This window comes from Symphalangus syndactylus, chromosome X (assembly GCF_028878055.3).
Source record: "Symphalangus syndactylus isolate Jambi chromosome X, NHGRI_mSymSyn1-v2.1_pri, whole genome shotgun sequence".
NCBI lineage: Eukaryota > Metazoa > Chordata > Mammalia > Primates > Hylobatidae > Symphalangus > Symphalangus syndactylus.
The window spans coordinates 154,434,543-154,506,631 of record NC_072447.2 but is presented as its reverse complement, the minus strand read 5'-3'; the positions used below and the strand labels follow the sequence as shown (position 1 = coordinate 154,506,631).

At 43.0% G+C, this 72,089-nt stretch overlaps 1 protein-coding gene across 2 annotated transcripts; it reads left to right on the top strand.

Annotated features, from left to right (window-relative positions):
* Positions 1-44,924: 44,924 nt before the first annotated feature.
* On the top strand, positions 44,925-66,438 carry GABRE (gamma-aminobutyric acid type A receptor subunit epsilon). Of its 2 annotated transcripts, XM_055267764.2 has the most exons (9): positions 44,925-45,039; positions 49,209-49,426; positions 49,875-49,942; positions 56,944-57,164; positions 58,207-58,289; positions 59,599-59,736; positions 63,710-63,862; positions 64,006-64,205; positions 64,489-66,438. In XM_055267764.2, the coding sequence occupies exons 1-9, from the start codon at positions 44,984-44,986 to the stop codon at positions 64,870-64,872; spliced, it is 1,521 nt and encodes a 506-aa protein (XP_055123739.1). In that variant the 5' UTR covers positions 44,925-44,983; the 3' UTR covers positions 64,873-66,438. The 2 variants fall into 2 exon arrangements, with proteins under 2 accessions (XP_055123739.1, XP_063490441.1); XM_063634371.1 differs by lacking the exon at positions 44,925-45,039 and having other exon boundaries at positions 48,926-49,426.
* The last annotated feature ends 5,651 nt before the right edge of the window (positions 66,439-72,089 follow it).

Genomic DNA, 72,089 nt, shown 5'->3' with positions numbered 1-72,089 from the left:
TCAGCCTCTCTAAAGTTCTTCTTTCTCTATCCAAGGTTCCCCATCAGTTTTAGAGTTTCCAAACTTCATTTTTCTGGCTCACCAGAGGACAGGGAAATACCTGTTACTTTATCATGCCAAGAATTTTAATTCTTGTTGATCTCACCTCTTCCACCTCCTCTGTGCTCACTGGCTCTGCTTTTCATGGCCATGTGGCCCTAATAAGATTATTTTAGACAGAAAGGATCTTTTTTTCTAATAAAATTCAGCTTTCCTCCAGGGCCAACACAAAACCACAGCCAGCTCTTAAAATAACAATTGTTTTCCTCCCACCACAAATGAAAAAAAATGAATAATTGAATGAACGAGCCACCCTCTCTCCTGTTGAAAGACCTCAGGGCCTTCTTTCCAATCAAATAAGCAGCCTCACTCTGTTACCTCCTGCGTTCCCTAGGAGCTGCCCTTCATTCTGCCACTCCAGGCTAATTGGACTTCCTCAGACTCTTGTCATGTCACTCAGGGCATTTGCGCTAGTGGTGGGGTTGGCAGAGAAGTTGAGGGGAGGTAGCAATAGAGATTGTCCATTTCAGAGGAGAAAGTAGCTGGATGTACTAACATGAGCTGTAGTTAACTTTTCTGGGTTTTAGTTTTTGTCTGTAAAACAAGGAGATAGAACTAGATTAGAGAGGGGACCTTGTAAACCATACATGGGAGTGCTTTAAATCCCCTTAGTATTGAGAGACAGGAAAAGAACAAAACACTACTGAATCTGATTATCTAAGGGTAAACTAGACACAGGAAGGTTTTGCCACTTAAAATTGGCCACCCACAGTGGTTATCCTTAGATGGAGAGGTTAGTTGTTATTTTCATCTTTTACATTTTTATACTTTTCAAGACTTAAATAATTGTCAAATGCTGATTTTCTAATCAGTTATCATATAATGTCAAGTAAAAAACTCAGGATGCAACCTCGTAAATACAGTCGGATCTCACATTTGCATAAACCTTTTTATGTGTATATACAAAATGCCTTGCAACAGTGTTTTTATCTGAGTGATGAGATTGCAGCGATTTTATTTTTCTCTATATGTTTTGATATGTTGTAAATTTTATACAATAAGCACAATTTTTTTAACCAGAGAAACTGAGAATATTTAAAAATTAAATTTAAAAGGGCCTGTTTTGCTACCAGTAGCAAAATGGACTCCAGCCTTGCCCCCACCCTCTTCTCAGCAATTAACTCGGATCCAGTGTCTTCCTTTGTAAGGTTTGATTTCGATGGTATTTTCCCCCTCACTCCTGGGACCAATGGAGCCTGCCAGGCATATGTTTTGCTACATGTTTATAGTGTCTTGGAGAAGTCCCATGAGTGCACATACACCCCTCTTACTGCCTTTTTTAAAGCTTACCCGGGTACACCACAGGGCAAGCTGATGCCTCGGGGAAAAGCTGCTCTTGGCTGCAGACTTGATGGGCCAGGATTCAGCCATTCTGGTCATAGGGCCATCCCTGAGGCCATTACCAGCCATCCAAGTGTGCTTCTGCCTGGCAAGGCTCTACCTCTGCCAATTCTGTAGCAGCTGTAGCACCAAGGGAGGCAGACATCCTAACACTCACGTAATGCTTCCCACTCAACAACACCTTCTGAGTGGGTGCTAAGTTACCTACAGGAACCCTACAAAATTGGAGAAGGAAGGTCTCAGATCTTGGTACAGTATTTAATGTCATGAAATCCCTCATCTTTTTCTCCTTTGGCACTCTGGGCTGTTGCTAAAGCTGATGCAACCTTATAGAAAGCTTGGGATGCCACTATGGGCCTCAACTGACTCTGGTTCACAGGTAGCCTGCAACATTACTGTGCCTGGCTTCACTCTCATAAATAGTGACTATACTTCCTACTTCACTCAGAAAAATAGAAGTAATCAGAAGAGAATTTCTATATACTACCCTCATTATATCTACTCCCTACAACTAACTGTACCTATATATTCTGTCTTATGCCTATTACTATAAACTAACTCCCCATGATTATACCTAAAATCTATCTTTGTACTTCCACAGTAGATCAATTTCTCTCTCTCTCTCTTTCTCACTCTCTCTCTTTGTCTCTCTCTCTCTCTCCATTGGAACTGCTCTTGAAGAGGTCAATAATGACCTTTATATAACTATATTAAGTCTCAGTATTTATCCTACATGGCCTATCAAAAAGCATCTGTCACTGTCAATCATAGCCTCCTTCTTGAAATACTTTTGTAACTTGGTTTCCAAGTTAACATGCAATCTTGGTTTTCCTACTACCGAAGTGATGGCTCAGGCTCCTTTTCTTATTCTTACTCTTCGGCGTGAACTTTTCTTGTTGGGGCAATCCAGAAAACACTGAACCACTTCTGTCTGCACTCATTTCCATTCTCTTGGTTTTAAATATCTATATACCACTAACTTTCATATTTGTATCTTTAGTTCAGTCTTCTCTTACAAACAACACACTCATACTCATATATACAAATTCCATTCAACACCTACACTTGGGAGTTTAATAGACAATCCAAACTAAATATATTCAAAGCTGAACTTCTGATTAACTCTCAAAATTTGCTCCATCCACAACCCTCCCTATGTTAGTTGATGGGAATTTCAAACTCCAAGTTGCTCAAGCCAACGACCTTAGCATTATTCTTGCTATTTGGCTTTCAATATAATCTATCAAGAAATGCTATTGTAAATGACTTTAAAATATATCCAGAATCCAATGATTTCTTAACATCTATATTGTTACCATCCTGGACCAAACCATCATCATCCCTCCTTACTGTTCTCTCTGATGTCACTCTGCCCTCCTATAGTCCATGACAGTAGCCAGAATGATCTTTTGAAACACTAAGTTGTAGCTTTCAGTTGTAATAGAGTAACTGGTACTAGACAAGCAGTTCAGTTACTAACAACCATAAAATTGTACAAAATATATAAGACAACTGTTTTCAGGCATTAGAAAACAGGAAGTACATGTCTCTGACTAAGAAAGCACACAAGATATGCCTCAGATTCACTTCCTTGAGTGAGGCCTACTCTAACCCCACCAAAACCAACTCTCACACTAAGCTTTGATGAGTTCTGGAGGGTAGAAAGTGTTTGAAAACTGAGTTCTAAGTGAGATGGGCATGTGAAACACCTTTGGCTTTCACAGACCCCCCTAAACACAGAATAAAGCAGAGCCAAATAAGTTCAAGGCGACCAAGCAGATCACACAGAACAAAAATTAACTCTCTTCAGAGAAACATAACAGAATTTAGAGACTCAAAAATGTATCATTCACAGTGCTTATTATACAATCAAAATTTACTAGATATAAAAAGTAAATGGGAATATATGACCCATAATCAAGAAAAAGCAATCAATACAAAATGATCAGACAGGTCAGAAATTGGATTTAGCAGATAGCATTAAAGCAGTAATTAAAAATCTATTCAAAGAACTAAAGAAAATGAGGTCTTAAGCAGTGAACAAATAGAAAATATCAGCATAAAAGTAAGAAAAAGAAATAAAAGAAAATTCTAGAACTGAAAAGTACAATGATTGAAATATATAATATATATAGGTAAAGAATCTCGAATCAAAAAATCCGAAATCCAAAATGCTCCAAAATCCAAAACACTTTTAGCACCAACATGTGCTCAAAATTCAGATTTAGGATTTTCCTATTAGGGATGCTCAACTGATAAGAATAATGCAAATATTTCAACATTTTTTTTTTTATTATAATTTAGGGTTTTAGGGTACATGTGCACAATGTGCAGGTTTGTTACATATGTATCCATGTGCCATGTTGATTTCCTGCACCCATTAACTCGTCATTTAGCATTAGGTGTATCTCCTAATGCTGTCCCTCCCCCCTCCCCCCACCCCACAACAGTCCCCAGAGCGTGATGTTCCCCTTCCTGTGTCCATGAGTTCTCATTGTTCAATTCCCACCTATGAGTGAGAACATGCGGTGTTTGGTTTTTTGTCCTTGCGATAGTTTACTGAGAATGATGTTTTCCAGTTTCATCCATGTCCCTACAAAGGACACGAACTCATCATTTTTTATGGCTGCATAGTATTCCATGGTGTATATGTGCCACATTTTCTTAATCCAGTCTATCGTTGTTGGACATTTGGGTTGGTTCCAACTCTTTGCTATTGTGAATAGTGCCGCAATAAACATACGTGTGCATGTGTCTTTACAGCAGCATGATTTATAGTCCTTTGGGTATATACCCAGTAATGGGATGGCTGGGTCAAATGGTATTTCTAGTTCTAGATCCCTGAGGAATCGCCACACTGACTTCCACAATGGTTGAACTAGTTTACCGTCCCACCAACAGTGTAAAAGTGTTCCTATTTCTCCACATCCTCTCCAGCACCTGTTGTTTCCTGATTTTTTAATGATGGCCATTCTAACTGGTGTGAGATGGTATCTCACTGTGGTTTTGATTTGCATTTCTCTGATGGCCAGTGATGAGGAGCATTTCTTCATGTGTTTTTTGGCTGCATAAATGTCTTCTTTTGAGAAGTGTCTGTTCATGTCCTCTGCCCACTTTTTGATGGGGTTGTTTGTTTTTTTCTTGTAAATTTGTTTGAGTTCATTGTAGATTCTGGATATTAGCCCTTTGTCAGATGAGTAGGTTGCAAAAATTTTCTCCCATTGTGTAGGTTGCCTGTTCACTCTGATGATAGCTTCTTTTGCTGTGCAGAAGCTCTTTAGTTTAATGAGATCCCATTTGTTGATTTTGGCTTTTGTTGCCATTGCTTTTGGTGTTTTAGACATGAAGTCCTTGCCCACGCCTATGTCCTGAATGGTATTGCCTAGGTTTTCTTGTAGGATTTTAATGGTTTTAGGTCTAACATATAAGTCTTTAATCCATCTTGAATTAATTTTTGTATAAGGTGTAAGGAAGGGATCCAGTTGCAGCTTTCTACATATGGCTAGCCAGTTTTCCCAGCACCATTTATTAAATAGGGAATTCTTTCCCCATTTCTTGTTTTTGTCAGGTTTGTCAAAGATCAGATAGTTGTAGCTATGCGGCATCATTTCTGAGGGCTCTGTTCTGTTCCATTGATCTATGTCTCTGTTGTGGTACCAGTACCATGCTGTTTTGGTTACTGTAGCCTTGTAGTATAGTTTAAAGTCAGGTAGTGTGATGCCTCCAGCTTTGTTCTTTTGGCTTAGGATTGACTTGGCTATGCGGGCTGTTTTTTGGTTCCATATGAACTTTAAAGTAGTTTTTTCCAATTCTGTGAAGAAAGTCATTGGTAGCTTGATGGGGATGGCATTAAATCTATAAATTACCTTGGGCAGTATGGCCATTTTCACGATATTGATTCTTCCAACCCATGAGCATGGAATGTTCTTCCATTTGTTTGTATCCCCTTTTATTTCATTGAGTGGTGGTTTGTAGTTCTCCTTGAAGAGGTCCTTCACATCCCTTGTAAGTTGGATTCCTAGGTATTTTATTCTCTTTGAAGCAATTGTGAATGGGAGTTCACTCATGATTTGGCTCTCTGTTTTTCTGTTATTGGTGTACAAGAATGCTTGTGATTTTTGTACATTAATTTTGTATCCTGAGACTTTGCTGAAGTTGCTAATCAGCTTAAGGAGATTTTGGGCTGAGACAATGGGGTTTTCTAGATATACAATCATGTCATCTGCAAACAGGGACAATTTGACTTCCTCTTTTCCTAATTGAATACCCTTTATTTCCTTCTCCTGCCTGATTGCTCTGGCCAGAACTTCCAGCACTATGTTGAATAGGAGTGGTGAGAGAGGGCATCCCTGTCTTTTAAAAAGTCAAAATCCAAAACACTTCTAGTCCCAAGCATTTCAGATAAAAAATACAAAATCTGTATTATGTATAATATATACATATAAGTATAAATTTAATTTTTTATTTATACAAACGTATGGGGTACATGTGAAATATTATTACATGTATATAATGCATAATAATAAATCAGGGTATTTAGGGTGTCCATTAGCCAAATACAATACATTTTTGTTAAGCATAGTCACCCTACTTTGCTATCTAACATTGAATTTTTTCCTTCTATCTTTATCTTTCTACCCTTTAAACCCACTACTCTTCATCCTTCCCCTACCCACCCTTCCCAGTCTCTGTTTTCTACCTTTCCACTCTCTACCTCCATGCCATTAAGCTTTTCAGTTCTCACATATTAAGTGAAAGCATGAAATATTTGTCTTTCTGTGCTTGGCTTATTGCACTTAAGATAATGACCTCCAGTTCCATCTACATTGCTGCGAATGGTAAACTTTCATTCTTTATATGGCCAATAGTATTCCATTATGTATATGTACCACATTTTCTTTATCCATTCATTCATTGATGGACACATAGGTTGATTTTGTATCTTTTTTATTGTAAATAGTGCTGCAATAAACATGTGAGCACAGGTATCCCTTGATACAATGATTTGTTTTCTTTGGGGTAGATACCTAACAGTGGGATTGCTGGATCCAATAATAATTTTACTTTTAGTTCTTTGAGGAAAAAAAAGCTTCTGTACCACAAAAGAAATATTCCACTACTAGGTATCTAGAAGTTGTACTAATTTACATTCTCACCAACAGTATATAAGCATTCCCTTTTCTTCATGACCTTGCCAACATGTTAATTTTTGTAATTTTAATAGTAGCCATTCTGACTGTGGTAAGATGATATCTCATTGTGGTTTTGATTTTCATTTCTCTGATTATTAGTGATGTTTAGCACTTTTTAATATGCTTGTTGATCATTACATGTATTCTTTCAAGAAATGCCTATTCATGTTCTTTGTCCACTACTTATTGGAATTATTTGTTTTTATTCCATTTAAGTATTTGAGTTCCTTGTATATTCAGGATATGAGTCTTTTGTGAGATGAATAGTTTGCAAATGTTTTCTCTCATTCAACAAGTTGTCTCTTTATTGATTATTTCTTTTTTTGGTACAGAAGCTATTTAGTTTATTTAAGTCACATTTGTCTATTTTTGTTTTGTTGCCTGTGCTTTTGAGGTCTTAGTCACAAATTCATTGCCTACACCAACATCCAGGAAAGTTTTCCCTAAGTTTTCTTCTAGTATTTTTTATAGTTTCAGGTCTTATGTTTAGGTCTTTAAGCCCTTTTGTGTTGACTTTTATATATAGTGAGAGATGAGAGCCCTGTTTCATTCTGCTTGTGACTATCAAATTTTTCCCAGCATCATTTATTTAAAAAAGTGTCCTTTCTCCAGTGTAAGTTCTTGTCAGCTTTGCTGAAGATCATTTTGCTATAAACATGTGTCTTTATTCCTGGATTCTCTATTTTGTTTTATTGATCTATTTTATACCAATGCCATGCTATTTAGGTTACTATATCCTTGTAATACATTTTAAAGTCAGGTAATGTGATGCCTCCAGGTTTGTTCATTTTGTTTAGAATTGCTTTGGCTATTTGGACTTTTTTGTAGATATGCGACATTATTTCTGAGGGCTCTATTCTGTTCCATTGGTCTATATCTCTGTTTTGGTACCAGTACCATGCTGTTTTGGTTACTGTAGCTTTGTAGTATAGTTTGAAGTCAGGTAGTGTGATGCCTCCAGCTTTGTTCTTTTGGCTTAGGATTGACTTGGCAATGAGGGCTCTTTTTTGGTTGCATATGAACTTAAACTAGTTTTTTCCAATTCTGTGAAAAAAGTCATTGGTAGCTTGATGGGGATGATATTGAATCTACAAATTACCTTGGGCAGTATGGCCATTTTCATGATATTGATTCTTCCAACCCATGACCATGGAATGTTCTTCCATTTGTTTGTATCCTCTTTTATTTCACTGAGCAGTGGTATGTAGTTCTCCTTGAAGAGGTCCTTCACATCCCTTGTAAGTTGGATTCCTAGGTATTTTATTCTCTTTGGAGCAATTGTGAATGGGAGTTCACTCATGATTTGGCTCTCTGTTTGTCTGTTATTGGTGTATAAGAATGCTTGTGATTCTTGCACATTGATTTTGTAACCTGACACTTTGCTGAAGTTGCCTATCAGCTTAAGGAGATTTTGGGCTGAGATGATGGGGTTTTCTAGATATACAATCATGTCATCTGCAAACAGGGACAATTTGACTTCCTCTTTTCCTAATTGAATACCCTTTATTTCCTTCTCTTGCCTGATTGCCCTGGCCAGAACTTCCAACAGTATGTTGAATAGGAGTGGTGAGAGAGGGCATCCCTGTCTTGTGCCGGTTTTCAAAGGGAATACTTCCAGTTTTTGCCCATTCAGTATGATATTGGCTGTGGGTTTGTCATAGATAGCTCTTATTATTTTGAGATACGTCCCATCAATACCTAATTTATTGAGAGTTTTTAGCATGAAGGGTTGTTGAATTTTGTCAAAGGCCTGTTCTGCATCAACTGAGATAATCATATGGTTTTTGTCATTGGTTCTGTTTATATGCTGGATTATGTTTATTGATTTGCGTATGTTGAGCCAGCCTTGCATCCCAGGGATGAAGCCCACTTGATCATGGTGGACAAGCTTTTTGATGTGCTGCTGGATTCGGTTTGCCAGTATTTTATTGAGGATTTTTGCATCAATGTTCATTGGGGATATTGGTCTAAAATTCTCTTTTTTGGTTGTGTCTCTGCCTGGCTTTGGTATCAGGATGATGCTGGCCTCATAAAATGAGTTAGGGAGGATTCCCTCTTTTTATATTGATTGGAATAGTTTCAAAAGGAATGTTACCAGCTCCTCCTTCTACCTCTGGTAGAATTCAGCTGTGAATCCATCTGGTCCTGGACTCTTTTTGGTTGGTAAGCTATTAATTATTGCCTCAACTTCAGAGCCTGTTATTGGTCAATTCAGAGATTCAACTTCTTCCTGGTTTAGTCTTGAGAGGGTGTATGTGTCGAGGAATTTATCCATTTCTTCTAGATTTTCTAGTTTATTTGCGTAGAGGTATGTATAGTATTCTCTGATGGTAGTTTGTATTTCTGTGGGATTGGTGGTGATATCCCCTTTATCATTTCTTATTGTGTCTATTTGATTCTTCTCTCTTTTCTTCTTTATTAGTCTTGCTAGCAGTCTATCAATTTTGTTGATCTTTTCAAAAAACCAGCTCCTGGATTCATTGATTTTTTGAAGGGCTTTTTGTGTCTCTATCACCTTCAGTTCTGCTCTGATCTTAGTTATTTCTTGCCTACTGCTAGCTTTTGAATGTGTTTACTCTTGCTTCTCTAGTTCTCTTTTAATTGTGATGTTAGGGTGTCAATTTTAGATCTTTCCTGCTTTCTCTTGTGGGCATTTAGTGCTATAAATTTCCCTCTACACACTGCTTTGAATGTGTCCCAGAGATTCTGGTATGTTGTGTCTTTGTTCTCATTGGTTTCAAAGAACATCTTTATTTCTGCCTTCATTTTGTTATGTATCCAGTAGTCATTCAGGAGCAGGTTGTTCAGTTTCCATGTAGATGAGTGGTTTTGAGTGAGTTTCTTAATCCTGAGTTGTAGTTTGGTTGCACTGTGGTCTGAGAGACAGTTTGTTATAATTTCTGTTCTTTTACATTTGCTGAGGAGAGCTTTACTTCCAACTATGTGCTCAATTTTGGAATAAGTGCAATGTGGTGCTGAAAAAAATGTATATTCTGTTGATTTGGGGTAGAGGGTTCTGTAGATGTCTATCAGGTCCGCTTGGTGCAGAGCTGAGTTCAATTCCTGGATATCCTTGTTAACTTTCTGTCTCATTGATCTGTCTAGTGTTCACAGTGGGGTGTTAAAGTCTCCCATTGTTATTGTGTGGGAATCTAAGTCTCTTTGTAGGTCTCTAAGGACTTGCTTTATGAATCTGGGTGTTCCTGTGTTGGGTGCATATATATTTAGGATAGTTAGCTCTTCTTGTTGAATTGATCCCTTTACCATTATATAATGGCCTTCTTTGTCTCTTTTGATCTTTGTTGGTTTAAAGTCTGTTTTATCAGAGACTAGGATTGCAACCCCTGCCTTTTTTTGTTTTCCATTTGCTTGGTAGATTTTCCTCCATTCCTTTATTTTGAGCCTATGTGTGTCTCTGCACATGAGATGGGTTTCTTGAATGCAGCACACTGATGGGTCTTGACTCTTTATCCAATTTGCCAGTCTGTGCCTTTTCATTGGAGTATTTAGCCCATTTACTTTTAAGGTTAATATTGTTACGTATGAATTTGATCCTGTCATTATGATGTTAGCTGGTTATTTTGCTCATTAGTTGATGCAGTTGCTTCCTAGCCTAGATGGTCTTTACAATTTGTCATGTTTTTGCAGTGGCTGGTACCAGTTGTTCCTTTCCATGTTTAGTGCTTCCTTCAGGAGCTCTTTTAGGGCAGGCCTGGTGGTGACAAAATCTCTCAGCATTTGCTTGTCTGTAAAGTATTTTATTTCTCCTTCACTTATGAAGCTTATTTTGGCTGGATATGAAATTCTGGGTTGAAAATTCTTTTCTTTAACAATGTTGAATATTGGCCCCCACTCTCTTCTGGCTTGTAGAGTTTCTGCCAAGATATCAGCTGTTAGTCTGATGGGCTTCCCTTTGTGGGTAACCCGACCTTTCTCTCTGGCTGCCCTTTACATTTTTTCCTTCATTTCAACTTTGGTGAATCTGACAATTACATGTCTTGGAGTTGCTTTTCTCTAGGAGTATCTTTGTGGTGTTCTCTGTATTTCCTGAATTTGAATGTTGGCCTGCCTTGCTAGATTGGGGAAGTTCTCTTGGATAATATCCTGCAGAGTGTTTTCCAACTTGGTTCCATTCTCCCTGTCACTTTCAGGTACACCAATCAGGTGTAGATTTGGTCTTTTCACACAGTCCCATATTTCTTGGAGGCTTTGTTCATTTTTTCTTCTTCTTTTTTCTCTAAACTTCTCTTCTCGCTTCATTTCATTCATTTGATCTTCCATCACTGATACCCTTTATTCCAGTTGATCGAATCGGCTACGGAGGCTTCTGCATTTGTCACGTAGTTCTCATGCCTTGGTTTTCAGCTCCATCAGGTCCTTTAAGGACTTCTCTGCATTGGTTATTCTAGTTAGCCATTTGTCTAATTTTTTTTTTCAAGGTTTTTAACTTCTTTGCCATGGGTTCGAACTTCCTCCTTTAGCTTGGAGTAGTTTGATCATCTGAAGCCTTCTTCTCTCGACTCGTCAAAGTCATTCTCCGTCCAGCTTTGTTTTGTTGCTGGTGAGGAGCTGCATTCCTTTGGAAGAGGAGAGGCACTCTGATTTTTAGAGTTTCCAGTTGTTCTGCTCTTTTTTTTCCCCATCTTTGTGGTTTTATCTACCATTGGTCTTTGATGATGGTGACGTACAGATGGGGTTTTGGTGTGGATGTCCTTTCTGTTTGTTAGTTTTCCTTCTAACAGACAGGACTCTCAGCTGCAGGTCTGTTGGAGTTTTCTGGAGGTCCACTCCAGATCTCGTTTGCCTGGGTATCAGCAGTGGAGGCTGCAGAAAAGCGGATATTGGTGAGCAGCAAATGTTGCTGCCTGATCGTTCCTCTGGAAGTTTTGTCTCAAAGGAGTACCTGGCCGTGTCAGGTGTCAGTCTGCCCCTACTGGGGGGTGCCTCCCGGTTAGGCTACTTGGGGGTCAGGGTCCCACTTGAGGATGCAGTCTGTTCATTCTCAGATCTCCAGCTGCATGCTGGGAGAACCACTACTCTCTTCAAAGCTGTCAGACAGGGACATTTAAGTCTGCAGAGGATTCTGCTGCCTTTTGTTTGGCTATTTCCTGCCCCCAGAGGTGGAGTCTACAGAGGCAGGCAGGCCTCCTTGAGCTGCGGTGGGCTCCACCCAGTTCTAGCTTCCCAGCTGCTTTGTTTACCTACTCAAGCCTCAGCAATGGTGGGTGCCCCTCCTGCAGCCTTGCTGCCGTTTGCAGTTTGATCTCAGACTGCTGTGCTAGCAATGAGTGAGGCTCCGTGGGTGTAGGACCCTCTGAGCCAGGCGCGGGATATAATCTGCTGGTGTGTCATTTGCTAAGACCATTGGAAAAGTGCAGTATTAGGGTGGGAGTGACCAGATTTTCCAGGTGCCATCTGTCACCCCTTTCTTTGACTAGGAAAGGGAATTCCCTGACCCCTTGCACTTCCCGGGTGAGGTGATGCCTCGCCCTGCTTCAGCTCATGCTCGGTGTGCTGCACCCACTGTCCTGCACCCACTTTCCAACACTCTGCAGTGAGATGAGCCTGGTGCCTCAGTTGGAAATGCAGAAATCACCCATCTTCTGCATCACTCATGCTGGGAGCTCTAGACTGGAGCTGTTCCTATTCAGCCATCTTGTCTCCACCTGAGAGTTTTTGTCATAAAGTGATGATGAATTTTATCACGAGCGTTTTCGTCATCTATTGAGATGATAATGTACTTTTTGTCCTTCATTTGGTTGATGTGATGTAGCATGTTTATTGATTTGCATATTTTGGACCATCCTTGCATCCCTGATATTAATCTTGCTTGACTGTGGTATATTACCTTTTTGAAGTATTGTTGTATTCAGTTTATTAATATTTTGTTGAGGATGTTTGCATCTATGTTAATTAGGGAAATTAGCCTATAGTTTTCTTTTTCCATTGTGTCCTTGTCTGGTTTTGGTATTGGTGTGATGTTGGCCTTTCTGCAAGAATGAGTTAGAAATAATTCCCTCCTCTTTGATTTTTTGAAATAGTTTCAAGAAGATTGGTATAGTTCTTTGTATGTTTAGTAAAATTTGGCTTTAAATCTATCTGATCCTGGGCTTTTATTTCTTGGGAGACTTTTTATTACTGATTCAATCTTGCTACTTGTTACTGGTGTATTCAGGTTTTATATTTCTTCCTAATTCAGTCTTGGTAAGTTTTATGTTTCCAGGAATTTATCCATTTCATCTAGGTTTTCCAGTTTGTTTGTACGTAGTCATGCATGATAGTCTCTGATGATACTTTTGCGTTTCTGAAGTATCAGTTGTAATATCTCCTTTTTTATTTATAATTTTTCTTATTTGGGTCTTCTCTTTTCATGGCTAGTCTAGCTAGTGGTTTATCAATTTTATCTTTTTGAAGAATCAACTTTTATGCCATGTATCATTAGTATTGTTTTTTAGTCTCTATTTCATTTAGTTTTGCTCTGATTTTTGTTATTTCCTTTCTTCTGCTGATTTGTGGTATTGTTTGTTCTTGCTTTGTGACTTCCTTAAGGTACATTGTTAGATTGTTGATTTGTAATCTTTCTACCTTTTTGATATAGGCATGTATTATTATAAATGTCCTTCTTAGCACAGCTTTTGCTGTTTCCTACAGGTTTTGACATTTTGTATTTCCATTTTCATTTGTTTTTGTATTTTTGCATTTCCATTTTCATTTGTTTCAAGAAATGCTTGATTTTCATCTTAGTATCTTCATTGATCCAGTGGTCATTCAGGAGCATTTAATTTCCATGTATTTGTATAGTTCTTCTTGGTATTGATTTCTTGTTTTATTCCATTGTGGTCTGAAAAGATACTTGATATAATTTTGATTTTTAAAAATATGTTGGGAAATGTTTGGTGGTTTAACATATGGTCTATATTGGAGAACGTTCCATGTGCTGATGCAAAGAATGTATACTCTGTAGTTGTTGAATAAAATGTTCTGTAAATATCTGTTACATCCATTTGGTCTAAAGTCCAGCATAAAACTTATTTTAAAAATGTATTTTCTGTCTAGATGATATGTCTAATGCTGCAGATGGGGAGGAGGGACCCCATTCTCTACACATGAGCCCAAGCACAGAAGCTGTTCTACCAGTGGAAGAGGATTTTGCTCTCCTTGCAAAGCTGACCACGGTGTTTGTTCCACTGCTGGGGCAGGATCACTTCTCATGCCCCTCAACAAGGAGCTCTCAGGGTGTGAAAAGTTAATGCTTTGGATTCTTTTGTCCCAGGGGCTCCCTTTTTGTTGCACTGCACTCTCCTTTCCCTAGGGAGTAGTATTCCTTGTGGGCTAGAGTACTGGGGACTCCACAGAACTTTTGGTTCCAGCTAGCAGTGTGCCACTGCAGCCCTTCAGGTGGATAATAGAGGATGCTAGTGGTTAGAGTTTAACACAATTGAAAAATTCAAAGTAAGACTAATCAAGGAAAAAGAGAAAATATAAAACTTTAATAATAATAATGAAAGAGAGGTTATCACCAAAATTTCAACATATTTTAAAAGGGTAATAAGCAAATATTATAAACAAATTTATGCCAATTAATTTTATAACATAGATCAAATGGACACATTTCTGGAAAACAAAATTTACCAAAACTGACTTAAGAAGGTATATACAATCTTAACAACACATGTCTCTTAGACAATTTTAACTTATATATTTTTAAAAACTGCCCACAAATTAAAATACAGGCTTAAATAATTTTGATGGTGTATTCTTTCAAACTTTAGATAAGAAATAAAACCAATCATATACAAATTATTTCAGAAAACAGGAAGTGGAACACATCCTAAGTCATTTTATTAGGCCAATAAAAATTTTTTAATAAAAAATTATAGACCAACATTCTTCATGATTATGAATGCAAAAAATCCTCAATAAAATACTAGCAAATTGAATCCAACAATATATTAAATGTTAACACCCTATGCCCAAGTAAAGTTTGTAATATGAATGCAAGACTGATTTAACATTCAAAAAGCAATCATTGTATTTTACCAAGTTAAAAGGATAAAGAAGAAAAATCATATGGTTATCTCAATAGAATTTTAAAAAGCATTTGACAAAAACCAGCATTCATTCATTATAAATGCTTCCAGGAAATAAAGAATAGACAGAAACATTCTCAGTCTGATAAAACATATGAATATTTTCCCCCTAAGATCAGGAACAAGGCAAGGATATTCACTCGTACCATTTCCACTCAATATTGTACTGGAGGTCATAGCCAGAGGAATAAAACAAGAAGAAATTAAAAGCATACAGGCTAGAAAGGAAAATGGAAAATTGTCTTTATTCACAGAGAATATAACTCTACAAAGAAAATTCTAAGAAGAATTCAAAGAAAATTCTCTCCCTTTCTCTTACTACACACACACACACGCACACACACACACACACACCCTAACGGAATTTGTAAATAGGTAAATAAATTTAACAAAATGCCATGATACAAGGTCAATATGCAAATAGCAATTATATTTCTATATTCCAGCAATAAACAATTGGAAATAAATAACAAATGTCTTTAACAATAGCATCACAATATAAACCACCTAGGAGTAAATGTAATAAAAGTTATGATAAACCTCCACACTAAACACACTTCTAAGAGAAATTTAAGATTAAATACAGAGAAATAGTATACTCTTGGAATGGAAATCCAATATTGTTAAGATGTCCATTCCCCCAAATTGATCTCTACATTTAATGCAATTCCAATCAAAATTATACTAGGAAAAAAAAAACAGAAATCCGTTCCAAAATCTTCATGGAAATGCAAAGGTATTAGAATATTGGGGGAAATTCAGCCAGAGATCAGGCGAAATTCACCCCCAATATTTCACATAGGTTCTTTTCGATTTTCCCTAAGTGTCGGCTGGTCTGAGAAATAAAGGGACAGGGTACAAAAGAGAGAAATTTTAAAGCTGGGTGTCCGGGGGAGACATCACATGTCGGCAGGTTCTGTGATGCCCCCTGAGCCATAAAACCAGCAAGTTTTTATTAGTGATTTTCAAAAGGGGAGGGAGTGTACGAATAGGGTGTGGGTCACAGAGATCACGTGCTTCACAAGGTAATAGAATATCACAAGGCAAATGGAGGCAGGGTGAGATCACAGGACCACAGGACCGGGGCGAAATTAAAATTGCTAATGAAGTTTCAGCATGCATTGTCATTGATAACATCTTATCAGGAGACAGGGTTTGAAAGCAGACAACCGGTCTGACCAAAATTTATTAGGCGGGAATTTCCTTGTCCTAATAAGCCTGGGAGTGCTATGGGAGACTGGGGCTTATTTCATTCCTACAGTTTCAACCATAGCAGACGGCCACACCCAAGGGGGCCATTTTAGAGGCCTAGCCTCAGGGACGCATTCTCTTTCTCAGGGATGTTCCTTGCTGAGAAAAAGAATTCAGCAGTATTTCTCCCATTTGCTTTTGAAAGAAGAGAAATATGGCTCTGTTCCACCCGGCTCACCAGCGGTCAGAGTTTAAGGTTATCTCTCTTGTTCCCTGAACATTGCTGTTATCCTGTTCTTTTTTCAAGGTGCCCAGATTTCATATTGTTCAAACACACATGCTCTACAAACAATTCATGCAGTTAATGCAATCATCACAGGGTCCTGAGGTGACATACATCCTCCTCATCTTATGAAAGTGACCAGATTAAGAGATTAAAGTAAAGACAGGCATAGGAAATCACAAGGGTATTGATTGGGGAAGTGATAAGTGTCCATGAAATCTTCACAGTTTATGTTCAGAGATTGCAGTAAAGACCGGTGTAAGAAATTATAAAAGTATTAATTTGGGGATCTAATAAATGTCCATGAAATCTTCACAATTTATGTTCTTCCACCATGGCTTCAGCTGGTCCCTCTGTTTGGGGTCCCTGACTTCCCGCAACACTAGAATAGTTAAAACCATTTTGTAAAAGTAGAACAGAGTAAAGGACTTCCACTACCTGATTTTGAGATTGAGAATAAAGTTGCAGCAAAGCAGCAGTGTGGTATTGGTGTAATACTTAGACATAAAAATCACTGGAACAGAACAGACAGTTCAGAAAGAAACCTGTGTATACAAATTTAATTGACATTAGACTAATGCGTTAGTCCATTTGGGCTGCTATAACAAAACGCCATAAACAAAGTAGTTTATAAAAAACAGAAGTTTATTTCTTATGGGAGGCTGAGAAGTCCAAGAACATGGAGCAGGTAGGTTCAGTGTCTGGTGAGGGCCTGTTCCTCATAGATGCCACCTTCTTGCTGCATCCTTACATGGTAGAAAGGGCAAGGCAGTTCTCTGGAACCTCTTTTATAAGGACACTAATCCCACTCATGCAGGCTTCATGCTCATGATCTAATCACTTCCCAAGTGCCCCACCACCTAATACCTCCTTGAAGGTTAGGCATCAACACATTAATTTTGGGAAGCATACAAACATTCAGACCATTACAACCAAGGTGTAAAGTCAATTCAATGATGAAAGAAAGTCTTTTTAATAAATGGTACTAGAAAAAATGGATATCTGTAGGGGGCGGGAAATGAATCCTAATCCTTACTTCACACCATATACAACATTTTAATTTAAAATTGAGCATAAACCTAAATGTAGAAGCTAAAACTAAAAAACTTCTAGATAGAAATGGAGAAAATTCCCATAATCTTGGGGTAGACAAATATTTATTCACCAGGGCGTAAAAATCACTAACCATAAAAGGAGAAAAATGATAAATTGTGCTTTCTTAAAATCAAAAGCCCTCACAAAGAAGAATAAAGTTGGATGTCCTATACTACTAGATTTCAAGATCTACTTTTTAATCAAGACAGTGTAGAAATGCCATAAGGATAGACACATAGATCAGTGGAACAGAATTGAGAAGCCAGAAATGGATGCATGCACAGTCACTTGATTTTCGCAAAGGTTTCCAAGCAATACAAGGGGCAACAAAAAAACGTTTGAACATACGGTGCTGGAACAACTGGTTAGCTATATTGAAAAACATACACCTCCAATCTACCACACACCATAAAGATTAATTCAGGATAAATCACATACCTAAATGTAAAAGCTTACAATCCTAAATCCTTTTAAGAAAAATGTAGAATGTCTTTGAGAACTGGAGGTAAGCAAAGGTTTCTTAAGCCACAGAAAGCACTAATCATAAATAAAAAATAAAGTGAACTTAAAATCAAAATTTCTGTTTAATAAGACACTTATTTCTGCTCATAATAAAATGAATGGCAAATCATAGGTTGGAAGAAAGTATTCCCAACACATATCTTACAAAATACTGTTATTCAGAATATATATATATATATATATATATATATATATATATATGCGCTCTCCTGCAGCTCAGTAAGAAAAGGACAAAATAAAAACACTTTAAAAGTTGGCAAAATATGTGAACAAACCATTCACAAGAGGCCGGGCATGATGGCTCATGCCTGTAATCCCATCACTTTGGGAGGCCAAGGTAAGAGGATGGCTTGAGTTCAGGAGTTTGATACCAGCCTGGGCAACATAATGAGACCTCGTTTCTACTAAAATTAAAAAAAAAAAATTAGCCAGTCATTGTGGCATGTGCCTATAGTCCCAGCTACTTGGGGGACTGAGGTGGGAGGACTGCTTGAGGCTAGGAGGTCAAGGCAGCAGTCAGCCCTAATCATGCCACTGTACTCCAGCCTAGGTGACAGAGTGAGACCCTGTTTCAAAAAAACAAAAATTCACAAGAGAAATATATAAATGGCAAAAAACATATGAAAAAGTATTCAACATCAGTAGCTATCAGGAGAATGCAAAATTAAACCAAAAGGAAATACCTCTGCATACACATCGGAATGGCTAAAATTTTAAAAGACTAGGGCTAAACTAGTGCTATTACACATTGTTGGTTAAAACATAAAATGTTACAAGCACTTTGGGACAGGTCTAGAAGTTTCTGATAACTAAACATTTTCCTACCATATGACCCAGCCATTCTACTTCTAAGTATTTATCCAAGAGAAATGAAAAACTAAAATGTGTTCACAAAAAGACTTGTAGAAGAATGTTCATAACAGCTTTATTCATAATAGCCAAACACTAGAAAAAAAAAGTCCTTCAATACAGGGGTCCCCATTACAGGGTACCAGTCTGTGGCCTTTAAGGAACTAGGCTGCACAGCAGCAGGTGAGTGGTAGGCCAGCTAGCTTCATCTGTAATTACAGCCACTCCCTCATCACTCACATTATTGCCTGAGCTCCACCTGTCCTGTTAGATGTCAGATCAGTGGTAGTATTAGATTCTTCTTCTTCTTCTTTTTTTTTTTTTTTTCTCTCTCTGTCACCTGGGCTTCAGTGCAGTGGTATGATCTTGGCTCATTGCAACCTCCACCTCCCGGGTTTAAGGAATTCTCCTGGCTCAGCCTCCCTCGTAGCTGGGATTACAGGTGCACACCACCACACCTGGACAACTTTTGTATTTTTAGTAGAGAGAGGGTTTCAACATGTTGGCCAGGCTGGTCTCGAACTCCTGACCTCAAGTGATCTGCCCACGTTGGCCTCCCAAAGTGCTGGGATTACAAGCATGAGCCACTGCACCTGGCGGACATTAGCTTCTTAGAGGAGTGGAACCCTGTTGTGAACTGCACGTGCAAGGAATCTAGGTTGTGCACTTGTTATGAGAATATAATGCCTGATGATCTGAGGTGGACCAGTTTCATCCCAAAACCATTCCCCGCTGTCTGTGGAAAAACTGTCTTCTATGAAACTGGTCCGAGGTGCCAAAAAGGTTGGGAACTTCTGCTTCAGTGGGAGAACAGATAAACAAAATGTGGTATATTTATACAGTGGAAGTGACTCAGCATTAAAAAGGAAGACACTATTGATACACACAAAAAAGGTTAATTCATCTCTCAAAAATAGAGCAAAGAAGAGCAATCTGAAACTGACTAAAAGAAGGCATAGACAAGAGAGTACATACTGTATGTCTTCATTTATATGAAGTTCTAGAACAAGCAAAGTAATCCTTAAAAATGCTAGAACAGGCCGGGCACGGTGGCTCACGCCTGTAATCCCAGCACTTTGGGAGGCCAAAGCAGGCAGATCACGAGGTCAGGAGATCAAGACCGTCCTGGCTAACACGGTGAAACCCCGTGTCTACTAAAGTACAAAAAATTAGCTGGGTGTAGTGGTGGGTGCCTGTAGTCCCAGCTACTCGGGAGGCTGAGGCAGAAGAATGGCGTGAACCTGGGAGGCAGAGCTTGCAGTGAGCTGAGATAGCGCCACTGCACTCCAGCCTGGGCGACAGAGCAAGACTCTGTCTCAAAAAAAAAAAAAAAAAAATGCTAGAACAATGGTTGCTTTCAGAGAATAGTATAGACAGAGGTATAAACAGAGTTTGACTACGAGGATCATGAGGTAATGGTAAATGGTTGTGGTAATGTTCTACATCTTTCCAAGGACATGGCTTACTCAGGTTTGGAATTTGTCACAACTCGAGGGATATACTTTTTAGATTTGTGCATTTCATTGCATGTAAATTTTAAATTAAAAGAAAAAATGGCAGACAAATATTGAGTTCTAGTTGATGACATATCTAATTAAATATTTATAAGGAAAATAACATATCTGTAATTAGTTTGAAAATACACACATAAGATTAGATATTTGATGGGGGATGGATAAGTGTGATATAGCAAATATTTAGAACAATGGTAGTATCGGCCAGGTGTGGTGTCTCATGCTTGTAATCCCAGCACATTGGGAGGCCAAGGCGGGTGGATCATGAGGTCAGGAGTTTGAGACCAGCCTAGCCAATATGGTGAAACCCCGTCTCTACTAAAAATACAAAAATTAGCCAGGCGTGGTGGCACGTGCCTGTAGTCCCAGCTACTTGAGAGGCTGAGGCAGGAGAATTGCTTGAACCTGGGAGGCAGAGGTTGCAGTGAGTCGAGATCATGCCACTGCACTCCAGCCTGGGCAACAGAGCAAGATTCCATCTCAAAACAAACAAACAAACAAACAATGGTAGTATCTAGATAGTAGTATACAAGTGTTTACTTTGTTATGTGTGTCAACGGTTTTATAATAATATGTTGAAAAAAAATAAATCTGTTCTTCCAAAGACAGAAAATGAGGAGAGGGAGAAACAGAAAATCAGGAGGACAGAAAATGAGAAAATGAGGAGACAAATCACTAAGATCAAATATTCCCACCACATATATCTGATAAACAACTTATGTTTGTAATATATAAAGAATTCTTTCAGATTAAAAATAATTTTAAAAAACAGCCTGATTTTTTAAATGGTCAAAATAAATGAGTTGATATGTCTTAAAAGAAAATATACACGAATGGCCAACAAAAACACTAAAAGGTGCTCAAATAACAGTATTAATCAGAAAATTACAAATTAAAACCACAATGAGATAGCAGTATACACCATTGGAATGGCTAAAATTAAAATTCAAAAGCCTGATAATACCAAGTGCTGGCAAGCACAGGGAGCTACTGAAACTCACCTACACTATTTGTGGGAATGTAAAATGACACAACCAATTTGTAAAGCAGTTTGGCAGTTTCTTATGAATTAGACATGCACTTACTATATAACCCAGCCATTTCACTGTTAGATATTTACCTACAGGGAATTGAAAACTTATGTCCACACAAATGTTTACCCAAATTTTCATTGCATATTTATGTTTGACAAAAACTAAGAATGATATGAATATCTATCAAAAAGTGAATGGATTAACAAACTGTGTTAGATCTGTACAATGGAATACTACTCAGCACTAAAAAGGAATGAACTATTCCTACACACAACATCAATGAATTTCATAGACATAATATTTGGCAAAAGAAGGCAGCCGTAAAAGAGTCTATTCTATATAATTGCACTTTTGTGAATTCTGGACTGACAAAGCTAATGCATTGTCATTGAAATTGGAGCAGTAGCGTTACATGAGACAGGAGGCAGGAGTGGGAGACTGACTTCCTAACAGCATTTAGAACCTTCTTAAGGTGACGCAAACATTCAGTATCCTGATTGTGGTGGTGTTGACAAGCTGTGCATATTCTAAAACTGTTATGCAACTGTAGTACAATTAAACTTGGTGTATTTATTGTACATTAAAAAAATGCTTCAAAGAAGTAGATTTTTAAAATAACTAATCCAGATCATGACACTTCCCTGTCATACAATGCTTCCCCCATTTCACTCATAGTAAAAGCTAGAATCCTTCCAATAGCCTTGAAGTCCCTAATGATCTGTTCCCCCTCCTCTTTCTGACCTCAACTCAATACTCGTTGCCTTACTTACTCAATTTTTGCTACACTTGGCCTTCTTACCTTTCCTGGAACACGCCAAGCATGCAATCACTGTGGGGACTTTGAACTGATTCTTCTCTCTGTCTGGAATGCTGTTTTTCCAGATATCCATAATGTAGCTCACCCTCCACCTCTTTTGGGTCTTTGTCAAATGTTAAAGTATTACCTTCTAAATGAAGGACCATCTATTTAAAAGTGCATTGTGTGTGCGCGCGCGCGTGTGCACACACACACACACACCTTACTCTTCTTTTCTGCCCATTTAGCATAGCAATCTTTTGTATGTTTTGTTTACTGCTGTATTGTCAGAGCCTGCTACCATGCTTGGAACATAGCAGGCTCTCAATAAAAAATGTGTTGAATAAAGAAATAATACTGAGGCTGAGATGAGGATCTTCTTGGAGGGGGAAATGTGAGAGGGGACAATTAGCAAGCCGATCCCTCAGATGTGTTATGTGTGATGCTAGTTGGGCCTCTGTACGATTACCTTGTAGCTTCAAACAAGCTCCAAAGGCTTTTCCCATAAGCACATTGTGTATTATTCATGGGGATGAACAGAAAAGCCTCTAATCCCCCAGAGCTGGTATATGGGGCTTGAGGGGCTATATTCTACTCTGAAGCCCATCTTGGGGGCCAATTCCTTAAAATATAGTCAGATGGCAAGTTTGAGAAAGATGATTAGCAGGGAGGATCCCTAGGTCTGAAGATGGAAAGAGACCCTTCTCAAGAAATAGTCTGGGCTTTACGCCAAGTCTCCCAGGTTTTCCTGACCTCAGTAAATTACTGTGCACCACTAGACCTGGCGATTCTGAGGACAGGAGTCCTTTCCAGGGCAGTGTGCTCTAATGGAGAGAAGGAAGGAGAGGTGTGGGTGATGGCACCCTGTTCAGGGAGGACAGCCTGGCTGATGGAGGAGGATAGCAGGACTCTGGACTGGGCTTTGGATAATGGGAGGGATATTGGCAGCCTGTTCTTCTGAGAGTTGGCCTTTGCTTCACAGTTCTCACTTGCCAAGGATATGCACCTCTGAGTCTAACTTTTCAAAGTCCTATTTCACTTACTTGATGGATTGGAATAAATGGCAAAGTCTCCAATGACCTTTTGCAGTTGGGTAACATCAGAAGCTCAATGCCTCCTGACTGACAGGTCAGAGGTTGGGGTAGCAGGACACTCTGTAAGCTAGAATCTGAAGATAAGGCTTTGAATCACAGCTTGGCAACTCTGACTTGAAGCCTTGGGCAAGACACTTTCCTTCACCGAGTCCCTCATCTGTAAAATGGGATGCTCAAGCCAGCATGCCAGCCCTACCTCAAGGGTAACATGAAAATCAAATGAATGTGTTCCTGGGAGGCATTTCAGTAACTTCAAAGGTTTGTACAGGTATCAGAGGCTATTGTTGTCAGGTTATTTCAGGTAGCATGCTGACCGGGGACTAGCTGGCCAACTGGGGTAACTGGGTACATTTGAAGATGGAAAGAAGAACCTTCCAGCTCACTTGACTCTGGGTCAGGTGAGTCTCTGGTGTAATTGAGACCAATTATCAACATGTAGTTTTTTCTTGAGCTATCAGCAACAGAATCTCCCTGCCCAAGCCTATTGTATCAAAACGTCTAGGGCAGGGCCCAGGAATCAGCCTTATAACAAGTTCCTCAAGTGGTTCTGATGACCATGGAAGTTCAAGCACTGCTTCATATGTCTGCCTACACATGGAATTTCCCTAGCCTTTAAGCTTATTTCTCTCCAACACTTAGCTCTGCGGTTGGTCTTACTCACTAAAAAGAACACTTATGTCTGGAGGAGTGGAGTGGGCCCCACCTCCACAAAGCCATCTTGAACTGTCACTCACATCATCTTGCCTATAGCTGAGGATATGCAAGCTGCATTATTAATCATAAAGAAATAGTTCGACTGATTGCTATCTAATCTGTTTACCAGGTCACAGCACTAGTTAAAACTATTTGGAACTGCTCACCAGACATTGCTGAGTCACCTGCATGATCTTTGTCATGTATCCCATTAGAATGTCACAGTCCTTAAGAGATTCCAGCCTTTGGGCTTTGCTAAGTTCCTGCTGGGTGGGAGGGAAGTTAGAGACAGAAAAACAAGGAAATGTTCTCTGTCCTTCAAATACAGTGTCGACTCAGACCTCCCACATATACAGGTTCAATGCCCATAAGGTTGGGGGAGCAGGAGGGGACAGAGATGGTGAGAAGCACTAGGCACAGTGCTTCCATGCTGCTTTTGTAGGAGGATGACCAGCAATTTTGACTCATAAGGTTAGTGGAATGGAGCCAAAATAATTCTCATGTGCACCTCCTTAGCACAGGCCCTATTGGTTAGAGGTAGTTCCATGGTCTTTGCTTAGCAATTCTTTCAAGCTTCCCAGACAGCAATAATTAGGTAGAAAAAAAATTTGTGCAAAATACATAGACATAACTAGTAATTTCTGGAAAGTTAGATTTTCTGTCTTGTCTGGGCCAGGGCAATAATTAGACAAGAACGTAGTCAACATTAATTCTTATCCCAACTCCACCATTGACATGCTGGGTGACCCTAGGCAAGTTCCTTGCCCTCTCTGAGAATTACTGTCTATGTTGTAACATCAACAGTTTTGGATTTTGAGCCCTTTCTGTCAGCAGTAGAATTCTGGAATTCCCTCAGTAAGCTACTGACTCAGGAGCAAGTCTGGTCCAACCTTCAGAGTCCACTTTCTAAAAATATCAAATAACCCTTATAACTTGACCTCACTATTCCCTAAAAAAGCTCACTGGGTATTTGTTTGGTTTCTTTTCTCACTCCCTAAAAGTTCTTCAAATAAAGCATGATTTTATTTGAAATTATAAAGCAGCCTGAAAAATTTGGAGATAATTTTACCCCTGGGCCTTCCTGCTACCAAAGAGCTCTTTCCATATGAGTGAGTGAGTAAGCTTTCCTTACTTCAAAGTCTGAGCCAACCTGGACATAGAATGTAGAACAAGCTTGTCCAACCTATGGCCCATGGGCTGCATGTGGCCCAGGGTAGCTTTGAATGCGGCCCAACACAAATTTGTAAACCTTCTTAAAACATTATGAGATTTTTAGTGATTTTTTTTAGCTCATCATCTATCATTAGTGTTAGTGTATTTTATGCATGGCCTGAGACAATTTTTCTTCTTCCAATGTGATCCAGGGAAGCCAAAAGATTGGACACCCCTGTTGTAGAGGATACAAAGTCTTTAGCAACCTAGTGGGACTCTAGAGAGCCATAAGTCTAGAAAACACTTTTGAGGTTTTCAGCTTGTGCCATAATCTCAGAGCCAGACCTCAGTCCTTTCTGCCTGGTATTGTTCTCCATCCCTGGGGCCCTCCTATATGAGTGACTTCTCCTGAAGGCCAACTGCCAATTATTGGCATGACAGGAAGTGCCACATGTAGGCACTTTCTTCTGAGTGAGGCCAGGTAACAAGGTGATGATCACAAATCCTGATGTGATTGGTGGATTCTTCCTTGGGCTTGGTTAACTGTCAGTTTCCAAATTCCAGATTTTCAGTTGAAGAGGGAGCACAAAAATGAAGTCCTTTTTATCGTATTAGTTATGGTAAACATAAGCTACTAAAAACATAACCAGTAACAGAGCAGATTAAGGTGTGAATATACATATATGTTTACATATGAAGAATAGATATTTGTATCTCTCTTTCATGTAACATTCCCCCTGTGAATGATCCAATGCTACATAACAAGGTCATTCTGGGACTCTGTTTCTTCCCTTCCAAGTCATTGCTCTCCCATTCCTTCTATCCCTTAAGACATGTCATCTTTTACATAATTCAAACCCAGTGGCTACCACAAAAGGGTTTCCGCCAGCAAGAATGGAGAAGAGAACATCCACTCTTTTAGGGCCCTGGCTTAGAATGAGCCCACGTCACTTCTACTTCTAATTTACTGGCAAGAATCTAGTCATACATTCATGCCTAACTGCAGAGAGTGTTGGGCAATGTAGTCACCATGAGCAGCCATGTGTTCTCTAACAATTATATTATATTGCAATAAATGCCAAGTGGGTTTTGGTGGGCAATTAACAATATTCGTTACAATCCACCTACCTGTCCACCTCAATATTTGTGTGCAAACTTATTTGCACACATACACACACACACACACACAACAGTGTTCAGAAGGGAAACAACCCACAGCCTCATTCAATTACTGCAGACACCCACTCTCCGAAATCTCCAAGTGACACAATATTGGAGAATATATTTTTTATAGGGGCTGATTTAGGGCTTAAACAATCAAGAAATTTGGCAGACCAGGTGTGTGTGTGTGTATGTGTGTGTGTAAAACAGTTCTAGTGAGATATAATTTATATACCACACATTCGCCACTTAAAGTTTATAATATTCTTTAATGTATTCATGGAGTTGTTATAAAATGAGTCCATTCCATAACATTTTATTACCCCCAAAAATACTCCATACCCTTTAGCTATCACTTACCACCACTCCCTTTATCTCCTTCAGTCCTAGGCAATCACTATCTGCTTTCCATCTCTACAATTTGGCCTATTCTGGACATTTCATGCAAATAAAATCATATAATATATGACCTTTTGTGACTGTCTTCTTTCACTTAACATATTATTTTCAAGGTTCGTCCATGTTGCGGCAGGAATCAGTACTTCAATGCTCTTTATGGTTGAGTAATATTCCACTGCATAGATATGTCACAGTTTGTGCATTTGTCAGTTGATGGAAACTGGGTAGTTTTGATTTCTTTAGCCATAAGTTTCTCTCAAATTGTGTAAATATGTTCATGGATTGGAGAGCTCAATATTCTAATGAAGCCAACTCTCCCAAAGTTGATTTATAGATTCAACACAATTCTCAAACTTCCAGCAGGCTTGAGTATGTTTGTGTGTGTATATGTGTATATATAAATTAAAAAAATGATTCTAATGTTTATACGAAAATGTGGAGGTCCAAGAATAGCCAAGGCAATCTGGAAGAAGAACGAAGTCAGAGGGATAACACTACCAGACATCAGACCTATTATAAAGTTATAATAATTAAGACCAACGTAATAACATAGACCAGGAAAATGCATATAAACACTGTCATTTGGTTTATAACAAAAAATGCCACAGCAATGGTGGATTGATTCAATATCTACTTGGGAAAAAAATGAATTGACCCCCATATCACACTATAGACATAAATAAATTCCATAAGATTACACATCTAAGTGTGAGAGATAAAATGCTAAAGCTCCCAGAAAACGATACAGGAGCTCATCTTCACAGCATTGGGACAGGAAAAACATATTTAAAAGGCTATAAAAATCTCATATAATGGGAGGAGATATTTAAAATATCATCAACAAAGTCTCATATGCAGAATATATAAACAACTTTTAAAAATTGATAACAAAAATGTAGAAATCCCAGGGGAAACGTGGACAAAAGGAGCTTAACAAACAAAACAAAAATATTCAAATGTTCAAAAGAAAAGATGCCCAACATCAGGAAAATGCAAATTATAACCACGATTACATACTGCTGCACCCGCAACAGTGTGGCTAAAATGAAAAAGCCTCACCATACTATGTGTTCATGAGGATGTAGAGCAAAAGAAACTGTCATATACTGCTGGCAGGAATGTAAATTGGTGCAGCCATTTCAGAAGAGTGTTTCGCCACACTTATTAAAGCTGAAAATATGCATGCCCTTTGACCCAGCAATTCTAGTTCTTGGAATATAACTAAAAGAAATACATTCATTTACCAATATGTAAAAATTTTAAGAGCAAGCTTATTCATAATAACCCCCAAAATTTGAAACATTCTAAATGTCTAATAAAAGTAGAATGGATCTTTTAAAATATAGTATATGATGTAATGTTACATAACAATAAAAAGAAGTAACTACTGATACACACCGCAACATGGAAGAACCTCAATGGACATTCTGGTTAGCAGTAACAGCTGGATACAAAAGAATACAAACTATATATTCCATTTATATAAAAGTCAAAACAAACACAAGTATTCAATGGTGACAGAAATCAATATAATGCGGTTATTTGCTTGGGGTGTGTAATTACTGGAAGGAAGTCCAAGAGGTGTTCTGAGGAGCTGATCATGTTCAGTTTTTTGAGATTAGTACTGATTACAAGAATATGCTTATTAAGCTGTACCTCTAGGGATTATGTTCATTTCTCTCTCTCTCTCTTTTCTCTCTGTTTCTTTCTTTATCTCTCTCTCTGTGTGTGTGTGTGTGTGTGTGTGTGTGTGTGTGTGCGTGTGTGTCTTCAATAAAAAGTTAATTAAAAAAAACAACACCTGTTAGTATTCCCAGGGAAGCAAGAGGTCAGGGGATAAGTGGAGGTATGGATGAATTTAAATTTACCACAAGGTGATGATTGTTGAAGCAGGGCTAAAAAATGGGTACTTGGGAGTTCACCATGCTATTCTCTCTATAGTTCACCCAAGTGAAAATTTCTGTAACGATTTTTAACACGAAATTTGGTAGACTTCTGGTACATTTGCTGCCAGTCAGTTTTATATCTTAGTCTGTAGACACAGCTCTTAAACTTGCTTTATTTCTTTACTTCTTTGGTTCATAATGCTATGCACCATTTTAGGGGTCGCTCCCTGATATAAGCTGAAAACAATGGGTTTAGGCATTAAGGCAATCCCTTAGTCTAATCTTTTTCAACAGTATCTCTCTCTCTCTCTCTCTCTTCTCTCTCTCTCTCTCTCTCGCTCTCTCTCATCTGTTTTTATTGGCTGAAAAGTTCTATTGTAACTTTGAGAATGCTGGTCTTCTTTGTAGCCACTTAAAATTACTTAAGTAGTTGCCTTTCCCAAACCCAAGGATCCCACACCTTTTGACTGCGTCTATTTCCTTCCATCTCAGATTGCAGGTCAGGGAAATTCTTGTCTGAGATTACTTCTTTTTAATGCTTTTCTAAAAGCATCAAGGAAGAGCCAACACAGACACCGACCCCAATCACTTTCTCTAGAGTTATAGTCTCAGTGGGCATCAGACTGCATTCAAAGTTATTTTAGTTGACAGTTTTGCCATGCTATCATGCTTTTCATGCTTTGCCATGACATGAAAAGTTAACAGCTTTCAAGCCTATAATGTTAATATTGTTGTCCCTGCAACCTACCTGCTGAGATGCTGTTGCAATAGCACCCTACTTGAAGATGCATTTCCATTTTAGTTAGGGTAAAGGCAAACTGTTGTAACAGAAACTCACCAAAGGGATGACTGAGATAACAAAGCAGATATTTATCTCTCACTTAAGAGTTCTGATGTGAAGGAATCTGATTGGCAAGTGGCTCAGCCCCTTTGAAGTCATTTAGGAACCCATGTTCCTTCCAAGTTGTTGCTTGGCTATCCATTACAACATTGGCATCATCTACATAGTTAAGTATGGGTGGTCACAATAAAAGCATTCCAGCTGGTAGGAAGGGAGAAGAGTACGAGGAGGAGACATACTGTGGTCTTAAGATTCAGGCCAGGAAATGACATATAATTACTTCTGCTTACATTCCATTACTGATAAGATAGTCATATGACAGTATGTAACTGCAGGAGATTCTTGGAAATATGTTCTTGCTGGATAGCCATATGCCCAGCTACAATTTTATTTTATGGAAGAAAATAAAACTAGATTCAGATACACAGCTAGCAGTTTTGGCCACACCAATTTCCTCTTGCTTCCTTCATACCTACAAGCTAGGCTTAACCTCTCACTTGCATTTATACCTAAAGGTCTCTATACAACTTAGCAAAAAACTTATTTAGCCTTTATCATACTTGGCCTTCCCAACAGTACTGTGAGGCAGGCAAGGTGTAAATTTTTGGCTCCAGTGGAAAAAAAAATATATCAAGGCTCAAATTATCTCCCACACGAGTGGCAAGCCTGAGGTTAGTACTCCAGTCACCTAACTCCAAGCACGTGCATTTTTTTTTTTGCTATCCTATGTTCCATCTTTCCTGCTTTCTAAGAGTCATCTGCATATAGTTCTTAGTTCAGTTCAACTCCATTGTTGCCCTGCGCACTGCTTTCACACTTACCAGGACACAACACAGCCTCACATGAACAAGACTCTCTTTATCTTGCCAGTTTGATGGTATGTGTTCCCAATGAAGATTCCTAGGCCTTGCCAGACCAAGGTGTTTTCTGTCCTTTGCATCATTGCTTTAAATAGGTTCTCAATCCCATCGTACATCACTCACTCCCTGGCATACCCTCTCTTTCATTCTCTTCCAGCCTATGTTCATCAGCTCCTTCAACTCTGAGTCCAACACACACTTTTGAACAACTTTCACTATGCTCCCTCAATATTCATATCCACAGATAATTTATGTGGCTGCCCTTGTGTCTCAATAATTCTTGCTTTACACTGGAGCCAGAATGCTGTTTTAAAGTTAAGTCTGATCATGCCACTTGTATTAGTCTGCTAGGGCTGCCATAACAAAATACCTCAGACTGGGTGGCTTAAACAACAGAAATCCCTTAGTCTAATTTTTGCATTGTCTCATAGTTCTTGAGGCTGGACATCACAGACAAAGGTGTAGGTAGAGTTAACTGCTCTTGAGGCCTCTCTCCTTGGCTTGTAGATGGTGTCTTCTCCCTGTGTCTTCACATGGTCTTCCTTCTGAGTGTGTCTGTGTCCTAATCACTTTTTCTTTATGAGAACACAAGTCACACTGTATAAGGGCACACTCTAATGACCTCATTTTACCTTAATTACCACTTTAAACACCCTGTCTCCAAATGCAGTCATGCTCGGAGGTAGTGGGGATGAGGACTTCAACTTAAGAATTTGTAGAGGGTCCACAATTCAGCCCAAAAATCTACTCCTCTGTTCAAAAGCTCTTTAATGGTCCTCCCATCTCATTCAGAGTGAAAACTAGTGTCCTTCCAATAGCTCTGAAGGCATTTCAGGATCCGGCTCCTGCCACCTATCTGACCTTATGTCCTACCACTCTCCTCTTTGCCCACTCTGCTTAGCCACACTTGCCCCATTGCTATTTCTTTGACACAGTGGGCATGCACTCACCCACCTCGGGGCCCTTGTCTTTCTCCTCCCTCTCTCTGGAATTTTTCCCCTCAGATATCCACATGGCTCATTCTCTCCATCCAATTCCCTTATCAATCATGGCATCCTAATACAAATAATTACCTGAACCCTCAGCACTATATCACCCCCTCCTCTACTTCATCTATCTTCCTAGCGTTTTCCATCTTCAAATATATAGTGTCATGGGCTTATTTTCAAAGCATTTCCTCCCACAAAATGAAAGCCCCAATGAGGTTAAGGATCCTTCCTGCTTTGCTTGCTTCTGTATCCCCAAGCTTCAAAAGAATCCCTGACATACTGGAAGTGCTCAGAAAATATTTGCTGAAAGAATGAATAAGGCACACTTATTGAGAACACAACTGAGAGAAAGGGAGGGAGAGAAAAAGGGAAAGCCTCCAGAGCAACTGAAATCGTGACCACGAATCCCAAGCTCCATATCACGTGCACTTTCTTCAGAGGGGGCCCCCTCAGGATTTCACTCAGAGCCCACAAACTTTAGTTTACATAAAATTCTATGAAACTTAGGTATTTAAATTCCAATCTCAAAGTAAATAAGAAGTAGCAAGAAAAAGTGGATTCATGCAAGCAGCAAACTCAGTGATGATCATAAGAAGTGGCAGTTGACAGATTGACAGCAAAGAAAGAGAAAAAAAAATCCTGTAAAAAGAGAGACACGACAAAAAGCACATCCATCTAGGGCCATTTTCCATAGGAATAAAGTGACTTTGTATAAGTAGCAACCAAGACAACCACAGTAAGAACCAGGAGTCATTAGGAACAGGTTACATATGTCTGGTGTGCTTCCTTTCCCTAGGGTAGAAAAATAAGCCTCATCTTGGAGATGAATTTCCCTCATAATGTGGTTTAAATAATACTTTCAAGAGCATTGATGCTAAAAGTGGTGAACTTCCTTTCAATACTCTTGTGTAGATCCCTCACTCCCCAGGCTGGAAAATGTGATACGAGAAGTATGGTTGTCCTCAGTGCAGTTCTCCTGCTCACTGCTTCCTGCTGAGGACTCAAAGAAATGGCATGTCGTTTCCCTGAAGGCAGAAACCAGAGCTTCCATTGTCTTCCTTGGTACCCTCTCTCCTCCAACTCTCCTAGATTTGGCTGATGTTTGCCTTATAGACTTTTTTGTACTGCCTCTCCACAAGGGCCACCTAGAGAATAGCTCTCCGGTCTGCAAAGCCCTCATTTCTGTTGAAGATGCCCTGTGAACTTTCACTGGGTCTTCTTTGCCAATCAGGCAAATCGCAGCCATTCTTCAGTGACCTACTGTTAAGAAAACAGGCCTGAGAGGGGATGAAGAAATGTGACTGAATCCCTGTGACACAGCAAGCAGCCTAGGTCCCGGACAGAGTCCAGAACCAAACCAGGGAGGCCCAGGGTGGATCCAGTGAGTCAACAATCTAGGGACATGGCCAAGGTTCAGAACTACGAGGCACAATGCACAGAACCGTGATCCAAACTGCAAGCCAGAACCCAGTGACTCCAGCAGGAGCAAAGGGAGGAGAAGGCTGGGGTAGGTGTGGGAGGAGAGCTGGGAAAGGCAAAGTTGCAGCATCCCCAGGGTCAAGAGACTAGGCAAGGTCCAAAGGCAAGTGGAATAATAACTTCGTCCCATCAATCAGAACTCTGCAGGCCCAGCTGCAGGCAGCTTACGTCTACTTTCACGAAAGCTCTAGGACTCCATCGTCTGCCCAGCTCTCTTCTGGCTCTTCCTAAGCTTTCCCAGGGACGTCAGCAATTGCCAGAGCTTCTATCATGATCTCACTGCGGCTGCCATTGCTGTCTGAAGAACAAGGGGAAGGATGTGGCACTCAGCATTGCGGGACCTGCATTCTTGCCCCAGCTCTGTTACTTTCTGACTGTGTAATCTTAGGCAAGCCATCTACTTTCTCTGAGACACAGTTATTCCAGCCGGGAAGCGGGAAAGATAATGTCTACCTCATAGAGTCTGGGTAAGATCTAAATAAAATCATGAAGATGGAGCTGCTCTGTAAATCACATAGTTCTGGACAATACTATTCCTGATATTAACAAGTCAATCTATAACCTAAATATCTGTCCTATGCTCCAGCCTGATATATTCAACTGCCTCCTGGAAACTTCCACTTGGACTCAGAGTCAACATATCCCAAATTTTCAAAACCCCCATCTTCTAGTACATGGCTTCCTGTCTTCCCTGTGCAGCCCATTTCAGTGAAGGGCACCAGAGACACTCAGCGTGTCGGGGTGTGGAACCTGAAACCTAATGTCTCCATCAGTGGAACCTTCCTTTCCCAGCTTACATATAATCTGCCAACAACTACCAGGTTGAGATGAATATCTGACAGACTTTCAGCCCTTTTTCTCCTTCCCCTCTGCCCTGACATAGGTTAAATTCTCAATATTTCTGTCCCAGAATATTGCAACAGAGTCTTAAGAGACCCAGCTACTTCTGGTCACACACCCATTTCCTCAAATCCAGACTTGTCATCACAGCCGGGTTAACCTTACAAAACACAAATCTGGCTAAACCGCTTTCCTTAAATCCTTGAAAGGCCCCTTGTACACCTAAAGGAGAAAACGTATGCCAGTTTCACTTCTCACTCTATCCCTTAAAGTATCCACTGTTCTCACCTCTCCCGATGAGAAACATCCTGAACAGACCAAGTCCTCGCCAACCTCTTTGGCTTTTTTCCATTCTGATATACAAGGAACCATATCATGGAATCAGATTCTTCCTAGAGTTATGGAAGCCTATTTGACATCAAGAGTGCCCTGAGATAGCTTTCTTCCGCTTCCAGTGATTTTTTTTTCCCCACACACAGCCTCATACAGAAAGCAACTGCTGACTTGGGCATACCCACAGTTCTAAGGCAGCACAGGCAGCTAACAGAACCGTGTTAGCTGTCACATGATGTTAGATTTAGTTCTCGTTCTAGTTCAAGTTCTGCCACTAAAGAAAAGAGCCAACTACATAGTGATGTCTGTGAGATGGTCTTCGATCACATGTTGAGCTGCTGAATTAAGCAACCCAGCAGCCCACATGCGAATGGACTTCCTGTTACAAATGTTTTCGTTGTCTGAGTCAGTCTGAGTAAGGGTTTCCATTATTTGCAGCTAAAAGTACTGTAAATTATCCAACACAATAGGTGACTTAAGCAATAACACAGCCTAAGTATGCAAGGGGGTTTCTCACACCAAACAAACAAAAAAACAGAAACTGAGGTTCAGAAAAAGAAAAATGATTTTGCCAAGAACATACTGAAAATTCTCTGGTTAATTGCATAAAATATAACAATACTAATAACTATTTCTAGTCTGGATTATCAGGTGAATAAGCCCTGTTCTCTTCTAGTTTTGCTGTTAAGCTGCTGTGGACTGGAAAACCAGGTTTCTGCAAGACAGGTAGATCTGTTTGTAAATTAAGTGTAAACAGACTCTGAGTGAAGTCCCAAAAGCTTGTCTAGAAGAAATGGCAGGCGCTTTAGCACTGATTTTAGGACATTGAGATAAGTGTGATGTCTCTATATACTTGGCTAATCTTTGGTCTATATCGTATCAGAACTATTAGGACAATGTGTCATTTACTTATTTTTCTTGTGAAAATAAATGATGAATGTCACAGAGTGGATGCCTATATAGGGGGAGCTCAAACTATGCCTGCCTGAGTGCACATAGCACAAGAGTAGTAGGGACAGGCTCTCTAATTTCAAGTTTAAATGTTTTGTCCTGGCCAACTTGGACTTGAAAAGTAAGGGATGATCTGATTGACTCCTCTACCTTCTCTCAGAAAATTCTTCACTTACCATGTCAAAGGACTATTTTGCTGTGGAGCTTATTGAAAAGTGACACATGCTGCCTTGTGGAGGTAGTGAACTCCTCATCTCTGGCTCAGACTGAGTTTGAAGGCCCTACTTGTGAGGAAGACTTCTATTCCAGGAAAAAGTTAAGGCTGACGTCATCAAGTCGTTTATAGTCTCTTTCCAATCCTGATTTCTCTTACAGCCCTTTTAGAGGGAGAAAAATATTCTCTGTTGTTGTTCCTGTCAAAGTTGCCCATAGAAACAGGCAGTATCAAAGTGATCTAGCTCACCACTGAGCCCTTTCTATGTCATACAAGAGCACCAGCAATAAAAATGCTGGAACTGAGGCCCAACCAGTGATATCACTGATGATGCCTCAGAAAAGAGAGAACACCTGCTCTTTACAAAGACCTTTTTACACTTACTTCCCTGATGAGTTCACTTCCCAATCTGTTGGAGCAAATCCCTTTTGTAGGACAGGCTGCTACACACCATAAATTTGATGGCAGCTCTTCCATCCAAGGAGCCTCTTGGGGCACTTGACCAATCTCAACATTCCCAATTGTTCTAACTGATTGGCAAGCATTATGAACTCAACAAGTGGGTGTCCACAGCTTTGGGAGGAGAAATGTCTTTCATTAGTAGCCTATATTTCACCAGGTTGCCAGGGAAAAGGCGATACTACTGGAAATGTCAGAAAGAGATTCCCTCTTTTCCTCCCTAACCTACAGCAGGGCAAGCAAGCATGGCTGGTAAAGGAGGGTAAGAAAAACACAAAGACTCTTGGCCAGGCGCGGTGGCTCACGCCTGTAATCCCAGCACTTTGGGGGCTGAGGCTGGCAGATCATGAGGTCAGGAGATCGAGACCATCCTGGCTAACACAGTGAAACCCCGTCTTTACTAAAAATACAAAAAAATAGCCAGGCGTGATGGCACGTGCCTGTAGTCCCAGCTACTTGAGAGGCTGAGGCAGGAGAATTGCTTGAACCTGGGAGGCAGAGGTTGCAGTGAGCCGAGATCATGCCACTGCACTCCAGCCTGGGTGACAGAGCCAGACTCTGTCTCAAAAAAAAAAAAAGACTCTTCAGTGTAGCTGCTTGGCTCCATCTTCACCAGGAAGCTTCCCTGCTCCAAACCATTGCTGAAACATCTATTTGTTCCCTTGAGAGCTTTTGGGAAAGTCTTTCTTAGGGTTGGGGTAAGGCAATATGGCTCCTCAGGATTATTCAAGCTCAGAAGCCCTGTCCCCCTGACTTCAAGCTCAGAAAAACAGGCAAGCCAGTAAACTATCCAGACTGTTTGGTGCAAAGTCCTGCAGCTCGGAAGGATGAGTCATCTGCTTTTACCACCACTTGAAATAAACGATAATGGCTTGGCAGCCTTTCGTATATTAATAGCCTTGTCATTTTGCCTTCCTCCCGCTCCCTTTATTCCACATTGGAATTAGAAATGGCAAAAGGGCCTTCAGAGCTGATTACCCTGTGGTTCCAAGCTTCCCAGAGAGCCCAAGAGGAGACCAAGATGTTCCCTGCACCCTGGGCAGACTGAGAGTCCCCCCCAATCATTATCCTGTAGTCATTCTTCGTGGCATTTCATACTGGAAATGATCAGATTTATTTCCTTGTCTGCTGATTGCCCGTTTCCCTGCATAAACATGTAAACTTTATGAAGGCAAAGACTTGATCTGCCTTGTCACTGCATCCTCAACACCCAGAACAGCACCTGTGAGAGAGGAGGGAGGAGCTGGAAGTGTTACCCTCCTACAAAGAATGAGAATACACAAAGGAGGCAGGGTTGTACATTGAGGGGAAGGGCTTTATGAGGGTGAGAACTGTAGGGGATGTGGGGAAAGTATCCACATTTCTATATCTCTCTGACCCCAATGTCTTTTGTGTTAATTACTCTGAATTTCCAGGAGAGGGGAGAGGGTGCAGTTAATCATTTCCCTCAAACCTCAGCAAGACCCACCTCAGCCCTCCACTGTGCTCCGTAGTACTACTCTGCATTTCTTCAACTTCCACGGAACCTCTGAGCACTTCTGTGCCCTCTCCACATCTTCAAAACCTACCACTGGCCCACTAGCACCTTGCTCTGGGAGAAAAATGCCTCCCCTACTCCCATCTCATCTCTGAATACTACTTCTACCTCTTTGTCCAAATCCACCTACAGTTCCTCTCTGCCTGGGGAATGCAGCTTCCCCTGCAGGCCTCTCAACTATTCACTCAGTCCTTAACCCAATCAATACATTGTGATTAGGTATCAGTTCCGGGAGGCAAGTGAAGAGATTCATTCTCCACACTCCGTGTTTCTCGGAGTCTGGAGGTAGGGTAGTCACCTCCTCTAATTCTGCTTCCAAAGGGTTACATCTCATCCCTTCTTGCTGACTCAATGACATCACAGCACTCCTCTTCCCTCCCTGGTAGTATAAAGGGTTGACTCTGCACTTAGGCATTCCCCTTGGCATACACGCATGCTGTTATTTTCCCCATGTAACCTTCTCTAGAGTCTCTTTCCTTCTTCAACAACTGCCCTATTTTGCCGCCGCCTTCTGCAACAAAACTCTTCCAAGGAGGTGTCTAAGCTCATTATCTCTAATTCCTAGTCTTTTGTGAACCCACTTGAGCAGTCTTTTACCTCTCCTGCCCACCCTTCCCAACACGCACACACACACACACGCACACACACATACACCATAGAAATTTTTCTTCTCAAGGGCACTAATGACGTATGTTGCTAACCCCAATGGTCAATTCTTAGTCTTACTCCTCTGGACCTGCCGGCATCATTTGACAGTTGATCTCTCTCTCCTTGACTTGCAGGATGTTTCACTCTCTTGAGTGAAACATCAAGAGATGTTTTCCTCTTCCTACCTCACTGGTCACATTTCTCAGTCTTTTTCCCTGGCTCCTTCTCTTCTTCCCATCCTCTTCATCTCGGAGCTCAGTCCTTGTCTCACTCCCCTTCTCCAGCTACATTCACTCTCATGTTCATCTCATTCAGTTTCAAGGCCTTAAGTGTCATCTCTATACTGATGATTCCCAAATGTATATATCCAGGCTACACTTTTCTCCCACCCACATTTCAGACTCAGGATCACACCTGAATTTGGAAGTCTAATAGACACCTCAAATCACCATGTGGAAAACTGAACTTCTGACCTATCTTCCAACAAAACCAACCAAAACTCCAGGAAAACCAAACCCTCACAGAACAAAACTAACAGCAGAAAAAACAGACAAACAAACAAGCAAACAAACAGAAACCTGTTCTATCCAGAGCCTTCCCCATTTCAGCTGTTCTACCATTCTGGAGCCATCCTTGACTTCTCTTTTTCTTTCACAATTCATATAATTTGGCAGGAAATCTTATTGACTCCATTTTCAAAATATAGCCAAAGTCTGAATACCTCTCACTATCTCCACTGTGACCATCATGACTTTTGCAATTGCTGCAGTTGCCCCTTAATTACTCCCTCTGTTTTTATCTTCACCATCGTCAATTTATTCTAAGGGCAGTGGTCCTTTAAAAAAGTAATTCAAATTGTGTCACTCCTCTTCTCATAACTCTCCCAGTGACTCCCAGTTTCAATCAGAAGAAAAGTTAACTTCTTCCAGTGAGGAGCGCCTCTGCCCGGCCGCCCCGTCGGGAAGAAGTGAGGAGCGCCTCTGCCCGGCCGCCCCGTCCGGGAAGAAGTGAGGAGCGCCTCTGCCCGGCCGCCCCGTCTGGGAGGTGAGGAGCGCCTCTGCCCGGCCACCCATCGTCTGGGAGGTGAGGAGCGCCTCTGCCCGGCCACCCATCGTCTGGGAGGTGAGGAGCGCCTCTGTCCAGCCACCCATCGTCTGGAAAGTGAGGAGCGCCTCTGCCCGGCTGCCCCATCTGGGAAGTGAGGAGTGCCTCTGCCCGGACACCCATCGTCTGGGAGGTGAGGAGCGCCTCTGCCCGGCCGCCCATCGTCTGGGAAGTGAGGAGCGCCTCTGCCCGGCCACCCATCGTCTGGGAAGTGGGGAGCGCCTCTGCCCGACCACCCATCGTCTGGGAAGTGAGGAGCGCCTCTGCCCGGCCACCTATCGTCTGGGTAGAAGTGAGGAGCTCCTCTGCCTGGCCGCTCCGTCTGGGAGGTCTACCAGGGAGGCCAAAAGCAATGTGGGGGCTGGACGTGGTGGCTCACGCCTGTGGTCCCGGCACTCTGGGGGGCGAGGCGGGTTGATCACTTCGGGCTAGGAGTTCGAGACCAGTCTGGCCAACTTGGCGAAACATGAAGAATACAACAGACAAACCAACCAACCAACTCAATGACAACAAAACAGGTCTACCCTGGAGTCATACTCTAATTTTTTCTATTTTCCTCCCTTTCTGATCCTTTATCCCACTTTCTTTTTCTTCCTCTTCCTTCTCCCTCTTCTTTGTCAAATAGAGGATTGAGTTATTATCACTGATCCATATAAAGTCCCTCTCTCATTTATTTTAACTCCCACCCCCATTTCTATTCCCCGACTTCCCATGTGCAACCTTCCTAATATGTTTGATACGCATCTTTTTGTTTGTATGTATTTTTAGAAAATGTTTATTGTTTTTGTATGCAAAAAAAATGAAAAAAAAAAATGAAAAAAAAAAAAAAAAAAGAAAAGTTAACTTCTTCCAATGGCTACATGACACTCCATGATTTGCCAGCTCAATCTTGTTTTCTCTCTAACCTCATCTCCTGCTACTTCCTCTTTCTTCACTCTATTCCAGCCACACTGACTTTCTTGTTGGGCCTGGAACATGTTAATAATTTTCACCTTTTCTTGATTCTTACTAGAACACTCTTTCCCCAAACATCACCTTCTCAGTGATGCTCTGCCTGAGCACCCTATTTAAAATTATCCCCCCATAGCACTCTGAATCCTACTAAGATTCTGCTTATTTTTCTCCGAACCATTTATTACCTTCTAATTTGCTGTATAAATATAAGTAACTTATCTGTTACTTATATTTATTATTTGAGGTCTGTCTCATTTCTCTGGGATGTATGCCTCACAAGAACAAGGATTTCAATTTGCTTTTCTCATCACTATGATCTTTAGCACCTAGGCTAGTACCTGGCACATAGTAGCATATATTAGTTGAATGAATGAATGAGTCTGTTTGTGTCCTCTCCTCTCCTTCTGTCCTTCCCTCCTCTGAGGAAGAAGCATTCATCCTCCACTAGTAGCCAATTCTCCCCACTGGGCTCTGACCATACACAACTGCTTCGTGAAGGCTTTCCACCCTCTCCCCTTCAATTGGCTTCTCCCTCTCAGCCTATAAACATGTTTCTGTCTCATGCATCTGTAAAACACAAAAATCAAAATGCTTCAAATATTTGCCTCCCTCTAGCTGTTGCACTGTGTCTTCCTTCATGTTGAGCTTCCTGAGGAGCTGTCTATACCTGCTGACTTCACATCCTCCTCACACATTCACCCCTCAGAGCAGACACTTTCCAGATCTCAACATTCTCAATCAACACCATTTGCCAGCATTATTGGCATTCTCCTTAAATCTCTTCCTCTCCTTCTCTAAAACCCTCTAGCCCAGAGCAGAATCAGACATGGCCCCTGCACTAAGCCTCTCTCCCTGTATTTGGTGTGGGAGCCAGTCACAGTTCTCACTGCTTTCGAGCCACTTCTCAAGCAAGCTGTCTACAGTCATACACTCTTTTCTCTTGCCTGTCCATCTCACACACCCCTCAACTCTGTGTTGAGGATCAGCCCCTGCCCGAAGCTTACCAATGACCTCCTTGTCGAGTCATCCACTGGACACCATTCAGTCCTTGACTTATCAGCACATGATTAACACCACCAGCCTGCAAGAAATGCCCTCCCTTGTGTTGGCTTCTGTGACACCTCTCTCAGGACTCAAGCTTAAGCCTGTTTATCTCTCCCTGGGTGACTGCATCCAGTTCCATGGTCTTGAATGCCACCCACGTGCCAGTCAATCTCCACCCCCAGTCATGCCTCTCTCCTGCCTTATAGCCTGGTGCCACCACCTTGCGGTGCTCACAGTGGTCCAGTTTCCTGAGGTCTAGAATCCTGTTTTGTCCCCAGCATTTCAACCGCCTTGGGACATGAGCCCTTGCTCTGCAGTGTATGTCTAGGGCTGAGGTCTTGCTCTTTGGCCAGATACTTCCTGGTGTTATTCAAGACCTCAAGGATACCAGGTGTGCCTGCACTGTCATTGATCAGTTATTAGCTAATAATAGTAATGTTGAGAATGGCAGGTAAGCTTTGTTGAGTACTGACCATGTGCCAGACATGGTGCTAACTGCTTTACCTGGTCTTTGCCATTGAATCATCACAGGTGCCACGTGAGGTGGGAAGTATTATAATTTCCATTTTACAAGTGAGTAATGTGAGGTTCAGGGGCTTTAAGGAACTTGCTCCTAGTCATTTAGCCAGTAGTTAGGGGATGATCTGAAATTCAGACTGTGCCCTGTGTGCAGTGGAGCACAGAGGTCTGGTCACTACCCTGTACTGCCTCTGCCTCTACTGTTAGTCTATCTGCTTTGAAGCCTGGTTGTCCCCTGCTTGCTCCTTCATCCACTTCTGCACTTGGCTTAGCCCTGTACATAGTTCTTTCTGTAGTTGCCTTCCCCAGTGTCCCTAGCATCTTGGCCTTGCTGCAAGCCCAGGTACTTAACAAGCTAAGAGCCATGTAAGATTTGTCTGGGGTGGTATTTTTTCCTTGAGCTAATAAGAAAAGCATGTGTGCATGTGCTACAGTTTAGGCCATGCTAGGGCATGAAAACACAGACTTTATGACCAGCAACTCTGGTTTTGTCCCTAAATCACATATATAGTAGGTCACATGGTGGTTTGCTGTTGGTTATTTAATTTGATAATTCACAACTGACAAGGGGTTTGCTCACTGCTATTCCAATCAATGGGCAGTTTGGTTTAGTTATGAAAATACAGCTGCTCTATTAACAGTTTTGTTTATATTCAGCTTGAATATCTAGTCGAAGAGAAGCACATCTGAAGCACAAACAGCCAGGGAGAGGGGTGTGCACCCACACACATGCACACACACACATACACGTACCTAGACACTAAATGAGAATGTTTATTTCTAACGGAACTTTAAAAAGTGAAATGCAAAATGCAGGGAGCTGCTATCATGGCTGTAACTAAAAGCTCTTTCTCCTCCTCCTGCCTTCATTGTTTCTGTTCTGCCACCTTGGTCACCTGGGAAGACCCTGTGAGCCTTCTCCAACAAACCTCCCTCCTTTGCCTCCTCCCCAACTCCATCTGTCAATTCTACATCTTAGATGTTGCTCCCTCCTGTGGCTCCTCTTCTGGCCATCCCTGTGGCTCTGATCCTGTTCGCTGCGAGAAAAGAGGCTCCAGCCCTCCATCCTGCAAACTCTTCTGTCTACCCCCACCAGAGAGATCCTTTGAAACAGCGTTTGGACATACAATGTACCCTTTTGGTACTCGTCTGCAACTCCCCTGTTGCCCACAGGATAAAGTGCAATTGCCTGTCCAGCCTCCCACTCCAGCTTTATCTCCAAAAATTTCTCTTCACAAATGCCTCAGGCAATCTCCTCCTTGTTCTTTGTCAAACACCACACATATCTGGTTTTAACACCCTGGCTGGCTCTCAACTTGGAATGCCCGTCTCTGCACCTCTGCTGCCTATAATACCCTCTTCTTGCTTTGAGAGGCTCGAGACCACATAAGTGATTTCCTGGGAACTCTGGGACGCTCATGACTTTGTACCTTGTGTTAGTAATTTTTGAAAAAATAGTAATTTCTTACTAATTTTACCACAAGTTCCCACTCCTCTCTTGAAAAACATATGTAAGGGCCAAGACATCGTCTGAGTCTTTGCTGTATATTCCTCTATCATAAAGTCGATGGCCTGACCTAGACAAGCATGTGGCAAATACTTGAAAAACTACAAAATAATAGTAACATTCTGTAGCCTCCACAAATCCTCACAGCTATCCTGTGGATGAGCTATCCCTTCGATGAGGTTTATAAGGAAGATGGCAAAGTATGATTAATATCAACCTGTAAGAGAAAAGTGCCTGGGATTCTCTGATGAGGGAGCTGTAATCACTTGCTTCCTTTGTCTGCCTAGGATTCAGTCGCTCATTCAGCAAATGTAATTAATGCCTACTGGTCATTGGTCACTGTGCTCAACCCAGGGGAACACAGGTAAATCAGACAAACCTTCATTTCCCGGAGGTCCAACGTCAGTGGAGGAGGAGACATGCATATAGGACACTTCAAATCCCAGGCTGGCTACAGTACAGGCAGACATGCTCCTTTCCATAGCAGTCTGGTGTTGGACAGGACGGCAGGCGGATGGACTGGCAGCCTTCTCTTCCTCCTGGGCTCAGCAAAGCCGTGTGTTTGCCTGTTCCCTGCCCTGCGGCATTTCTCCCCAGGGCAAAACTGGCTACATAATTTGCAGGGCCTAGGAAAAAAGAAAAATGCAGGTCCACTTGTTCAAAAATTATGAAAAATTTCAGCAGCAAAGCATGAAAGAAAGTATGGGGCTCTTCCCTGTGTGTGTCGGGGGGCGGGGGTGAGGGGCGGTGCAAGCCTAAACATGTCCTGCAGTCTCTTCTCTCTTGCACCATAGTCTGAAGGCAGCCCCAGGTCCTGGTGGACTGACTCAGTGGTAGTAGGACACACACAGCTGCACACAAATCAGTGACACATTTGGTTGAGTGCCTATTGTGTACCCAGAGCTCTGCTAAGTCTTAGGGATACAGTGGAGACCCCAACAGACACATTTTGTGTGTATGCATGTGTGTGTTTGTCACTGAGCTTACTTCAGTAGGAGAGACCCACTGTAAACAAGCTCATAAAAAATGCCCGAGATAATCATCAATGAGCGAGCAGTGTTGTGAAGAGGACAAAGCAGAGTGATGTGCTTGGGACGTGGGGTGGTGAAGAGGGTGTTTTAGATGAGTGTGGTAGAGCTAAGCCTCTTCAAGGGTGCACACAGCCCTTTCTAGAGCAACAGGTGAGGATGCTGCTAGTGTCTGGCATCAGCTTGGTACACAAATCTTTGCCATTCCTTCTCCTCTGAAGCAAATCAGAAGGGTCTAGGTAAAGAAGATGAAGTCCAAGTATGCTTGAGACTCTTGACATATCTGCCTTGAAGAGGGGCACTGCCCCTTCCCCTTCCCCCTCTGTGCCTTCTCATGTCTTCTTCTGCTATCACCTGGTGCCAAGTCTCCAGAAAGATTCGGCCATCCAGTCTTAAGGAGGTTTCCAAAGCCTCCTCTATTCCAGGTGGTCCCTCTCACACTCAGCTTCTGGGGCCAAAGCGGGAGCCACCCTGTGGCAGTGCCCCCTTGGGGTTCAGAGAAAATTCTCCAGTGAATGTCTCTGCCTGGTCCTCTGTTGGCGGGTCCTCCCTGCCCCCAAATACCTGGGAATTTGCCCTGTGGAATACCTCACATCAAAGCTTGCTGGGGAGACCCCTGTCTCTCTTCTTCCCTGTGCCAAGGAAGGTGCTGAGTTACCTGGCTTCCTTCATAAGACAAGACTTGTATTCCGAAGGACTGAAGATCGTGGGCTGAGAGCCGGGAAAACCAGAGAGGGAGCTAGGTTGAAGCCAGGACACTTGGGGAAGCAATGGGGTGCAACAGGTGGCGGGGAGGAAGCCACGGCTGGAGAGCACAGTTTGACCCCGCGGCGTGCCAGCGGGCAGGAGGGGGTCACCTCTGGGGCGTAAGCACATCCAGCCCCGCATCTTGTCCCTGAAGCAGCTCCCTGCAGGCCACAGCCTGGGGCCGCGAGTTTCCTCCGCCCAGGCCGCGCGCCGCGGGCTCGCCGCCTCCTCCCTCCGCCTCCCCCGCCCCTGGCTGTCTGGCAGCGCCGCAGTGGCGGCGGGGGGACGGGGGGCCTCAGCAACCGGGCTCCCACCTCCTACCCGCGCCCGCGCGAGCCTCCCCCGCTCCCCACCTCAGCAGCCGTCACGTCGTCGGAGATTTCCATCGGGGCGGGCTTGGGGCGGGGAGCGCGGGACGGGGCGGGGCGAGTGGGAGGAGTGAAAGTTGGAGCCCAGCGAAACCCTCCACGCCGCGCTCAGTGCGGCCAGACCGTGAGCCGCGACCTCCGCACAGGTGGTCGCGCCGGTCTCCGCGGAAATGTTGTCCAAAGTTCTTCCAGTCCTCCTAGGCATCTTATTGATCTTCCAGTCGAGGTGAGTCTCCATCCCGGGACCCGGGAGCCCTTCGCGCCCGGCTCCCTCTCCCCGGGAGCAGGGACGGCTACCGGGACCCCCGCGGCCCCGCGTTCCTCCAGCCCCGCGCCCGCTTTGCCCCGGCCCTAGCGCGGGCTGGCCGAGTCCCGCGTCCCCTCGATGCGCGCCAGCCTCGGCCCGCCTCAATGTAGGATGGGCTCCCGGGGTCCTTGAAGGGGAGCTCCAAAAGGAAGACAGGACGCCAAAAGGAAGACGGGACTCCAGTTCGCGGATTCCCGCTCTCAGAAGCGCTGCGGTGGCCTGGTGACAAACACTCCTTTTCGGAGTCTTGCGCAGGAACAGGGGAACGGCCCCGGCGTGACCCGCCACGGCAGGCTTCAGCTACTGGGGGGCCGGGGGTGCATTTTGAGAAGGGGGTGCGCGGGCTGAGGGAGCTTAACTGCGCCAAAAATGTGTGAGTGTTGCCTCGTCTGTTCTTTTCTGCTCACATTTTTTTGAGTGTCTACTGAGTTCCAGGCACCGCGCCAGGCAACTCTGACTTTACTTGCTTCCCATGCCGCTGCTCCTGTTGGTGCCAGTCTCAGGCAGGAGCTTTGGTTTAGTCTAAGAGTTCCCGCACCAGCTATGCCCCCTCTCCACCGCTGACAGCCTCCCCCTTCCTTAACTCATCCCTAGACACCCTGCTGGGCCTTGGGCAGACTGGAGCCAGAGGCCAGGAATATTATTCTCCTCTGAAGTCTCCGGTTTGGGCCATAGATTTCAATCCCCTTTTCCCTTTTCAGGTTTCCCCTGAACAACCATCTTCCCTCACACCTTTTCCTCGCCCTGACACTTGGCTAGGAAGGTTGTGCCCTGGATTTGTGGCTTTTTGGGGCGGAAGATGACTGCTTCGTTTTGTTGTTGTTGTTGTTGTTACTGTTGTCGTTTTGAGATGGTTCCTGCTGTGTGAGAAGTGTCACAAATTTGCAAGCTTCCTGATCTGTGGAGCCTTCTCGAAGTTTCCATGGCACTGGGCTTGTGTCTTGTTTATCTGTTGTGGGGAGAGGGGGTGGCTTCTTTCCCTACCCCAGATTGCGTTAGCTCTTCAGAGAAGGGGATGTGTGGCTCCTTGCTGGCTCACTGGTGCCCTGGAGTGGGGCTAGGCTCAGCAGGGGCTTGGTAAATGTTTTTCTATGCGTGCTAGCAATTTCCAGTCATCCACATCCCTCAAAATGGGATTTGGACTAGTTGAGAAAGCTGACATGGTGACTGGCTAGGGCAAAAGATGGCTCTGGGGTGGGGGAAAGAAGGGGTGGTCAGAGAGGAAAACAGCAGGGAAAAGGGGCTGGGGAAATGGAAACTACCCTTCAAGCATAGCAACCTGTGGTGTCAGGAAAGAGCTGAGGAGGTGACAATGGGGTGTACTGGGCCACACTGAACCAGAAGACCTCTCCCTGGTCCAAGCTTAGCCTCAAATTAGTTGTGTTGTGACTTGGGGCACAGTCCTTCCTCTATCTGGGCCTCAGTTTGTCCATCTGTAGAATGAAAAACAGATCTGATTTAGAAAAAACTCCAACATCTTTTCTTATGCGCCCCCCCGCCCCCCACTTCTCACACCACCAGCAGTTGACTGTTTGGGAGGGGGTAGTGCAGAGATTCAACTTCATGCTGGACCATTATGTCTAGAGACATGTGAATGCCTGAAAAACTGCCCTGGAAAATCCCACTATTCCAATGTATGAGTGTTTTTCAAGATTTTATTCTGTCTAGCCCCCAAAGTGAGCTTAATGGCTGGCTGGGGAAAGGTATGCATTGTCAGCAGCTCTTTAACCCCAAGGACCTCAAGGTGAGGTTTTGTTTTGTTTGCTTGTTGTTGTGTTTTTTTTAACTGGCAAAAGCCAATTTTAGGATTAAAGCCACCTTATGACCCTCTGATATCATTTTTATTGCAGACCTAGCCTAGGGGCAGGAGGGCTTTGGTGGTCTCAGTGCTTTCAGGTTTATTTGTTTGCCTCTGCACTTTTAAACTTGGGGCAGCGGGGAGGATCTTGTCCATGGATTTCAGACATCTGGGAGGGGCTGCTTCAGGCTTTTAGGTGGTCCTGTCTCGCAGTGCTCAGTCTACCGCTGACTGCCGGTTCTGATTGTGCCACGTTTCCAGCCACGTCACTCATTTCGCAGGGTCTCAGGTCTCCATTTTTCCTCCTTTCTTCCCATAGTGACTGGCCCTTATCTTTTGAGATGTCTGGGAGTTCGGCCTCAGGGAAAGAGGCCATCTTCTAGAGATGTATGGCATTTGAAAGTAGAAACTGTATTTTGCAAACCCAGTTCTTCCCTCGCTCACAATGGGAAGTAGCCACTTCAGACATGAGAAATGCTGTGGATTGGGCACATCTGTATGCCACTTAAGCAATTCTAACAGCCTGAAATACTGCAGAAAAAATGCATTTTGCTGCCCGAGTTGGCAGTCCCTTGGTCTGCAATACAGGGGTCATGCCAACGTCTCTTGCCTTGTTTACCCGTTATTTTAGGAAACAAATTGCCTTATGGCTTAAAAAAATCATTTTGGAAGTGTGACATGCCAGTATAAAAGCATAGACATCATGAGTGAACAGCTCAGTGGATTTTCACAACAGGCCCATGTAACCAACACCTAGATCAGGAAATACAGCATTGCAACCCCCTCACCACACACACACACACACACACACACACAGACACGCGCACACACACACACACACACACGCATCTCCAAAATGCCTGTCCCTGTACACTTTCCTCCCCAAAGGAAACCACTCTCCTGCCTTCCAGTATCACAGATTAATATGGGACGATGGCTTTTAAAAAGACTTTTAATTATAATTTTTAAAGACATATAAAGGTAGGGGGAACAGTGCACGGAATCTCCCTGTAGCCATCACCACCCCCATTGTTTGTGATCTCATGGCCACTCTTATTTTCTTTTACCCCACCCACCCTCCAATTCCAACTTAGATTGTCTTGAAGCATATCTCAGACATCATATCATTTTATATGTAATTGTTTTAGTATGTATTTCTAGTCATTAATATTTCACAAACATAAGAAAATACCATAATTACACCAAAAAAGAATAATTTATTCATGCCTCAACTGTCCACTCAGTGTTCAAATCTCTCCTATTGTGTCATAAATGATTTCTGTTTGTTTTTTAAGAGTTTGCTTTTAAATAAAATAAGATCCAGATATTAGCAGGTGGGGCATTTTGATTTTTAAAAACACTTTTTATGGAATTAGAACATGTATACAGAAAAGTGCTCAAATCATAAGTGTACAGCTGATGAGTTGTCAGAATATGACCACAGCGGTGTAAAGAAAGCCAAATCAAGGACCCGAATGTGAGCAGGACCTCAGAAGCCCCCTTTGTCACTGCCTCCCAGCAAAGGCAGCACTATCCGGACTTCTAACACCATCGGTGAGTTTCATACCTTGGCAGATGGCCTTTAACATTTTTGTTTAATTCAATTATTCTTACTAATCTTCTTCTTTTTCTTGGCTGTGGTGCATGGCTGTGGAGCTCAGGGTGGACTCCTGTTGGGCAGCCAGTTCCTGGAGGGCTGTCTGTGGGTGGAGGACTCCTGCCTTTCCTGTTTAGACACCCACAAAGGCTGCTCTTCAGCCTCCTTCCCTTCATCCCCTTCCCCTGCCCCCAGTGCAACGAGTATTACACAACCAACAAAACCGCAAAATATTCCCACAATTTTCTGGTGCTCTCTGGGAGAGGCCGCTCTGGCTTTCGCAAGCATTCCTCTCAGCCCTGGCCCTCTGCCTGCTCCTCACTCCTGGTTGGTGCTGGTCAGGCTGACTAGAGGCCAAGGCTAGTCACAGTGGGCCAGCGCTCAGACATAAATGCCCTCTTCATTTCACGTGTAACATTCTTTTAAAATCTAGGTCTTGGTTTTGTTGATTTTTTTTAAATAAAAGAGTTATCATAAAAGAGGGACAGCACAGAAAGTCCCCAAAGAGCAGCAAGGTTGAAAAGAAATTCACAAGCCTAATCTGTCACTGTCTTGTAACTTGCTATTACCAGTCACAATTTAACTAAGTTTTATGTTGAAAACTTGTTTTGGTTTGCATCTGTCCCAGGAGGCACTAGCTGGGGCCCCTACAGAGTGCAGGGCAGAGCTTCATTTTTCGTTTGAATGTTCTAGGGTCGAGGGACCTCAGACCGAATCAAAGAATGAAGCCTCTGCCCATGACGTCGTCCATGGCCCCCAGCCCCAGCCTCTGGAAAAGAAGCTCCTCTCTGAGGAAACAAAGTCAACTAAGACTGACACTGGGCGCAGAGTTGGCAAACTGCCAGAAGCCTCTCGCATCCTGAACACTATCCTGAGTCATTATGACCACAAACTGCGCCCCGGCATTGGAGGTGAGTAGCAGAACAAAGTTCTTCCCCTCCTAGAGGGTCCAGGGGTTGAGGGTATAGGCATGCAGAATGCACCTGGGCAGTAACAGAGGGTGCCATGCACATGGACGGGAACATCTGCTATTGACCTGTCAGGTAAGAGATATTAACTCTATTCTCAGCAGTGTCATTGACCTTGATCAAGACTTTTCCCTTCTCTCGCCCTCAGTTTTTCCAATGGCAAAATGAGAGGACTAAACTAGATTGTTGATCTTCAAGATGTATGTCCAATTCTTAACAGTCCATGAGCTTGGTTTTGCCATGAAAGAATAAATAAAGAAACAGGATTAGATGCTGAAACTGTGTGGTCCAACACTTACTTGACTCCCCTTTCATCCCCTCTGACCACTTCCTCCCCTGTCCCATGCGCCTGTTTGACACTTACCCTCTGCTGCTTCTGCTTCCCTTACAGAGAAGCCCACTGTGGTCACTGTTGAGATCTCCGTCAACAGCCTTGGTCCTCTCTCTATCCTGGATATGGTGAGTACTAAGCTTTTTTAGTACTATTTCCTAGCCCGGGGGCTGACCTATAGGACCTTCCACAGACTTCTGCTTTCTGCTCTGTATTTCTGTAACAACTGCAATAATTTATTTTCTGGAGGGAGGAACGGATTTTTTAACCACTGGCTTGAGAATGAGACTGGAAAAGGTAAGTGCCTTGCTACTTGAAGAGGATCTTCAGAATCATGACCATTTCTTCCAGTTTTTTCATTCAAAATAAAAATAATAAAGCAATTTTAAACACCACAATGGAATGCCTCTTTTCTTCTGATAATTATTTGTATGGACATAAGGCTAAAGTTACTAGCTCTTGCTCTAAGACTGTTTCTATATTTTTGCTCTACTTCCTTCTTTCCTTTTCCACTCGTATCATCATAGTGTCAGCACTGCCCCCATGTAGCTTTCATCATCTCCCACCTAGAATACACCTACTCCACCTACTAAGTTGGCCTCCCAAGTGATGCGCCTCCTGCAGTCCCAGCACTGCTTACTACATGCAGTTCAAGGCCCTCCATGGTTGCATTCCTCTTCACCCTTTTAGAGACCACGTGCTTTGGTCACACTAGAATATTGGTGTTCCCAGGCCACCTTGTACCTCTGAGCTTTCATTCAAGTGATTTTCTATTTGGTATGCCATTGTTCCACTTTCTTACTTGTCAGCTGCCTTCTTTTGCGGTATCTAGCTCAGACAGCATGTCATTCATGGCATCTCCCCTGACCTCCACACCTGTTAATTGCTCCTTTCTTTCTCACACCACATTCCTCTCTTTGGCAGTTACATCTTTCCAGCTTATATCACAGGTGTTTACCTGATCTTCCCTACGTGATTTCATTGTAATTGTCTGTGGTATGTTGGCCTTGCTGTCTCCTCCACGAGCTCCTTGATGTCAAGGGCTCCCTATATGTTAGCTAAGCGAATGAGTGATGAAAGATGCTCTGCAAGAATCACTTGCATCTGCAGAGCCTGACACTGAGACAGACGTGGCTTGGCCCAGGGCAAACAAAATTTCAGCATACTCACAGGTACTCAACAAGTGCCATGTGACTGGGTGAGTTACAGCCTTGGCTCTGAGATGGGCCTTGCAAATAGACCCTCAATGCTGAGTTAACCTTCATGGGAAATCAAGGTGTTTACATAGGCTAAGTGGAAGAGCAAGGTTCCCCACCCCCAAACCATGAGGCTTTGGCTGCCTGATTCTTCAGGCACACTACTTATGCATTACTATGTAACAAATTATCCCCAAAACATAGTGTCTTAAAACAACAAATAATCATTATCTCACAGTTTGTGTGGGTCAGGAATCCAGGCACGGCTTAGCTGGGTTCTCTGTTTCACGGTCTCTCACAAGCCTGTAATCAAGGTGTCAGCTGGGGCTGGAGTCTCATCTGAAGGCTCAACTGAGGGAGGATCCGTTTCCAAGACCACTCACAGGATTGGCAGGATTCTGTTCCTCTCTGGCTGTGGTCTGGAGGTCTCCGTCCATCCTTGCCATGTGCACCTATCCACAGGGTAGCTCACAGTATGGTAGCTGGCTTCTTTCAGAGTGAGGAAGAGTATGAGAGAAGGTGCTCAAGATGGAAATCACAGACTTTTTATAATCTAATTTTAGGAGTGACATCCCATTGCTTCTGTGGTATTCTCCTCATCAGATGCAAATCATGAGGTCCATCCCAAGTCAAGTGTAATCCCTGTCAAGGGATTACAGAAGGGCACAAACACCAGGAAGTGAAGAGCATTGGAGGACATCTCAGAGTCTGCCTGCTACACATGATCATGATGTTCTTCTGTTAGAGCAACTCCTAGAATTGAGTTGCTGAGAACTAACAAGAACAGAAGCATGAGAGCAGATAGATGTTTTTGAGTTTCTGTCTACATTTTAAAATTGGTGGGGTTTTCTTGACTCTTCCCTTGATAATCAGATTTACTTTTTGCTGCTACCAGTGTGTTTGCCACTATGAGAATTGTAGTCTCCTTTTAGTCTTGCAATTTACCTTTTAAAAATGGGTATGAATTTAGCAATTAATTTTGCTAGCATTGTTTATAAACTAAGAAACACTAAGTTCTGTGCAAGAACCAGAGGTTGAGGGCTCGTGGTCCCACCATTGTTGTCACTGTTGATCCTTTCAGGTCATTGGTGTAGGAGTGGGGAAAGTGGCTCACGATGCTATTCTAGCTGGGCAGGCGGCCTCATACAGCAGTCTCTGCCTATCCTCTTTAGCATGCCAAAAGCCAAATATAGTGCTCAGTCCACAGTAACCTCATGGCTCCCAGAAATTTGCATAGCTATTTATTTGTTCTTTCTTCTAGTTATCTGCTCCTTTGGCTGACTTTAAGGCACTGCCAACCTGATTTGGAAGTAACCGGTCTAATTTCCAGCAAGCTGGTTTGCTCCTTCTTTTCTAACATGTCAATGTCCACCCAGTTGGTGGTGGCCAAATTTCCTTAGGTGGAGTGGAGAGAATCACACATTGACAAATGGAGCAGGGGGCGCTAAGATGCTTTGGTTTGCTTTCTGGGTGAGACAGAGCATCCTGTAAAACTGAAGAGTAGTGGAGAATTTATGACTAAAATCTCCTTGCTGTTTGGGAAACCAGTTTCTATCTACAAGAGCCCTTGTAGCAGAGCAGTAGCCCCACTCACAGTAGCTGAAGGCCCTGTCTCTCCTTGCTCCATGGCTATTCATGCTGCCAGCAGTGGCCTCACCTGACAATGCTTGAAGGATATAGTCTAATAACCCAGCAGTCACCAAACCTAGCATGGAACACAGGACTGGTTCAGAAAAGAGCCAACAACTGTATTTTCTTTGGCCAGTGACGTGGCACTTTAGCCTGAGCCAAGTGTCTTTTGAAAATTCCAAACTCTCACATGTGGTGCTAAATTATCCTGAAATGTCTTGCCTTCTACATGGTTCCAAATAGTTCTTTAAAGCTGTGGGAGGCCCCTGTTCTGTGGTGTACTTGGTAAGGAGGGGACGCACGTCTCTGCCACATAGTCACAGAACATGCCAGTACCCAGTACATTCTTGTCTCCTTGGATCCTCATGACAGCCTGCATGGAAGCCAAAGCTGCCATTAGGATATGGATCCCTGTTTTACATTTGAGGAAGCTGAGCCTTCTCAGAAATGTGAGTCCCAGCATTGGGTACATAGTTGGTGTAGTTGCTTGAGGGGACTTTCAACACCTTTCAGTCAGATGTTGTATAGAAAGCAGGCCTTGTCCTCCAGGAAGGAAACCTGAGTGCACAGTTTTGTAGTACCCAGTCTGAGATTAAAAGGCAATGAACAATCTGGGAATCACTGCCCATCGTAGCATCGATAGTTGCTAATGCTTTTTCTTGCTGTGGTAATTATCGCAGTTGATTCTATTTCCAAAACACTGAATTTCTAGAGTTTCGGCTGAGCTAAAAGAGAAGTACATCGCAAGCTCCTTTGTCAAACTGGGGAAAAAGTGAACTGTTAGTTATCAGGTGATATGTAATGAACTTACAGTTGTCAAATAGAAATTAAATGCTTATTTGAAACACTTCATAACATAGAGCATAAACACAGTGTGAGTGCAGAGGGAAAGGCTTCCCACTGGCTATCAAGCAGTTCACGAGGCCTGGGAATGAAGGAGGCTCTGCTGGCCAAGTTTAAACTGCCAGCCACTTGGGACAGTAGAAACACTTGGAAGACATTTGTGGAGGCAGGTGGGGCAGGGCGGGGTCAGAGGCTCTCATTCAAATGGGAGCCAGGCTCTGCCAGCTCTTTTCTGTCTGCTTCTCTGGCCTACTCCAGGGAACATCCTCAGTCTTCCCTTCCACGGCTGGCTCCCAGCAGTTTGGTGGCTGCTTTTACAATCTTTTGTCCTGGGCAGCAAAGGCAATCAGGGATTTTCTTGATTTCTTCCCTGAGGGCCATGCTCGCCTCCATGGTTGTGGGTATTCATTGTTTGATGCACAAGAACTCAGCGGAAAGACCTAGGGATTCTGCAGAGAAAATTGGACCTTGGTACCTAAAGAGATTGTTGGTGCAAGTGAAAGCCATCCCAGGGCCAGGCTGCCGTTGACTATTTGTGTGACTTTGGATAGCCCCCTTTGTCATAGAGCCTTAGTTTCCTTATCTCTAAAATAACTCAGAGTTCTGCCTTGGCCTACTTGTGGTACTTGCTGTTCGAGCTGCTTGGAGTTCTGTTGCAGTAAGGTTTTTTTCTCCCTTCAAGACCAGTGGTGCAAATTTCTAGCTTCTTCCTATTAAATATCATTGTTGATGTTTAACAGACATTTTATGGGACAGACAATATCTGGAGACCAAATAATCATGGATATATCTATGCACGCGAACACACACATTCAGAGGTTACAGGCGCTTATTTGAAAGGAAAAACAAAATAAGCAAAAAAAAAAAAAAAAAAAAAAAAGATTCTCCTTGTTTAAAAAACATGAGACCAAATAGACGTTTCTCTTGTGACTCAAAACACTCCTCCCCACACCCAAGATGGAGTCTTGCTCTGTCACCCAGGCTGGAGTGGAGTGGCGCGATCTCTGCTCACGTCAACCTCCGCCTCCCGTGTTCGAGCAATTCTCCTGCCTCAGCCTCTCCCGAGTAGCTGGGATTACAGATGCCTGCCACCATGCATGGCTAATTTTTGTATTTTTAGTAGAGACGGGGTTTCACCATGTTGGCCAGGCTGGTCTTGAACTCCTGACCTCATGATCCGCCCTCCCAGAAGGCTTTAAAACCTCCCAGAAGGTTATAAGGAAACATAAAAACAACCGGATAGTTGTGGTGGCACACAAACCTTAAACATGTACCTCCCAAAGTGCTGGGATTACATGTTTGAGTCATGGTGCTCGGCCTCCAAAACACTTCATTTTTATTATAATTCTGGAGAATGAAGGATTGGGGTTAATTAACATTTGTACTCCCCAAATAAAAGCTGAAAGGGGAAACTCCACTGTATGCAATCAATGGTGTGTGTGCTTGTAAATTTTTAAAACAATTTTGAGCTGGGATCTTTGATTTACTATGGAAATGTGGGGACTGAGAGGGTGTTGACCTGGCTGGAGTAGCATCACAGCCTACACAGGAGCAATAAGATGAAGAGCCCAGCCCATGGAATTAAGCCACCATCGCCTGTCTGTTTCTAGATGAAATGTATCCTCTGAGACTGTGATCTAGTTGGGAATTACATTTTGTTTTGGAACACCTGGAAATAGAAAACTCCTACAGCCAAACTCATGCCACCTTCCTCTGTACAAACCTAAGTGGATTCCAAAGGGTCCATCTACTTGATAAGCCCATCACAGAATAGCATGGAACCTTTACCCACTGGTAAAGGGAGGGTGTCAATGTCAGCTCTGGAAACGGCAGTTTTTTTGAGCAGGAGGGCATTTACAAATTATTTATAGTCTCCCATTTAACAAAGAGGATAACAGAGAAAGATACAAGTTTTAGCCAAGGTCACAAGAACATTTATTTAAGACTTTGATTATAAATGGAAACAATTCTACAGAAAAAAAAAAGTGAGACTAATTGTCACTAGAGTCTAACAGTTCTCCTTGCCTCCACATTACCTTGAAATCATTTATTTGTAGGGCACATTCAGTTTTCTGTAGTGTCAGTCAGTGTCTTCTGGATATTTTCTAATCTTTTTTTATTTTGACATAATTCCATGTTTATATTTCCACGTGTGGGCATAGTGTACAGACATGTCATTTTTAGTGATCAAGTCCTATGTTGTCTTACTGTTTGCCTAAGTGAAATGTTCTCTTACTCTCACTTATAAGGAAACATAAAAACAACTGGATAGTTGTTGTGACACACAAACCTTAAACATGTGCTGATGAAAATCCTCAGAATCTTTAACATCAGAGCTAACAGTACCTTTAAAGATCACCAAATCTCACCTATCCCATTGTTGTGTTCATGTTGATCATGTATACCTGGTGATTATAGGCTTCCTTAATTCAACTGCATTAATCCAGTAGTCTTGACTATGGTGTGACCAGGAAGGTGCTCTAGATTTCAGTTTTATCCAGTAGTGTCTTTCAATTTGCTCCATGTCAGTAAGATCTGCATGGACCATTGTCACATTTACCATTCTGTTGGGCAACACTTTCCCAAAGTGTGGAATCATTTTAAAATGTGTGGTTGACCTTGTAGGATAAACACAGCACAAAGTGAGTAGTAGTGCTATGGACCAAGTACCAACAAGTACTATCACACTTTGGTGAAAAGAGTTGCCTGTGAGCAGACTGTCAGTTGACTGTGCAATCCTTGCAGATCTATTGGTAAAACAAGTGGTTGGGTTGTTGAAGCTGAAAACTTTTAGTCATGAATGTCTACCCTAGAGAAAAGACTCAGGAGGGCAAGATTGCAGTCTTCAAGTGCCTTTCCTTGATTCAATGTTGGCTCTGATTTAAGATCATAACCAATTTAAGCCACTGTCAAGAAAAAATAAGAAATGCCCCATTAAAGATGTGTGTCAATTGTAAGATGCACCCTGACTTCAGAAATGTGGGAAAAAGACAGATTCAATGACCTATCATTTCTGGAGATCTCTCCTGTGGAACTGAAACTAGACTTGCTCTATGTGCTACCTGAGAGCACAATGGCGATCATAAGAGAAAGTAGGAGGGAGCTCTGTTTAAGGCAAACTTTTCTATTGTCCTGAGTTGTGTGAGAATTGTGTTAACTGCTGCATGATGTGAGGAGCCAGCTCCCCTTGCTCACCGTAATCAAGCAGGGCACGACTGACTTCTCATTTGGGATCATTAGGCTTGGTAACCTCTGAGTTCCCTTCTAGTTCTGACATTGGAAGAGTCTTTGAGCAGAGAGAAGGGACCTCATCCCACTCCTGCTCCCTGGTCTAGTGCTCAATACATTCCACCACATTGCCTTTAGGATTCTAGGTTAGGGAGTGGCAAACAATACGTTTGCATGTGAATGTCCTTTTTCTGTTCATCCCCCAGTATGTGCTTTTCTGTCCTTCCCACCAGGAATACACCATTGACATCATCTTCTCCCAGACCTGGTACGACGAACGCCTCTGTTACAATGACACCTTTGAGTCTCTTGTTCTGAATGGCAACGTGGTGAGCCAGCTATGGATCCCGGACACCTTTTTTAGGAATTCTAAGAGGACCCACGAGCATGAGATCACCATGCCCAACCAGATGGTCCGCATCTACAAGGATGGCAAGGTGTTGTACACAATTAGGTGTGTCAAGCCTCTGGAATCTCACTTCCTGGAATTCTCTCTCCCCTTCTGATAATTTTAGCTAAAGATCCATGGGCAGAGATCTCATCCTGAATGGTACCTCTAAGGGCCTGTCCAGCTTTCCTAGACCATGAGCTCAGCCCCCTTATGTAACAGATATAGAGGCCTCAAAATAGAAAGATATTGCTCAAAGCCACACACCAAGTTTGTGGCAGAGCTGGAACTGGTACTCAGTTACGTGCTTCCGAGTCCAGAGCTCCCCCAACTAGGATATGCCAGTATGACTGCATTATCTAGACAATTCCATCCTAAGTGGGCACTGGATATAAAGATACGTCCACAGTGGTGGAATTGTTCAGGCAGAGCAGCAGTACGGTAGTGGCAAAGGTACCTAAGATCAAGTTGGATACTTGAATTCCCAGCAGGGGAAGGTTGTATGTGGGGGATAGTAGGGAGGATGTTGGCAGGTCCTGGAAACTAGGCTGGGTGAGAAAACAAAAGCCGATTGAAGTTGGTCCATACGTTTCTCTAATGATGGAGCCCAGAATAGCCAGATACTTCTAAGCTGTTTGTTTGTTTGTTTTGTTTTGTTTTGTTTTTCTCTCTTGTTATCTCTCCTTTGAGCTTTTTGTCTTAAATTTTACCGAGGTCCAGGCACAGTGGCTCACACCTGTGATCCCAGCACTTTGTGAGGCTGAGGCGGGCAGATCACTTGAGGTCAGGAGTTCGAGACCAGCCTGGCCATCATGGGAAAACCCTGTCTCCACTAAAAATGCAAAAATTAGCGGGGTGTGCTGGCGCTAATTCCAGCTACTCGGGAGGCTGGGGCATGAGAATCGCTTGAGCCTGGGAGGCAAGAGGCTGCAGCGAGCTGAGATCATGCCACTGCCCTCTAGCCTCGGTGACAGAGTGAGACTCCATCTCAAACAAACAAAGAAAAAAATTGACTCCGGCCATTCATTGGTGGTAGTCCCTAGACCAAAGTTGGGTGGATGCGGAAGTGCTTAGGGCCAGCCTAATGAGGCTCCTTTCTCCCTTCCAGGATGACCATTGATGCTGGATGCTCACTCCACATGCTCAGATTTCCAATGGATTCTCACTCTTGCCCTCTATCTTTCTCTAGCTGTGAGTAACTTCTTAAGTTTCTGGGGCCCCAGAAACATGCTGGGCTCCTTCTTTTTCTCATCCTCGCCATTTACATTTTTCTGCCTCTGCTTTTCTTCTAAAATGCTGCCAAGGTTGTGCAGGACTTCCATCCTCCACCCTCATTTCCTTTCCTGCCAACAATGCTGTGTTGCTCATCCCTTCCACGTGCCTCTGAAGTGTATCTCAAGTATGTCTGCTCCTCTCCATCTCCACTGGCACTACCTTGGTTTAGGCCTTTGTTATCTTCCACTTGGACTTTCGCCACATCTTCACTTTGAAACTGCACATGTCCAAAATGAAATTCATTGTCTCCTCCAAACCTCTACCACCAAAACAAGTGTGTTCCTTCTGGGTTCCCATCTGTCTCATTGAAGAGGACCATCACTCACACAGTTGCCCAAATCAAGAACTTTGATGTTCCCTCCCCTTCACCTCCTGCATCTAATCAATCAGCACATCCTGTTGGTGTTTCCTGCCAGTCTCTATCATCGATGCTGTCTATTTCTCTGCACCCTGTACAGCTTTGACTTCCACCTGCATTAATTTAATTCTGCCTGGATTACTACACTGGCCTCCTTGCCAACATGTTGTCCTCACAGAAGGACCAGAGTGACCTAGCTGAAGGGTCACCTAGGTTGGGTCACTTCTTAGTCTCAAATCTGCCGTTAACTCTCATGGATCAATTTGAAATTCCTTAGAATGAACCTCAAGGCCATTCATGAACTGGACCCTGCCACCCAATCCTGTGCACCTCATCCTCTGTGAGCTAGCCATCCTGAACTTCTGTCCTTTCCACAATACACCAGGTGTTTCACCTTTCTATGCTGCCCCTTAACCCCTTCAACCTCATTCTTATTGAGAATATTTACTTGAGTTTCAAGATTTAATGGGGATATCACCTGCTTTATGAAGTCTTTTCTGAGTATGTCCCCAAGTGATCTTTATCTACTTTGTTTCCCCACTGTTCTGTGGACATAGGTTTTTCAGAGCTCCTCCAAAAATCACAGGAGTATACTCACTGTCTTATAAAATTAAATGTGATTGCTTGAGGGTAGGGTTCATGCCTTGCTCATCTCTGTATTTCTGGCCCAGGGCCTGATACTGAGGAATGCTCAGTAAACGCACTCATTGAATGGACTTCAGCAATGAGGTAAGAGAGGCAAGTTCCCACAGCTGGTGAGGCCAGAGACAGGACTCCAAGGCATTGTGCAGGCTGACTTCATGCTATTGGAGACCTCAGGTGGGCTTCCAAGTCTCATACGACCCTCTTTCTCACATTCCTTTCCAGTTTCCTATCCTGAGAATGAGATGATCTACAAGTGGGAAAATTTCAAGCTTGAAATCAATGAGAAGAACTCCTGGAAGCTCTTCCAGTTTGATTTTACAGGAGTGAGCAACAAAACTGAAATAATCACAACGCCGGTTGGTAAGTGTGCTAGGGCTTGGCAGAAGTCCAGGAAGGCGGTAAGGATGATTGGAGATGGCCATCCATACAAATGCTTTGCAGTCATCCCATGGAAATATTGTAAGACATGGCTCCTGTCTTATAATTGCTAAGCACTTACAACTGTTTGCAGAGGAAACTGAGACTTTGTAACTATGTCTCAGTCTCATCTGCAAAGAAGTAAGTGCTTTGCCAAGCTCCTTGAGAGGTTAGGTAAGTAGATAAAGTTCTGCTGCTGTCAGAATGTACAGCTGGCTTTTTCATGCAGACCCTTCAGTTTCAAGGTTACAACACTGACCTCCTTGGATGACTTTGGGGAATGGAGCTCTTGTGAGTTCTCCATACCCAGAACCAATCCAATCTGGTTGAATGGGAAGCAAAGTCCATTGTAGTGGGAGGTGGAGGCTAGAGTTCTAATGTCAGCTAGTTTAAGGCTGGGAAAGTCTGGAGGAAGTTACAGCAGCTACAGTGGCTGCTGCATTGACATTTATCTTAAAGGAACAAGTCTGAAAAGCACAGATTCTTGTCAAAGGCTTCATGGTGGATTCAACATTGACATAGTGACCACTGGTTTTCTGACCTTTTCTCTGACAAAGACTAAAGGGGAAGGTCCTGGGTATCTTACACTTCAGCTCCCAGTTAGATGTGAGCATCTTCACTTATGTTCCTAGGTGATCTGAATGAGGAGCCAAGGGACCTCCCCAGGGTAGCTCCCAGAGCAACCCTGGAAACACTCTTCACACATCCTGACCAAGTTCAGGGCAGTGAAGGCACTGCCCTCATCGTTTCCAGAATGTGGATGGAGCCAGTCACCCAACCAGCCATTTGTCATGAGAGGCATCTTGTTCTGCTACCATGTGACTAGGCAGAAAATCTGCTTTTGTTTCATTTATTGAGTCAGTCTCTGGATGAGGGAAAGCTCATGCTCATGTGGCTAGAGCTTTGCTTGCACAGTATTAGGCAGGGGCAGAGGGCTGGGCTACCTTAAAAATACTTGCCTTTTTTCTTGGGGACTCTGGGGAAGCAGTTTTACTACCTTTGACTTGGGAGCCTTGCTCTTCTGCCAGCTAACCATGGGCCTGCCTCTTGGCTTTTTGCACCTCAGCTTTTCCCAGATAGGTGGGCACCCATCATCAAAAGTGACAAGAAGATAAGGCCCAGGGGCTTTCAAGTCACTAGTGGTTCCGTTTAGTAGATGATTGTGCATTGTTTCAAAATGGTGCCCTAGTGACTACAAAGCCCCAGAGCCAGCATCATCATCAAAGCAATGACAGTAGGTAAGCACCAGACCTCCTTGGGAGTGAGGAGGATTCTTGAGGAGAAAAGAGGTCTTCTTTCTCCTCTGCTGGAGACCAGTTGATCTGGAGACATGGTTCCTTCGATGTCAGAGTTATCTTTGGGACTGTTCTCAAACTCTTCCAGTTGGGCCCTGGGGCAGGTCTCTCCATCTGGAGCATACTTATGTGCTCAGCGATTAAGGGTTCAGAATGCAGTGGTAGCCTGCTACTCTGGCCATCTTGGACCTTGAGCCAGAGAATCTCTGCTTCAGGAGGTTCTAAGAGAGTCCAGCCCTGCCTCCAGGGAGAGGCTTGCCCTTCACTGCTGGCTGTGGAGCCTCTGATGGAATATTATTGCTGGTCAGGAATTCACTGTCTTACAAGGAGGTTTCCTTCTTCTCTAGACAGTTCTGTTCATCAGAAAACTCTCCCTGTTCTTCTGCAATTGGAGTCTCTGGAAGTTCCACACATTAGGCTTTCGTTTTCTTTCCTTGGAACTATCCAGGTTACATTAGTCCAGCCACTGTTTCACAGGGCCGAGATTAAACGATCAGCATTATCATTCCCGGCATGGATCATAGTCTGTTGTAGTCTACATAGCCCCAGTTTATTTTTCTTCCCTTATTCTTCAAAGCTTTAGGTCCATTCATTCTTCTAGTCCCGGTCCTCTGGACATGGTCTATTTAATTGTGTCCCCTGACACTGCAGTGACCAACCATGATCTGGTCAAAGAGGATAAGAGTTCGAGCAGAAAACCATCTTTAGCATATATTTTTTTGCTTTGGTTCATCAGCCCCAGATATATTGTTTTCCTTACCCGTGCTTCTCTCACTCCTCAAGAAGAAGAAAGTGTGTGTTAGCATCTTTCTCTTGTCCTTCAAGACAAATTGGCATCTCTTGACGAGCGGAGAAGGTTCTTTTTTGGCCAGAATAAATAAAATTAAAATAGAATCATCCAACAGAATAATAAATCTTCGTGCAACAAGAATATATTATATAAACCCAGCAATTTTGCAGGGCTTGGGTATAACTCATTAGAAGTGTCTTAAATTGCAGTCAAGATCCCACGGCAAGAGGACTTTTGATAAATACATTCTGGCCAGTAGACAAGTGCGAGGGTGGTCCGTGCAGCAGCTTTGGAGGAGTTCTGTCCCAAAGCTATACTCAACACACAGGTTTCCCACTGACAACAGGTCGCTCCCTTGCCTTCTTCCAGAAGAATCTGAGAAGCCTTGCTCCTTGAGTTTCAGTGCTGCTGAGGTGAGTAGGAAAGGCTGCTCTTCTCATTCAGCTCCAGCCCACCCAGACCTGCTGGGCAGTTGATCCACTTTCCAAAACAGGAGGACACACGGACAGGTTAGTGTTCTGGTCTGCTTTACAAAGCTGTTGCCTGACAGGAGCAAGAGTTGCTGAGTGTCTGCTGGGTTCCAGGCTGTTCTGAGCTTGGATGGGCTAAGCCACAGGGCCTGCATGAGCCTTGCCTTGAAGGGACTTAAAAGCCCACCTAATTATAGACCTAGGAATTTTATAGTGTTGCAACTCCAGTGTGATGCTGAAAGTGGAAAATGATGTCCTGGGCTCAGAGAAAAGCCCACACAAGCCCGGGAGTCATGATAGCATGCAGAATGCTTGGGGAGGGTGTGTCAGAGCATAAAGCAGCATGAATGGTACAAAAGAAGATGCCAACTAGAGATACAGGTTGTCATCAGGTCCTGGAGGAGCCACGACCATCTAACTGAGAGCCATGACCAAGGACACAATGTCCAAGTGACTGTGAGGACCTCAGTCTGCCCTGTGGATGTGTACGCCACAGACCTGACTTCTGGAGGGCTGACTGAAATGTTCATTTTAAGCTTATTCTTCTCTTTTCTTGAAACACTCAATTTGGGTTAAGGGTCATAGACTAAGACCAAAGAGTCCAGGGTTAGAATATTGGTGTAAAATTGCAGGCTATCTCAGGAAATCCGTGAGCAGATGGGATTGGCTTTGGGTAAGGTGCCTGTGTAAAATGTCAGTTGGAACCGGGTCATGGTGGGCCTTTAGCATCAGATTCCAGAGTGCAGATTGAGTCTATATAGCTCATGTGAAACAGGGAGCCACCAAATTTTGGGGAGCAGGCTAGTGCCGGTTTTGACCATCTGTGGAGCAGTGCTCACTCACTAAGGCATTTTGCCATCATATGAATGTGTAGAAAGGAGGCCGAAGGCATTCTGTGCTTCTCCACCACAGCACAGACTTCCCTAGTCTCATTTGCTGAGAGTAGACACTCTGAGGGCCAGCGGTGCAGGTGTGATGTGCCTCAGAGGGTATGAAGCCCTCAGTCAGCCATCTGGATATCAGCTGCATGGGCATGATATCTAGAAGGCTAATTGATTTTTTCACTTTCACCTGACTCTCTTGCCAACCTGCAGAGACAGACATTGGGTGTAGGACAGTGAACTGAGAAGGAAGCTATTAAGATTCTGGCACTGGCTTAGCTCTCAACTGGCAATTGGCCTTGCAGTAAGCCTCTTTTCTGGGCTTCTTCTGGTCCTATTTGTATGTATTGCGTTGTAACATCATGCCTCTATCCTAGGGAATACTGTGAGCTGAAAAGTGAGACCCTTACTGTGCGTGTCCTGCTAAGGGGGACCGTCATGTCAGCACCGTAATGCAGTGATGTTTTTTGTGTCTTTCAGGTGACTTCATGGTCATGACGATTTTCTTCAATGTGAGCAGGCGGTTTGGCTATGTTGCCTTTCAAAACTATGTCCCTTCTTCCGTGACCACGATGCTCTCCTGGGTTTCCTTTTGGATCAAGACAGAGTCTGCTCCAGCCCGGACCTCTCTAGGTAAGAGGAGAAAGAGGTATACGCATAGGCACATGGCTGGGAGTTGGCTGGGCCAGGGCAGAGTTGCCTTGTCATGGAGTCTTTCAACCAGTGTCGCATATGGGTCGGGAGCTGAGCCCATCTCCACTCTTGTGCTCTTGCAGGGATCACCTCTGTTCTGACCATGACCACGTTGGGCACCTTTTCTCGTAAGAATTTCCCACGTGTCTCCTATATCACAGCCTTGGATTTCTATATCGCCATCTGCTTCGTCTTCTGCTTCTGCGCGCTGTTGGAGTTTGCTGTGCTCAACTTCCTGATCTACAACCAGACAAAAGCCCATGCTTCTCCGAAACTCCGCCATGTATGAGCTGGGTATGGGAGTGGTGGCAAGGCTTTGGAGTGTGGAGACATGCTAGCAAGGGTACTGGGGTTATGGCACATGGGTGGTCAGCTTGCTGAGTGATGGAATGTTACCCAGGGTGGTGGGGGGGTTGAATCAACTTCCTGATGTAATGGTGAGAAGTTGGAGGAGAGAAGCCAAGATATGGTGTGCCAAAGACAGTTTCCAGAAAGTCCGGAGGCAGCACTTAGACTTGGGTTATCTTCCCTTGACTTTTCCCCACTTCTTTCCTTGTCCATTTTAGCCTCGTATCGATAGCCGTGCCCATGCCCGTACCCGTGCACGTTCCCGAGCCTGTGCCCGCCAACATCAGGAAGCTTTTGTGTGCCAGATTGTCACCACTGAGGGAAGTGATGGAGAGGAGCGCCTGTCTTGCTCAGCCCAGCAGCCCCCTAGCCCAGGTAGCCCTGAGGGTCCCCGCAGCCTCTGCTCCAAGCTGGCCTGCTGTGAATGGTGCAAGGGTTTTAAGAAGTACTTCTGCATGGTCCCCGATTGTGAGGGCAGTACCTGGCAGCAGGGCCGCCTCTGCATCCATGTCTACCGCCTGGATAACTACTCGAGAGTTGTTTTCCCAGTAACTTTTTTCTTCTTCAATGTGCTCTACTGGCTTGTTTGCCTCAACTTGTAGGTACCAGCTGGTACCCTGTGGGGCAACCTCTCCAGTTCCCCAGGAGGTCCAAGCCCCTTGCCAAGGGAGTTGGGGGAAAGCAGCAGCAGCAGCAGGAGCAACTAGAGTTTTTCCTGCCCCATTCCCCAAACAGAGGCTTGCAGAGGGTTTGTCTTTGCTGCCCCTCTCCCCGACCTGGCCCATTCACTGAATCTTCTTAGCAGCCCATTTCAAATTATTAATAAATGGGCCACCTTCCTCTTCTTCAAGGAGCATCCGTGATGCTCAGTGTTAAAAATCGTAGCCACTTAGCGATCAGCTCCCTGAAACCATGCCTAAGTACAGGCGGATTAGCTATCTTCCAACAATGCTGACAACCAGACAACTACTGCATTTTTCCAGAAGCCCACTATTGCCTTTGTAGTGCTTTTGGCCCAGTTCTGGCCTCAGCCTCAAAGTGCACCGACTAGTTGCTTGCCTATACCCGGCACCTCATTAAGATGCTGGGCAGCAGTATAACAGGAGGAAGAGAGCCCTCTCCTTTGGTCAGATTATTATGTTCTCAGTTCCTTCTCCCTGCTACCCCTTTCTCTGCAGATACATAGACACTGGCATTACCCCTTTAGGAGGAGGGGGCAGCAAGAGAGCCTATTTGGGACAGCATTCCTCTCTCTCTGCTGCTGTGACATCTCCCTCTCCTTGCTGGCTCCATCTTTCGTCTGCACTACCAATTCAATGCCCTTCATCCAATGGGTATCTATTTTTGTGTGTGATTATAGTAACTACTCCCTGCTTTATATGCCACCTTCTTCCTTCTCTTTGACCCCTGTGACTTTTTCTGTAACTTCCCCAGTGACTTCCCCTAGCCCTGACCCAGGGACTAGGCCTTGGTGACTTCCTGGGGCCAAGAAACTAAGGAAACTCAGCTTTGCAACAGGCATTACTCGCCATTGATTGGTGCTCACCTAGGGCACACCGTAGGAATTCTATCACTTGCTTGACCCCTGGACCCATAAACCAGTCCACTGTTATACCCGGGGCACTCTAACGATCACAATTGAATTCCCTTAAATTTGTATGGCACTGGAACTTTGGCAAAGCACTTTTGACAAGTTGTGTCTAATTGGAGCTTCATGATAGCCCTGTGACATCTTTAGGGCAGGATTCTTATCCCCATTGTGCAGATGGAAACCCTGAGGCACAGATTTCTGTGGGACTGTGGATCTCACTGGAAGCTATCCAAGAGTCCACTGTCGCCTTCTAGACCACATGATAGGGCTAGGCAGCTCAGTTCACCATGATTCTATTCTGTCACCTCTGCTGGCACACCAGTGGCAGGGCCCAGAATGGCGACCTCTCTTCAGCTCAATTTCTGGGCCTGAGGTGCTCAGACTGCCCCCAAGATCAAATCTCTCCTGGCTGTAGTAACCCAGTGGAATGAATTTGGACATGCCCCAATGCTTCTATATGCTAAGTGAAATCTGTGTCTGTAATTTGTTGGGGGGTGGATAGGGTGGGGTCTCCATCTACTTTTTGTCACCATCATCTGAAATGGGGAAATATGTAAATAAATATATCAGCAAAGCATTCAAGGTTTGGCTGGTTTCTCTGGTGTTCAAGTTTGTTCTCAGCCCAGGTTTTAAATCTGAAATCCATGACCCAAATATTTGCTCCCCTCTCCCATCCATAATTTCCAGACCTGCCAGGCATGGACCATGTACCCTTCTCTCATTAGTAAGGAACGGGAAAGAAGGGAGAAGTGCCCCTGGGTATGTGACACCCTTTACAGATTCCCTTAATTGCTCCTATGCCCCTGTTGGTTCCGTGTCCCTTTTGCCTTGCCTATCACTCTAGCCCTCCTTATCAGAACTAGATGGTTCCTAGGGACCACCAGACTCAAAACATTCCCCTCCTCTACCATGTAAAGATGAGGATTCTGAGGCACAGAAAACAGGAGATATTTGTCTCCTGTCACACAAGGACTTAATAGTGGAGTGGGACTGGACCTTAGAAATGCTAATACCCTGGCTGGGCTTGGAGCAAGCCTGGACATCTTGGATGATTCACCTTTCAAAATAAGAGACTCTAAAGGTATGTTGGGAAGTGTGGCCCTGGCATCCTGTGACACTTCCAACTCTAAAGGAACTCAGAAACAATAATGAGAACCAAAGAGGAGACAAAAAGGCAATATTTAAACAGCCATTTTTGCCATAAAGTCTTTAGAATGATGCTCAAACACTTTGCATGCAAGAAACTCACAGAAAATACAAGAAACAATTTTAGAACTAGGAAAATAGTTCCTCACTAAAGATATAGGGAGGAAAAAAGGCATTGTGGTTCTTGGGCAATGTAGACATGCCAATTTGTAAGCAGTCATATTTAAAAGGATTTTGAAACATAGAAATAATGCAAACCAGATTTTTTAATCACACTGTAATAAATCTACAAATACATAAAATCCCTACGTCGGTAAATTTTTAGAAGCTCACATAAATAGTTATTTTGAAAGGAAAAAATTAAAATCATAATTAAGTGCATAATATCTAAAAAATAAAATTAATGAATGACATGCAGCCAACACTGCACTTAGAGAAAAATTCATAATTTAAACATTTCAATTACTAAACACAATGGAAGAAAACTGAGTTAGGCATTGATAAATAGAAATTGGAAAAAGGATAAAAACATTATACATTAGAAAAATTTGGAGCATTAAAGGAATTTTAAAAATAAATAGCACAGGGAACCAATTAAGCATTTGAAAAACAAGAAATAAAGGTAGGTCCCTATGTCTCTCCTCATCCAAATTACAGATGAATCAAAAATTTAAAAACTTTTTGAAAGGAAACCATAAAGACACTATAAGACAATATGGGTGAATATGTTTATATTCCTGGAATGGGAAAGGCCCTTCTAAGCATGACATAAAATACCAGAAACAAGAAAGGAAAAGATTGAAAACAGTGTTCATATTAAGAAATCATAACAAAAAAAAGGAAAAAAATGTAGAGTAAAACACACTTTCACCACACTTTCACATTTTCATAGGTCAGGTTTTCTGGGAAGCAGTCTTTGAGACCAAGATTAGAAGGCAGGCAGTTGGTTGGGGAGTGCTCTTTGGATCCCTGCCTTTGGGAAGAGTGCAGGGAACAAGGTCAGGTGGAGAAGAAATTGGACTATGATGCATTGGCTGTTAAGAGCCTCAGAATAACAAATTAGAAGTTCCCAAGCTGGGATGGTCCTTCTGAATGGTCACAAATCAGGGCAAGGGGGATGGGCCCTTATACCCTCTCACTGAATGTGAGCATGAGCATGGGTATGCCTGAGATGGTCTCAGTTAAAGGCTGTCAGCCTCCAACAATCTCAGCAGCTGGAGAAGTGAGAGCTGTGCCCAAGGGGCAGTGGTGGGGGAAGGACTTGGTGGAACACTACAGCATCCACGATCATTCATCCCTTACCTTGCTGAGGCTCGTTTGCATCATACAAATACACACCAGAGTCATCTTCCCATGGTTATGTTGAGCTTCTTTTCCTTAGAGGATTTACAAGACTAATGAAACACACTACACATCTGTTATGGGAGTTGGTCTTGGGGCCTTAACTGATACTCATCATCTTGTACTACTCATTTCAGAATTCCTCTCACCCTTAGCTAGTATCTGCTTATCTAGGTAGCTTACCTCGTGAACTGACTGAAACCTTCACCCCGGAGGGTCTGAGCCTCTGGATACCATGTCATTCTCAGGCCATGGCTGGTGGACTTGTTGATCATTTCTAAGGGATATCTAAATGGGTCCCCTGGATACCAAACTTATTCTTGCCTGCCCCAACTATAAAGAAATGGCATGATCTCCTCATGGTAATTAGAATCAATTACCCCTGCCAGGAAGGTGACTTGTTTTCTTTTGGCTGGTGCCAAACATGACCAAGTAGCGGCCATGGGTAAAATCTGATGGAACTTCTGGTAAAGGCATTGACAATCTGGAAGCTAAGAGCTCTAAACCTGTAGGACCCAGAACTATGAAAACTGGAGCCACAGATTCCCCTAAGTGGGTCACCAGGAGCGGATAAGCAAAACAACTTCTACTTCTACTCCTCAGTTCCCAAACCTGTACATTCTACCCCATAGGGTGCAAACTGATTCAGGGTCCAAAATGCTTCCTGGTGAGTGGAATCCCATCCTCTTAGAGTATCATCCCTAAGCTTACACTTCAGCTCTGTCTTTAACACACCATTTCATCACTCTATCTGGCTAGCAGTTTCAGAGTAGTATGGCATGTAATCGAATTCCAGATCATGTCCCTAATGTTGCACTCCTTTTTCTGGAAAGGGAACCTCTGGGTCCAATCCAATGCTATATAAAATCTTGTCTCTGTATATTGTTGACAAGATTATATAAAATCTTGTCATAGTCAAACACTATGCTCTTGACTAACAACTGGCTGAGGACCTCCAGGAAAATAATCATATCTAGAATTTGTGTCAATTGCAGTCAAACTGAATTATTGCTCCATCCAGTTTTGAAGAGACTCCGTAATTGTCCCCGAGTTGCTTATTGGTTTCCTTCAAGAATGGTGACACATTGGGGACTCAACATTGGCATCTTTTATAGGCAAGGACAATAGCTAAATGAGCCTTAATGTGTAGGTAACTATGCTGTTGTGCCCACATATAACCTCTAACCCTGCCACTGTGGAAGGGTTGCTGGATTTGGCAAATATAAGACTTCCAGTTACATTTGAATTTCTGATAAATGACAAATTTCAGCATAAATATGCTTCACGTGTGGTCATGCTGTTCTTGGGCTACTCCTAGCCCAGGTCTGAATATAACAGGGGTATAAGAGCATGGATATGTCTACCAATTGCAATAATACAAGAAAACATGCAATTAAAGGGGATTCTCAGACTGGATTACTCACCACCATCTTGAGTAGTATCTGGGGCATAGATAGTACCTAGCACACTGTGACAGTCCAGATCCTGAAGATTTCACTGGTGGTTACCTGGGAAAACATCCCAGTTGGGGGGAAACCACATTGCTGATTCAGGCATTTGAAGGCTGTGAGGGGAACATTGTATATACAACAAGCGTAGAGTTGGCCAGTTATTACTAGATTGTACTGATGCTCTACAGAGAAATAAGGAGAAACTGAGGATATAGTCAATAACGGTTAAAATTTAAGGAAGAGAGTCAGAAGGCCATTTTGGAAACTTACAAAGAGGACTTTATCTCCTTCAGTGGGAAATCAGGCATAGATGAGGATCAAATGCAGAACTTGAGAGTTAGATTTGCAAATTTGCAGATATGACTAGTTGTCCAACCAAGCCCTATCTATTAGGCTAAAATGAGGGCCATGTTTTGAAAAGCCTGGAACTCCAAAACATTGAGTGAGGTCATCTAGATGTGTGCTATCAAGGATTGAGGCTTTGTAGACTTCCCTGAACCCTCTCAAAGCCTGTAGAGGTGGTCCACCCCTCCCTACAAGAGTTAGCACTTCTCGGTAGTGGAAGATATTTTGGAGACTATTCTCCATCAAGATAACAGGTGTTTGCTTCAAGAGTAGCCCAACTTCCTTTCCTGGCTGTTAAGCCAATAATCAGAATCAAATCCAGACATAATCCATTAGGACAGTCCTAGGTCTCATAAAAAGATAACAGATTACACCCTGGATGAGCCATAAGAATTAACTGTCATGTACTAGAAGGGGTCGGGGGGTAGCACAGGGACTTGGTTTGAGGATCCTTTGTTAAGATAACTGAGACATAAAAATGGATAAACAGAAATCCATTGACATGGGACAGTTTTTCAAGACATGAGATTGAAATCTGGCAAGAAACCCAAGGGATGGGTCGAAAATCTCTGCTAGAGTGCTCCTAGAAGCTTCAAGAAAGTGATGATCAACCCTGAGTGAGGTGGAAATGCCTGAGTTGCCTCAGCAAACAGTAAAAAAAAAAAAAAAAAAAAAAAAAAAAAAAAAAAGTTGCAAAGACTGAGGGAAATCTGCATGCTACAATATATTGATTAGAACTATCATCTACTAGGTGAGGCCCAAAGACAATTACGCTCCATGAGAGGACCCAGAGGGCATGTAATTCCCCCAAACCATGAGGAATGCATTGATTAGAGAAGCACCAACACCACTAAGAAATTAAGTAGTTATTCTCTGCAGGCCAGGACTGACTATAGCAGAAATATTACCTTGGATGGTGTCTTGGTCTGTTTGGGCTGCTAAAACAAAATGCCATGAATTGGGTAGCATATAAACAACAACAAAAAAATTCTCATAGTTCTGGAGGATTGGACCTCCACAATTAAGGCCCTGGCAGATTCCGTGTCTGGTGAGAGCCTGCTTCCTGGTTTACAGACAGTCATCTTCTCACTGTGTCCTGACATGGCTGGAGAAGTGAGTGAGCTCTCTGGAGTCTCTTTTATAAGGACACTGATTCCATTCATGAAGGCTCCACCCTCATAACCTAATCACTTCCCAAAGGCCCCATTTCTAAATATTCTCACATTAAGAGCTATGATTTCAACATAAGAATCTGAGGGAAACAATCAATCAGTCTACAGTAGATGGCTAATAGCAATGGGGATGACAGTGCCCTGAAGGAATAGAGACCAAGTAGCAGTGCTTAACCACCAGAAACCAGGGTCTGTTATGTTAACTAGCAAAGTTGGAAGGGCATCCACAGAAACTTGACCTACAGGAAGTTGTAGAGATGGTCAACAAAGCAGGTAAGAATAGATTAATAGTAAACAAAGGTGTTGCTTAAAATCTACACTCAAAAGGCAAGAATGCAGAATCAGGAAGCTAAGGCTGATTTCTCAAATTAGAAAGGCATGATGCTTTGCTCAGTTATTGCACCTGAGACAATTTTCAGAACTGTAACCTACCGACAGAACAAGCGGCTAGGTCTCAAGGAGGAAGTACACTGCAACACCGTGGCAAGTATATATTGTGATTATATCCCCACTCCTTTTCCAATGGGTTTTCCATCTATTTACTCAGGTGATTGTACACTTGGGAGAAGAGGGAACACCCAGACATTTCAAGAACTTTTGGATATAGGTCTAAATTAACATTGATACCAGAAGACCAAAGCATTATTAGGCTTCTCTGTTAGAGTTGCAGGCTTATGGAAACCAATAAATAAATTTAGTCCCGGCTGGAGTACAGTTCTTAGTGGGCCAATCAGATTCACAGACGCATCCAATCATCTTCCCAGTTCTGGAAT

Bases quoted from the DNA above. Each gene is read 5' to 3' on its own strand.
- GABRE (XM_063634371.1), top strand. From the start codon at position 49,108: ATGTTGAAAACTTGTTTTGGTTTGCATCTGTCCCAGGAGGCACTAGCT. The intron at 59,737-63,709 runs GTAAGTGTGCTA...TGTGTCTTTCAG, and splicing joins AATAATCACAACGCCGGTTG to GTGACTTCATGGTCATGACG. The intron at 63,863-64,005 runs GTAAGAGGAGAA...GTGCTCTTGCAG, and splicing joins TCCAGCCCGGACCTCTCTAG to GGATCACCTCTGTTCTGACC.